Source organism: Cupressus sempervirens, chromosome 1, assembly GCF_028749045.1.
Source record: "Cupressus sempervirens isolate cs-2001-9-10 chromosome 1, ASM2874904v1, whole genome shotgun sequence".
In the NCBI taxonomy this organism is placed as follows: Eukaryota; Viridiplantae; Streptophyta; class Pinopsida; order Cupressales; family Cupressaceae; genus Cupressus; species Cupressus sempervirens.
Genome location: NC_143118.1, coordinates 139,041,928 through 139,114,016, shown reverse-complemented (window position 1 = coordinate 139,114,016; position 72,089 = coordinate 139,041,928). Strand labels below are relative to the sequence as shown.

The following is a 72,089-nucleotide window of genomic DNA, read 5'->3' as shown; positions in this document are numbered from 1 at the left end:
TGGTACTACTAATCCCCAAGATCACTTGCGAGAATTTGGTGCTTTGTCTATGGAGTTTATACACAATCAAACGTACCTCATGCGTTTATTCCCTAGAAGCCTAGGTGGTCAAGCTTTGGAGTGGTTCTCAAATTTACCTCTTGGTATCAAGACATTTGATGAAATTGCTAATTCATTTGTTCAACAATATTCTCATAACATTCAACATCCTGTAAATATCCGAGATCTATGCAACCTTAAACAGAAAGTTGGTGAGCCTTTTCTCACTTTCCTCCAACGGTGGAGACAACTTTATACTAAGTACTCCCGTAAAATCCCAGAAACAGAGAAGCTCGACATTTTCACTGATAACCTCTTACCTAATTTTGGGTATAGAGTCCAACTACAAGGTCCACGTACCTTCGAAGACATGATTACATAGGCTATCCATATCGAAGAATTTATGGTTAAGAAAGGTGAGCTCATTCTTCAGAGAGACTCAAAACAAGGTTCCACTTCCAACAGGGATAAAACTAAACATGTCAACAAGAACTGAGAAATTGTACATGATGGGGTTGTTGATAATGTCACACCAAAACTTGCTAAAGCAGCATTTAATCTCACAGACTACTTCAAAGTGGCCAAAAGTGCTGAGAAGCCTCCTCCTGACAATAAGGCATCTGGGAACAAACTGAGAAACTCGTGGGCAACACGACCCAAGCGAGAGTATACGCCTTTAGGAGAACCTTTGGATGTCATTTACAAAACATTGCTACAACACAAGCTTATCTTACCAATGGATAACCCTCGTCCCTATGATCCACAACCACATCCACCATGGTGGAATGAGACCTCATTTTGTGAGTATCACCGAAACAGGGGACACAAAACTAGCAACTGTATAAACTTGCGTCATAAAGTCCAAGACATGATTGATGCTGGTGAACTTGTGGTAGATGGACATAACAAAAACTCAGACCACAAGGCGTTCAAAGAGCCTTTCCCAGCTTATGAAAAAGGAGAGACTTCAAAACAAGAACCCTACAATAAGGTCAACTATACGTATTCCAATGATGACAATGTCATTCACATGGTTGAACCTGTAGATTCTGAATACTGCGATGTTATTAGTATAAAGGGGAAGCAAGATAACGATAAACCCAAGACACCATTTGTCTTGAGAGGCCCTACTTCCAATAACATGGATAATGCATCTTCACAGCATTGTGCTAATTCTATTACTCGCTCTCATGCAAAATTGGTGCTCAAAGGCCCTACACCTCCTACTTCAAATCTTGAACAACACAAGGACAAAGCCCTTGCTGGTCCATCCGATAAAGGTGCAAAACACACGACGAACTTGACTGCAACCAGTTATAGTGTTCTAGATCAGTTGAAACGAACCAATGCTCACATTTCCATATTTGAGCCGCTTAAAATCTTGCCTGCTCACAGGCAAATTCTGGACAAAGCCCTCACTAAGGCAAACATTCCTCAAGATCTTGATCTTGAGCGATTTCAATCCATGGTAGGTCACCTAACCTCACCTCATCTTATGACCTTCTCTGAGGAGGATGACAACTCATTGAATCACCCACACAACCAGCCTCTACACATTGAGGTTATGATCCACCAAACACGTGTTCGTCGAGTACTCATTGACAATGGCGCTGGCCTAAATATTGTTTCTACTACTCTACTTAGACAATTGGATTATTTTGAGGACTCTGTTGATCCTCGATGAAAGATCACTATTAAAGCGTACAATGAAGTAGAACAAAAGTCACTAGGTCTTGTGACTTTATGAATTCGTGTCGGTCCTGTCGAAAGAGATGTCACCTGTCAGGTACTTGACATTCCCTTAGCCTACAACATTCTGTTGGGACGACCATGGATACATGAGATGCGCGATGTGCCATCCACATACCACCAATGCATTAAATTCCCATTTCATGGCTCCGAAGTTACTATTCCTGCTACTACTAGCTACACTTGCAATATGCTCAAAGCTACTGATTCTTTTGTCCTTGCTAACCGTGAGTCTATTGATTGTCACAACAATAAGCTAAAACAAATTGAGCAATCATTTAAATTGAAAGAAACTGGTATGGGAGAGTACCACATGGAACTAGTGATGTCATTAACATCAATTCCAGAGTCCCCTCGACATTTTGGGAGACCCTCAGTAGCAAAGAAGCCATTTGTGTTGACACCTCAGACCAAGTTTAATGGCTCTTTTGTCAAAGCTATAGTTCCCTTAGAAGATGAAAGCGAAAACAGAGCCATTGCTGCATGGCTTTACAAAGAAGAGTCTCCAGTAGACCTAACAGAACAAGCTCGAGAAATCACTCCTAAAAAGTATGGACCTGGTCTTAAGCTTATGAAGCGTTTTGGCTACAAGGGAACTGGCCCTATTAGGTGCAATAACAATGGTTTAATAGATCCTATCAAAGCAACAGCTTGAAGCAACAGTGACACAATTGGCCTAGGGTTCAAGAAGGTCCCTTTCCATTTGGGATCCAATAAATTCATACCCATGCCTAAGAGTTCGTCTGAAAATGAGTCACAATCTGAGTCAGGTACTCGAGAGAAAGAATCTAATGATGAGGATTCTTACCCTCATCCTATTCCTTATGATCTTGCTAAATTCTTTGTTGAGCCAGATGACTTTATGCCACATGTTAGCACTGTGGATGATACTAGTGATTCTTCTAAGGACAATGCTGAGCAACTCAAATATCATTCAGAAAAGGGAGAATCTAGTTAGTCATGCCATATTGAGTATTTGTGTAAGAATCCAGAGGTTGAAGGAGAGTATGTCCCTATCACTATTGGGGAGTTCTATAGTCTCTCACCATGTAGCACCGATTCTCATGAATATGAATTTGACAATCTTTCAGAAGCGACTACTGATAAAGACATTGACCAAGTGCATGTCTATGAAAATCAAATCGAAGTGAGTGAAACGTCTAGGGATAGGTCATAGGGGTCTGATCCAATTAGTGTCCTAGAGTTGTCAATTACTAACGTTCGTACTCTTAGCATTTGAATACACCTGTGGGTGAGGTTGTCGTAGGTCTCGAATTGCTGGTCCACGCATTTAATGACTATACTGTGAACACAATTGAACCAGCCACTACTCTCTCACTCACACATCTCGAGCTTATAGACCAGAACCCCAAAGCATCTAACAAAGTCCCCACATTCCAGAATGACTATGCTCTTGCCTGTTACCTAAATGCTATCGAACTTGTAACGTCTTCCACCAATGAGCAGAGCATCAACATGACTAAGGCCGACATCAAATATCTCAGTCACAAGATTAAAAAGAAAAAATGCAAGAGGTCCAATGGTGAAAACCACATTATGGCAGTGTCGGATTCAAAAAAAGTAAAAACAAAAGATGTATCCAAGGGTGAAAACCTCTCTGAGGCGCCCGTAGATGAGATATTTGATGTCCTTCCCAGTCACTTTCAGGAGAGATCATCAATGTTAATAGAACCGACACAGCCAATTAACCTGGGCACAGAAGAACATCCTCATGTGATACATCTGGCGCAGTCATTGTCACTTGAAGAGAAGGAATAATTCATTGCCTTTTCCAAGGGAAATAAAATAAATTTTGCCTGGACATATTCTGACATGCCAGGATTGGATCCTGATCTTATTATGCATCACTTGTCCATAACACCAGGCATAAAACCAGTTAAACAGAAGCTTCAAAAAATGCATCCTCATGTTGCATTACTAGTCAAAGCCGAATTGGAGAAACTTCTGAAGGCTGGTTTCATTCATGCAATTGATTATGCTGAATGGATATCCAATATTGTCCCTATGTCCAAGCATGATAAGTCTATCAGAGTTTGTACAAATTTTCGTGATCTTAACTTGGCATGTCCTAAAGATGACTTTCCACTCCCTAATATTGATATGATTGTGGACATGACGGCTGGCTATGAGATGTACTCACTTATGGATGGTTTTTCTGGATACAATCAGATAAAAATTGTGCCAGAAGATCAAGAGAAAATAGCTTTCACATGTGCATGGGGAACCTTTTGTTGGAATGTGATCCCATTTGGTTTAAAGAATGCTGGAGCTATATATCAGCGGGCTGTTACTACAATTTTCCATGACATGATGCATAGAACTATGGAGGACTATGTTGATGATACTTTGGTCAAAAGTGCTAAACGCTATACTCATTTGCACGATTTGGGACCAATCCTAGATCGTATGGAAAAGTTTAGTCTTCAGCTTAATCCTAAGAAGTGCACATTTGGTGTCACATTAGGAAAACTGTTAGGATATATTGTTTCTGCAAAGGGAATTGAAGTAGATCTAGAAAAAGTACAAGCAATAATGGGCATGCCTCCACCTCGAAACATCAGTCAGATGAGAGGACTACAGGGAAGGCTTCAATCTATTCGCAGGTTTATTTCACAATTGGCGGATAAATCACAACCCTTCACAAAGACCTTACATAAGGGTGTGAAATTCAATTGGAGCCAGGATTGTGAGTAAAGCTTAACACAAATTAAACAATATCTTGTCAATCCACCAATCCGGATGCCTCCTATGCATGGGAAGCCTTTGCTTTTATACATTTCAGCCACTGAAACATCTTTGGGAATCCTGTTGGCTCAGGAAGACAATGACAACAAAGAAAGAGCTATTTATTAATTGAGCCGAACATTGGTCTCTTATGAGAAAAACTACAGCATTATTGAGAAAGCTTGCTTGGCAGTTGTCTTTGCTTCCCAAAAGTTGAGACACTACACGGCTTGTGGCTAAAATAGATCCATTAAAGTACTTGCTCAGTAAGGCAGCTCTCACAGGAAGGTTGGCTAAATGGGTCATGATACTAAGTGAGTTTGACATTCAATATGTTGAATGCAAAGCTATAAAGGGACAAGCAATTGCAGACCAGCTGGCCGAGGCACCCATACAGAGTCTTCTACCAATAAACATTGATTTTCCAGATGAGTCAATTCTAACACTCACTCATCATACATGGGTTATGTTCTTTGATGGATCCTTCACACAATAAGGATCAGGTGCTAGATTACTTTTCATCACACCACAAAAATACTCATTGCCCAAAGCGTACAAGATTTTGTTTCCTTGTACAAATAACGTTGCTGAATATGAAGCTTTGATCAATGGTATGAAAATTGCAGCTGAATGGAGAATAGATTAGTTGGATATCTTTGGTGATTCTCAGCTTTTCATCAACCAAGTAAATGATGTGTATCAAATGAAGGATGAAAAACTGATTCCTTACAAATGCATGGTTAATGACTTGATGAAATATTTTGCACACATCACCTTCCAACAGGTTCCACGTGTAGATAATAAAGCAGCTGACGCCATGGCCACTTTGGCCTCCATTCTACAAATGCTAGAAAATGATCTTTGACACGAGTTCTTGGTGGAAGCGTTACACTACCCAGCCTATGACACACCTGATTCCAAGATGATCTGTTCTATTATAGGACAAGAATCATCCCGCTACCATCACATCTATTCCTACCTTTGTAATCAAACCATTCCAGAAGGTTTGACCCAGAATGAGAAACGTTACCTAATCCGTAATGCTTCACATTATGTCATTATTGCTGGTGATCTGTATAGGAGAGGTCTCAATGGAACACTCCTTAGGTGTTTAGAACTCGACGAGTCCAAACGTGCACTAATTGACGTTCACGAAGGCATTTGTGGATCTCATTCCAATGGCCTAACACTAGCTCGCAAACTCCTTCGTGCTGGTTACTACTGGCCTAAAATGGAGCAAGAAGCTATTAAATATGCTAGATCCTACAAATAGTGTCAACTACACAGGAATCTCATTCATGCTCCAGCTAGAGAGTTGATTCCCTCTACTACAACATGTCCATTTCAACAATGATCCTTTGACTTGGTGGGATAGATTCACCCAACCTCTTCTAATGGACATAAGTTCATTATCACCGCTATAGATTATTTCACGAAATGGGTAGAGGCAGCCCCTCTCACAATTGCTGATGGCAAAACTGTAGTGCTTTTTATCACAAACTACATCATCTGTAGATATGGTATACCGTCCTCAATCATTACTGACAATGGAGGACAGTTCAAAAATAAAGACCTTAAGGAACTGTGCAAGAAATTCAAGATTACACAACATTGGTCTTCTATTTATTACCCCCAGGGTAATGGCCAAGTTGAGGCATCCAATAAGGCGATCCTCAAAATTCTTCATCACACAGTTAGTAAGTCAGGGAGAGATTGGCATCTCCAAATCAATCCAGCCCTGTGGGCATATAGAACAAGCATTAGAACTCCAACGAGCATGACTCCTTTTGCGTTGGTATATGGGGCAGATGCTGTGCTTCCAATAGAGGTCAAGATTCCTACCTTGAGAATCTCTATGAAAGGTCTTATCACAGATGATGACTATAGGATAGCCCGGCTTCAAGAGCTTGTGTTGCTGGATGAACGATGACAAGTGGCCTGTGATCATCTACGAGCATATTAACAAAGAATGGCACGAAGCTACAATAGGAGAATTAGGCCACGTGACTTCCAGCTAGGTGATCTCGTCCTAAGAGAGAATCCTAAGAATCAACAACAACGAATGCAAAAGGGAAAGTTTGAACCAAACTGGCTAGGTCCTTACATCATTACTGTAGTATATGGATCTGGCACCTATCAACTTTCCACAACCGAAGGAGAAGTGCTTAAAGAGCCTATGAACACTCTCCACCTGAAGTAGTTTTACAATTGGTTCAATCTCAACAAGCTCTTTGTACATATCTAAATATCCTGAAAAAAATCCTAAATTAGAAAAAGTCCTGAAAAAATTGTTACCCTGGTGAAAACCTAGCAATAGGTGCCTTCGTAACACCAAAAAAAAAAAAAAAACTTGCCAAGAAGTGAAAACCTGGTAAATAGGCGCCTCTTGTTCCCAATGCTCCATCTTGCAGCGCATCTTCTAGCTACTTTGTATAGTCTCTTTCATGCTTTCACTTTCCTGCTGTTCCTGCTCATGTATCCATGGATTGAGTCTTGTCATAGCTCGGGGGCATTCCCCCCTTAGTGTCACTTTTTTTTTTTTCAAGATTTTTCTCATAGAATCTCCTTCATGACAGTTACCAGTCATTCTGACTGTGTCTGCCTACTATCGCCAATGTCACTCTTTTCGAGATTCTCCTCATAGAATTTTCTTTGTGACAGTCACCAGTTATTCTAACTACATCTGCCTACTGTCACTAGTGTCACTCTTTTTGAGATTCTCCTCATAGAATCTCTTTTGCAATGGTCACCAGTTGTTACAGCTGTGTCTGCCTACCGTTGCTCGGGTCATGTCTCAAGATTCCTTTATAGAAGATCTGTTTTGCGTCAGTCACCAGTCATCCTGGTTGTGTCTGTCTACTGTTGCTTAGTCCTTCTTAGGTTCTTCATTGTGAAGATTCCTCTTTGACCTCAGTCACCAATCATTCTGACTGTGTCTGCCTACTGTTGTCACCCTACTAAACAGATTTCTTTCTTACATGTTCTGGACATTGACACTTGACATCAATCCCAAAAATATCGAACTCAAAAAAAAAAAAAAAATGATATACTTGTTTGGATCTGCTGAGCATTTTCTTTGGTTTCTTTGTTTTGCTTTATCATATCTCCTCGAGCAACTCGATGATGTCATCTTCAACTAGAGAAGTAATGACTGGGGGCATGATCTTTTTCTTTGCTTTTTGTTTGCGGTTGAGTTCTAATAAGTTGATCTATTCCTATAAGAGGGGTTTCCACTATAAGAGCCTCCATCTCGTATTGGATGGCCGTGTGTACCTTGACTCCTTTTATACAGATACGTCAATGACATTGGTTCTTCTCCTTGTTTGTTGGAGTGAACTCTTCATGCTATAGTGCATACTAATACTCGTCCTATTAAGTGATCGTACGAGTCACTACGAGTATATCTATCACACTTCTGTCTCAGGTTACGAACGCAAGGGTCATTGTGGACAAAATGAATACTGAATACTTAGCATAAGAGGAATCTCCTGTGTGCTTGGTGTGCCTATCATGCAAGCAACATTTAGGTCATCCTAGCATTCATGCTTTGAAGCTTATGATAACTTGCTACATTAAAAGGGACAAATGTTCTAGTCATTTTGGCTTCTTGTGCCTCGAATGCTTACATTTAATCCTGACATCCCAATAACGTATGTTATATTCATATTTTCATGATTGCAATGTCAGTGAAAATTGTATAACATACGAGTTTTATTTCATATCCAATGATGATAAATCATTGAGGCTTGGTAACTAGACCTAGGGTTGCATTTAACATAGTCTTGCATTACATACTCCATTTGCATTAGCACGCAATTCAATGGTGATTTTGTTCATACTCCACATGCATCAAATTCTTCCACGGCTGCACAAGCATTTGGTTCCTCGATTCTCGCTCCTCAATGGAATACCTGTACCTATCAAACAAAAACACACAACACTACGTAAGATGTCAGTTCATACATATGCGTTCTATCTAAACATACATCTCATGTACATCAGAGCAAAACAAAACAGACAATGACATGTACACATGAATACTCGGCTCAAAATCTCGTATATATATATATATATCAAAGAATGGGTCAGTACAAAAATGGGCACTACTCAAGCACAATTGATCAAAAATGATACATGTGGTGTTGGCACACCAATCGATACATAGCCAGAGATCAAAATCAAAAATCAGGCACAGAGCGTCTAACTCTGTCTCGAACTCTCGCCTCTAGGAGGAGCAGGAGGAGCAGGGGCAACAGGTGGCGGAGGCAGTGGTGGCATATCTGGCCTGACAGGAGGTCGTGCACCTCTAGACTCTCACGCATACTAAGAGAATCACTGCACCTGCAATGTCTCATCAGGTACAGGGCTGGTGTATGCAACATAATAATATGTAGCCTGAGCAGACTAGAAGCGGATCTCATCCTGTGCCAGCTCCAGCTTGCGCTCTGTAGTCTCCGCGCGCTCTCTCTGACGGTCTGTCTCTCACTGTCGCTCTACTAGTTGCGCATCCCTGACTGCCAATGCAATCTACAACTCTCCCAACTGTCGGGAGGTTGCACGAACTCGCTCTTGGTACCGCCGTACCACATCCTGTACCCCACTTGCTGGCTGATCCAGCATATCCTCATCAACCATCTCTGGTGGAGGTACCTGTGGCTGTGGAGGCACCTACTACTGTGGGACCTCCTGCTGAGGGGCCTGCTCCTCTGTCCTCTGCCTCCTCCACTGACTGTGTCTTGCCCCATTGCCCCCAGCACTTGGATCTGATCCCATCTGACGTGGGGGAATATGTATCTATTATACCCGATGTTGGACCTGTGGTGGCATCTGTGGCTGTGCCTGCTGCTACTGGGCCACCTGTCCCTATCCCTATACCTGCCCTACCATCCCTAGTGGATCAGTGAAGCATGGGAATGAATGGCTCATCAAAAATGCCTGATATATAGGTGTCATCTTGGCATCTACTACCTCTGGCAGGTAGTCCCACTGAACTGCAACTAGGTTGTGGATGTCTATCATGGATCATCCTGGATCCATCCGTGGAGGCCATCCCCGCTCTATATCCTTCTGCACCCTGTCATAGGCACAGTACTCAGTTGAAATGTCTTGTGGTCGGCCATACTGCCGCCACACTCATGAGATGATGAATCTCTCTATGACTGATGTCATCCTGCTTGCCAACAGTCGAGAACTAAACATCCAGGGCAGCTCTCTGGGGGCATCATCCCAGTTCTCTGTCTCTCTCCAGGGTCGCCATATAACAGACACTAGGTCATCGAGATGTGTCTGCCAATGCTCAGTCTTACCCAGGTGGGCCTGGGTAATATGCCCTCAATATCTGCAGATGTATGGCTCCATGGGCTCTCGAGAATCCTCAAAAATCGGCCTACATACAAGGAGATGCTCCCAGGCCCAAATCTGTAGCACATAAACACCTGCTGCCATGGTCTTCTTCTCATGAAAGACGACCTCATGCATCTCATGAAAAAGATGGGCCAACATGCACTGACCCCACCCAAAGATCTTAGGTGCCTCAACCATCCTATGAAGCATGACGCCCCATCCACACTCCAACCCATGTTGTCCACTGTCAGGACATAGGAAGCAGCTCAAGAAAATACCCAACATGGATGCCAACCTGTGTGTGGGTCCATAGGTATGCATCAGCTCATCCCAGCTGATGGCCCTGCCTCTCGGTAGCTCTCTCTCAAAAACAATGGATAGTGCCTCTATCCCTAATCGAGGCACTGTATCATACACGACCCGAGCGCCGTGAAATGGGATCCTCAATATCCACCATATATCCTCCGGGGTGATTGTCATCTCACCCATCGGCAAATGAAAGGTGTTCATCTCTGAATGGAAACGCTCTACCAATGCAGTCAGTAAAGCGTGATTCACCATCACAGCTAGAATCTGGCATAGTGAAGACAAACCCAATCAGGCAATGTGTGCCCGATCTGCGTCATCCAAACTCTGCAATAACTCTCCATACGGTGGATAATGAGATCTAAATGACACGTCTCCAAAGACCTCCTACACACACAACAAAAAACAACAAACAAACGATCAATATCAAGTCGAAACGATGCATCAAAATGAAATGAAATGCAATTTCTAAATGCGAAATCACAAAACTATCACAGGAGTTCGTGCGAGATTCGTGAAATCTCATGCGAAGATATACAGTTTCACGCAAAATAATTAATTCTTCGTGCGAAGAAACTCTCATTCGCGCGAAGAATCTCGCCTTCGCGTGAAAAAAGATCTCCACGCACGAAGATAGATCTATCCTTGTGAAAAAGAACATTCTCGCGCGAAACATGAATTGCCTCGCGCGACGAATCCCCATCCTCGCGCGAAACCAAATTCGCCTCACGCAAAGATTCTTCGATCGTGTGCGAAGAAACGACGCATCCTATTTCTTCGCGCGAAGAAAGAAGATCTTCGCGTGAGAAGAGACCGGTCTCGCGCGAAGAAACATTTCACAAACCTAAAACATGCTAAAAACGTGCATAAATGAACTCGAAATGCATGAAAATGAAAGTACAAAGATGGAAAATCGATGACTCACCGGTGGTCCATAGTCTACTGGCCGATTGTGTCATATGGAGCACTCAAAATGATGATATCTCATGTTCACTGCCATGTCTCTATCAGAGCTCAAAATCACTACAAGACAAAAGCACAAATGAATTGAAAATGACCCTTCGAGCCCTTATATAGGTGTTGACCAAATTTTTTCAAAGTGCTCGAATTTGCACAAAAATCGCACCCCTAGCTAATTGGACGGTTTTGGATCCATTTTCAGGATCAAATTCAAAATCTGACATACCTAAGAGCCTTAAAAATGCATTTTAAAATTTTGGAACCAACGCAATCAAATGCTTGTGCAGCCAAAATCTTTCTGATACTTTGTGATTCTTGGAATCCTTTCACCTTTACATTCTCCATATTTTCAAAATTCATTTTGAAAATAGTCAACGTAAGTCAACTATGGCTAAAATTTGGTCAACCTTTGGTCAAATTTAGTCTTTGCGACTTCGCAATCATTTCAAATCAATCCTCAATCTTCTTCAGATCATTCTGATCTCTTCTAGATTCCGCTGAATCTCAAATTTCTTCATCTCATGATATACATTTCTCAAATCATATTTCTGGTGTGTCATCTTTTGATTTCGCTCCTGAGGGGGCAGGATGATTACATCATTAAATACTTATTGCTCGGGGCATCTGGTTCCCATCTTATGTCCTTATCACTTGGGGCATCTCATCACTTGGGACATCTCATCACTTGGGGCATCTTGTTCCCTTCTATCTGTCATCTTTGCCATCTATCTTATATTTTCATCAATTGATCAACCTTATAACAACTCTTCTCAGAGTTCGATGGACAGGTATTAGGACAGTCTAAACCCTGACTCCTGAGGATCAAGCCTCATTCTGGGGATGATTCTACGACTCATGATTGGACCTTGTTATCTTTTATCAATCTTCGGTATCTAGGTGTTCTATCTGGATCCTTGAAGGTTAAGCTTCATTCTAGAGATAATCTTCTAAATGCTTTCAATCTTAGGTATCTAGGTGTTCTATCTGGATCCTTGAAGGTTAAGCTTCATTCTGGAGATAATCTTCTAAATGCTTTCAATATTAGGTATCTAGGTGTTCTATCTGGATCCTTGAAGGTTAAGCTCCGTTCTGGAGATAGTCTTCTAAATGCTATTATTCTCAGGTATCTAGGTGTTCTATCTGGATCCTTGAAGGTTAAGCTCTGTTTTGGAGATAATCTTCTAAATGCTATCAATTTTAGGTATCTAGGTGTTCTGTCTGGATCTTTAAAGATTACGATTCATTTTGGAGATAGTCTTTTAAATGCTACCAATATCAGGTATCTAGGTGTTCTATATGGATCCTTGAAGATTATGCTTTGTTCTAGAGATAATCTTCTAAATGCTATCAATTTCAGGTATCTAGACATTCTGTCTAGATCCTTAAAGATTACACTCCATTCTGGAGACAATCTTTTAAATGCTATCAATCTTAGGTATCTAAGTGCTCTTCTTGGATTCCTTAGGATTAAGCTCTATTCTAGAGATGATCCTTAAAAGCTTATCAATTGGTCTCTGTGTCATCAACTTCGGAACCAATCTCATCTTTGCATCATGCTTTCTGATTTTCTTTGAATTGAACGTGCTGCTCGCACATTCATTCAAAGAGGGACAAAATGTAATACCCCAAAATTGGCTTATTGCCATGATAACAATTCTAGTCTATTTTTTATCAATCCTAAGACCTATTCTAATAGGCAATTCTTATTCTGCTACTCGCTATTTGACTTAATTGTCAGATGCAGAAAACCCAAATCTGCATTCATCATACTCTTTATTTAATTCCTATAGTACGTACTCATATTAGTCGCATTAAACCTATTTGATTTAATTATAATTTAATTATTAAGTATTTATACTTTAATTAAATTAAATTATATCCTAAGGCTAATGTACTATGGAATTAAATTTATTTAATTTAATAAATTTTCCTATTTTAATTAATTAAACAAAATTATTTAATTAAATGGAGAAAGCTATTTCTAATTAATTAAATGAAGTTATTTAATTAAATGGGAAGTCATTCCTAATTAATTAAATGAAGTTATTTAATTAAATGAGAAAAGCATCTTTAATTAATTAAATAATATTATTTAATTAAATGAAAAAGGTAATTATGAGAGCATATCTCATTTTATTAAATTAAATATCTCAACAAAATCTCTCTTCGGTTCAAAAAGGGAAATTTCCAGTTCACTGTGAATAAAAAAAGGAATTAAATCAGTTAACTCCTTACTTTTCTCAAATTAAATTAGCTAACTCCCTTTAATTTGGGAATCTTCCTTTATGACTGAACCTCATCTTCAATCCTGACCATTGATCCAAATCGATCTCAACCATTGATGGATTCCAAGAAAGTCTATTTAAGAGACCCTCATCTCTTCATTTTGGAGGAGGATGAATTTGGAGAATTTGCATCGAATCGCTGCTGAAATTCATGTTCATATTTACTTACATTTCTTGCATACATTCTCATTCTTAGTTTAATCTCATTTTAGTTTAATCATGCATATGTTTAATCTAGTTTGCTTTATTTGTTCTTAGATTACATTGCATCTTTCATTTTAGATTAATCTGCATACTCGTTTTTAGCTTAATTTCATTGTCAAATCCTTCGTTCTTAGAGGGTCTGTTTGCCTGCACCTTGATTCTGAGGATATTAACAAGCAGAATCCCTTTAGATAGAAGGCAACAGGTCGCTTTACAGGGCAAATTTTGGATGAATAATCCAATGTTCATTCTGAGATGAATCCACATGCAAGGACTGTGTTGAAGTGTGTGTGTTAGCAGAGGCCGCATTTTCACATATACAGTTAGCACATGCATTTTCTATGAAGGATTTGGAGGCAGAAAAAAAAATTATTGGTATGAAGATTTGTAGAGATAGGAAGAATAGGAAATTGATGCTATCTCAGGCTAATTATGTTGAGGTGTTGCAACATTTCTCTATGGAGAATGCTGAAGTTGTCAGCACACCTTTACCTGGTCATTTGAAGTTGACTAAGGAGATGTGTCTAAAGAAACAAGAAGAGGAGGATACGAAGTCAAAGGTACCCTATGCTTCAGCTATAGGAAGCTTGATGTATGTTATGGTATGTACAAGGCTAGATATTGCACATGCAGTGGGAGTCGTTGGCAGGTATATGAGTCATCCAGGAATTGAGCATTGGAATGTAGTCAAATGGATTCTTAGATATTTGAGAGGAACATCCAATAAGTCTTTACACTTTGGGGGCCCTACTACTGATTTATAGGGCTATGTTGACTTAGATTTAGTAGGGGATATTGATACCAGGTTGAGTACTATAGCTTATGTATTTACTGTTGATGGGGCAACTGTGAGCTGGGTTTCTAGGTTACAAAAGTTTAATGCTTTATTCACTATAGAGGTAGAGTATGTTGCTGCTACAGAGGCAACCAAGGAGATGATATGGCTTTAGTTCTTCTTGCAAGAATTGGGACACCCTTAGAGGGATAATTATTTGTTTATAGATAGCCAAAGTGCCATTCATCTTGCCAAGAATTCAGCTCTGCATTCAAAGATAAAACACATTTAGTTGCAGTACCATTTCATTCAATCAATTTTGGATGATGGCCAGTTAAACCTGGATAAGATACATACAGAAGAAAATCCAATGGATATGTTTACAAAGGTAGTGACAACAGAGAAGTTGAATTCCTCTTAAGCTTCGGTTGGTCTTCTAAATTGAACAAGAATAAACAAACAACAGCGTCCAGGGTGGTTTAATCTAGTAGGAGCCCCATGTGGTAGTAGTATTGCTATAGGATCAATCTCCAAGAGGGAGATTGTTGTCTAGTGTGGAGTTTGATCTATCCCCAAGTGGGAGATTGCTTGTTTGTGGTGACTAATCAAGGAAGTACTGTATATACTTTATAAATTCTTTGGGGTTTGAAAAAATAAATTGGGCCCTATTTTATCAAGATTTTGGGCCGACATGTAATTATTAATTATAACCCTAAAATTATAAAAATACTTGTATAAAAGGGCTTAGGGCTAGGGATTGTTTCATTGTTTTGATGCAAAAAATGGTTCTTTAAGAGATTATAGATTGTAATTAGGTTGTAATCACTAGATTGTAATAATATCGAACTTTTTGTTTAGTGGACGTAGCCCAGGGATTGGATGAACCACATTAAATCTTAGAGTCTTCTGTTCTTTTCTATGTGATCTTTTTTTTTTTTTTTTTTTTCTGTTATTGGTTATATTTTCATGTAATTGTTATTTTTGTCAATGGTTAAATCATAACAACTTTATCTAGCCTCTATACCTCCATTGTCTTTGATCTTTTCTCAAGTTGTTAGACTTCTATTGTGAGAACCTAAAAAGCTCTAATACTAATTGTTTGAAATATGAGGTAGGTAAGGTTACTAAGAGGGGAGGAGTGAATCAGGAGCCAATAAAGTGTTATCTCACTTCACCAATTAATCCTTCATATAATATTCTGATCTAATTGCATATATGAAATAATGAAAGAAAATAAACATTCATAACAATTTGACACAAAATATGGTGACCCAAAAACCTTCCAATTAAAAAGTAAAATTGGGGTGGGGATGATACCCACAAGTTTTAGTACTACAGTATAAAGTTAACATGTTAAGGCTTACAATTGGCCACTTTTGATGATCTTCCCTATTAGGAACAGTAAGGACTATAAGGTTCACCTTGTCAAAGGATTTACAAACATACAATGAAGTATGCACTCGATTAAGAGATTTAGCAAAAGACTGTTAAGTCTTCCCTATTAAAGGATTTGACTAATGCACTTGATAGGATGAACTAGTGGTTGATCTTTGATGTGCAACTCTAATTTGCTGGTTGAGATTAGAGATTACTTTAGTGGTGAATCTTCACCATTTGGTGATCTCATCTCATGGGTCGATCATTATTTGGCAAATCACGCATGTAACGTAGGTCAACCATGTGGCCAGGTATTTATACGATTTGGGTCCAATGCTCGTGGTAGTCGCCCCTTAGTTATCACATAATTGGTCAAAAATCTCCATCCAATCACCAATGTAATATCAGTTTGGATGCATTTATTTTAAAAATTTTGCCCTCTTTTGCATGGTGTTTCTTATTGGACAACATTCTCTTGCCATTACTACAACCAATTAATTTTCCCTTGGGTTGGTATTGTCTACCATTTTCCCAACATGTGTCAACCACCAGCCCCATTTAGCCAATTGTTTTCTATTGTGGGCTTGCATAAGAAGGTGTGTTTCACCTATATTTGACATTCTCGCTTGTTAATCCTACATAATTTTCCAATCTAGATTGGACTATAAGATATTATTATTCTACATAATTCACTCTTCTCTGGTTTGGAGACTGGCATTTCTTATTGCTACCAAAGTATCAGAGTGTTGAGTGCATTGCCCATTAACTCATGGACTGTGGTTTTCTTAAAAGGTAAGTGATTTTTAATTTATTTTTTATTTGGTACTAGTACTAGTTTTTTTTATTATCTAGTGTCCACTGGTGACTAGACATCTCACATGGTAAGATAGGCTTGCAAATTTTATTGGTTAGTACCATAGACTGTAGTACCATAGTGGTAGTACCCTTTTTATGAGAATGAATCATATTATTGTTATTATATGTAGTCTAAGTAGTCTATTGTCATAGTCTTTGAGTCTTTGACTCATCACTTTTTGAGTCTTTTGGTCAACAACTAAGTTGATTTTTTTTTGCATCCTTTATCGGTTTGCAATGTCAAACAAGAGGGGTAACAAGGGTTCTAATAGGATCCCTAAAAGCCAAGAGAGGCCACCATTACCAAAATCCAAAACCATATCCACATATTTTGGTGGTGGAAATATTAGCAACCTACAAGATTCACAAATTAGATCTCCACTACTTATTGAAAAAGGAGATTCATCATAAGTTGGAGACCATATTGAAGAAGTTCAAGTTGGTGAACTCGATATCTCAATCAAGGACAAACTTAAACATGATTTATAGGCACTTCCCTTGAGTAGGGAGTCATAAATTAATATTATAGACTTGGAGTCAGTTTTAGACTAGTCAGGTGAGAAAACCAAAAGTGATTACATAAATCATATTCATGCACAGAAGGGGAAAAGAAAATTGGAATAAAAAAAAGATCGATCTCACTTGCATCTATCCAAAAGGAATTTTCAATTAGAATGGGTGGAAAAATACTAGTTGATTGAACCAGTGGCCAATCCAATTGATGGTGAGCCTCTTCTAGAATGCAAATGTAAGATTTTCATAGTGATAACAAAGAAGGAGAAGATGTTGCAGCTTAAACTTGATACTATATAAAAGCATGTCAGTAAAGTTTACAAAAAAGAAACTATAGATGGAGTTAAATCTATGATATCTTGGAAAATAAAGGACAATTATATGCATATCAAGAATGTCAAAATATACGAGTTACACAAGCAATTATGGGAGAAGTGTTCTACAGTAAAAGGTTCCATTGAATATTTCATTGGGAAAGCAATGGAAGAGAAAAATATGGGAAAATTTGTTCAAGTAAGTGTGGTCTTTTATATTTTGAGTAGAGGGCATCCTATGATGGACTACCCTTCAATTACTAGTTTATTGTGCTTTTTGAAGTTCGAAACTATCTGAACAGTCACTGGTCAATAAACAACAGGTGGGAATGGGCTAGTTGTCTTGCACAAGTTGAAAAAGTAGATACGAAGGAAAAAATAAAACACTCAAATTTCATTGCATTGTCTCTAGATGAAGTTACAGTAATTGATAATACTTCCTGGGTGTGCATGTATGTTTATACTATAAATAATCTTTGTCATCTACCATTTCTACTATCTATTGCTAAATTTAATTGTAGTACAACATCCAAAAATTTATATGATTTATGAAAGAGTACTCTAATTGATTGTGGAGGTATGGATAACATGGAGATTGCCAAAAATTTGGTGTGTCTTGGAGTGGATGAAACTTCGGTTATGCAAAGTCATAAAAACAGTCTCTACAAAAAGATCAAGAATGATTTGGCACCTTACGCTATTCCCATTCACTGCATGGCCCATCGAATGAATCTAGCTTTTGAAATTGTCAATGATTTTGGTTGTGTAAGTAAAGTGGAATCTTTAATCAAAGAGATTTACCAATACTTTTGTCGAAGTCCAAAATGATTTTGAGAATTCCAACACTTTTCTCAAGGACTTACTGATGGAAGGAAGCTTCTTAAAGACAATGATACCAAATGGATTTCTTTGGATGGATCGACGCATTGAGTATTCTCTGAATATCTATCATTGCTTGGACTAATCCACTCTATGCAAGATGGATTCCCTCGACTATATTCAAGTCTAACTAATGTTAAGATACTCTTAACTTTAGCATCTATTCTCCTCGTGCTACAGGACATGAAAAATATTATGAAAAATGTTCAATAGAGAGATATGTACATTACAAAATATAATATGTTGCATAAAATGGCATGTAGTAGCCTAGATGCTCTGTATCGATTACAACCATTAGATGAATCAAAGTTTACAAAGTGGATAGAAATCACAGATTTGAACAATCCTAGGAACTTTTTACATATTGGTGCAAATGATGAGGTATGTGCCAGGGTAAGTGGAGTTGACATACCAATGCAATACTATGCCCATGTCGACCCCGAGTCCAACCCCAACAAAGTAGAAAGAAAGGTAAAATCAAAACTAGAGAAGGAACTTTCACATGTTACAAGTGAAGACTTCAAGAAGATCAAATACTCTATGCTTGACTTTGTCAAGAGAGTTTTTTACAATCTTTCATCACAAGTTAGATTCAAATTCCCTCCAAAGGAACTACTCAAAGCAATGTCTATTGTTTTTCCTCAATATTGGTCTCTAAACAGTTTAAGTGATTTTTGAAGAAGGATGGCGACTTTGATTCAACATTTTTGCAAACCTAAAGTAATCAATGGAGTAACTATAAATATAATTTTAGATGAATCTTGACTAAGAGATCAATCATATTCTTTTGCAAACATAATGAGGGAACAATATGATCTTATGGAGAATCCAAATGAAGAGGGAGTGGTAACAAAGTTTTGGAAAAATCTTGATTAGAGCAATCAATTGAGAGAGTCAATATCAAAATATTTCAAGCTTACCAATTTGTGTTTGACAATGATATTGGGTTCAGTGGAGGGTGAGAAAGTTTTTAGTACTCTAGGCTCCCTAAAGTCAAAGGTTAGAAACAAATTAGACAAAAAATTGGATATATGTTTGAGACTCTATAATTCTAGGTATAAGGTAGATTGTTTCCCTTATGATAGGGCTCTCAGCATTTGGAGAAACAAATATCAAATAAGAGGGATGACCAACATTTCAAACCAAGTGGCAGTGGCAGTGGCGGTAGCGGTGGCAGTGGTAGTCGTGGTGGCAATGGTCCATATCCTGATATTGGAAGAAATGAAGATGAAGTTGACTTTGGCATGCATAGTGACAGTGAATCTGAAGAAAACACAATGAACAATGAAATATTATATGCAATAAATGAGGAAGATTTTGATGATAGTAATGTTGAACCGATCCAAGCAGAGTGACAATTATAGCAGCTTCTCAACTTCAAGTTCTAACTTTTATGTGAGTCAAGTGGTAGGCTAGTAGCTCTAGTGTTACCAATTTTAATTCAAATTAATTTATGTGCTATGGTCTTACCAATGTCTAAGACTCTATCTGCTAATTAATTATGTTTGTAAAAGGTAATTTATAGCCTTCATTCACTATCCTTTTATAGATGCTTGAAAAAATTTATCATGTTGATGTTACAAACTTATATGTTGAGATTTTCATTGAAACTAGTTTTTACTTTTAGAGTCTAGACATATTGCGATTTTCATTGATTCTAGTTTTTATACATGTTGAGATTTTCATTGATTGTATTTTTTAAACATGTTGAGATTTTCATTGATTCTAGTTTTTAAAAAAATTTAGATTTTCATTTATTCTAGTTTCTTTAAGAAATTGTAACATAAAGCATTTAACAAAATAAGCTTTCTATAAAAAAAATTGTATTATAATTTATAATTATAAATCAACCTGTAATATAATACATTTAACAATTACAAATAATTACAACCCTTTTCAAATGACTCGATGTCAAATGATCTAGAATTCCCTTTACAAATGACTCAATGTCAAATGACCCATAATTCCCTTTTATAGATAGAAGGGAGCAACAATAATTGTGGGTCCATTTGTAATTGTATAAATAATCATATTATTATTAGATAATACATTATGTGTGTACAATCACATTGCCACATTGCCAATTGTACATTTTTTTCAAGCAGGAGTAGGGAAAAATTTTCCATCTACTCTATGTAGTAATAGTATGTTAGTGTCTGGCTCTCCAGCTATCCTGATATGTTGGCTCTTAATTCCTATAACAATTAACATTAAAAAAAGTTGAAATTAATCAAAAAATTTGAAATTAAGGAGCAACAAGTAACAAAATGATTGTAGTACTATCACTTACTAAGTTGTCACTTCTTAGTGCTATTAGCTATGACTGTCACTAACACTAACAATAATAGTTCGAGAAGATAAACCCAACTCCAATGATGTTCTTTAGAGTTCTCCATTCTCCATCATTTGGAAGCTCTATTTTTTTGAGGTTTTAGCTAAATAGTTGTAACCTTTTCAACAATGAAGACTTTGAAGAGATATTTTTATATGAATTGAGGAATTTATCTATAAATGCATTCATTGTTGATAGTGATTTGATGCAACTTGCAATTCTTTCTGTATATGAGCAATGTTAGTATGCTAATAGAAACCAAATTTAAATAAAGCTTCTACAAACTAAACAAAATTCATAAAATTCAAGATAGACTAAGATGAGCTCTCAATTGAGAATATGAGCCATTAATGGGCTCTCTCAATGAGAAGCTCTATTGTTGAGTAGCTTTGTCTAAATAGATAGGATGTATGCTCAAGCTTATGCTTCAAAAAGGGCTTCAAATGGAGTTGGAATTTGGGTGTGAGTGTATGGTTTTGATGTAAAATGGCTTCTCAAAATGGCATTATGACTTTACTTCATGGATTGTGTTATTTTGCAAAGGGGAAGGATCCAATTTATAGGCAAGAGACTTGAGGGTTTAAGGGCTAAGATGCAAGGATGGGAAAAAGCTTATGGAGGGCTCAGATTGCATGAGAGGAGAGCACATGGATTGTGCTTCCTTATAGCCAATCAAGGAGTGACACATGTCACATGGTGAGAGGATGGAGGAAAGGGGAAGGATGAATCAACAAAGGAGGCTCAAGGGATAAAATCTTCATAAAGACCCTCATAATGACTTGTAAGAGCAATAAAAGGGCTTGTAAGAGTCATATATGACCTAGTGGACTTCATAAAGTTTTATGGTTGAGATATTTTGAGGGTGATGAGAGCAATTTTGACTTGGACTTGATTAGGAAGGTTTTAAGCTTGTTTAGGCTTGTGCAAATGATTAGAGGATGGATTAGGATGGTTTAGGATTAGCTTAGGGATAGGCAAGTGGATGGCATTTAATGAGGGTAGGTGAAGGAGGAGATATTTGTTAACTTTGGCTTGGGTTAGTAATTCTTAACCCATGTTTAGGGAATGTGACAAGGTTAGGAGGGGATTAGGATTAGGTTTAAAGACATCTTCTAGAAGAGTCTAGACTTTGGATGAGGATAAAGACTTTCTAGAATAGTCTAGAATTTCCTAGGATAAGGATGAAGACTTTCTAGAAGAGTCTAGAACTTCTTAGGATGAGGATAAATTAGATTTTTAGGAAATAAATAAAGTTTTATTTATTTCAAGGGTTTGGGTTGAGGAGATATTTATTAAAACTTTTTAAATAAACATGAGGATTAATATTTAATCTTAATTAAATATTTTGAGTTGGGATTAGGGGTAGGAAATGATGGGATTAGCCTTTAATCAAAATTAAAGAAGGATTAGAAGATTTTGGAAGAGGTTAGTGGTCTTAAGGAAATTGGCCAAGTTTTGGGCAAAAAAATTTTTTTAAATTTATTTTAGGGTTTTTGGTCAATTTATTAATTAAATAATTAATAAATAAGGAAATAATGTTTAAATAAGATTTAAACATTTTTGGGAGGGATTCCTTAATTAAATATTTTTAATTAAGATAAAGGGATTTAATGACATAAAAATTAATTAATTAATTAATTAAATAATTAATTAATAAATGATGATGTCATCAGAGATTTTTTCAAAAAATAAAAATACTTTATTTTCTAAAAGTTTTTAGGTGTCTACATTTTGCCCCTCTTTGATGTGATGCCGCAAGTGGCATGGCATCAAAGATAAGAAAATAAGATGCCCAAGGCTAGAACAAAAGAGGAGAGAATGGACTGTGAGATGCCCCCTCAAGAAGGTAGCAGGGAGAGAAAGCGAGGCTCGATGGCTTCTTGAAAAATACAAGAACCTGAGATGAGAAAGGAGACTCAGATTGGCAAAGAGAAGGGGTTGAATTAGCTCAAACTCTCACTATGGGAGAATGATAAAGGGAGAATCAGAGGCACAAGAGGAAGCAAGCTTAAGACTTCACGGATTGCAGAGGATGAAGGAGCGGAGCGCTATAAAAGGAATCCAGGATGGGGAGATGGATGAGGGGATTAAAAAAGCTGATGCAACAGGATTTCAAAGAGTTAGATTGGTGGAAGATGGGTTTCGGAGATCCCTAGGACTAGGATTGTGGATCTCGAAAGATGAGGCTTGGTGGAGTGATTCAAAGAGATACTGATGCATAAGCTGGGGTAGGAGAGTCGGATGCTGGATATGGATGGGGGATAATGGAGATGAAGGAAAACCATTGAAGCTTTTTGAGTGGAGGGGATACTTCAAAGAGAAGTACCACCATGTAGTTGAGCACTAGATTTGCTATAGGACTGTTGGTTAATTGCCAAGGTTACCAAGAGCATCAAAGCCTTTTCACCAACCGTCCAAAGGACTGACGAACTGACTCAAAACAAACACGCAAGGATTGCCCCAGCATCACACATGATTTCCAAAAGAATCAGAGTGGAACCGACACTAGGTAACCCACAAGCAGAAAAGAAAAACAAACAAAATACTTGATCAAGACCTTACGCCCAGATTGCCCCATTCGCAGTATACCATGATATGGAAGATCATGGCAACTTTGAGGAGGGAACAAAAAGATTGTTTGGAAAAGATACTTCAAGACCCAAAAGGGAAGATTCCAAATCAAAAGAAAGTGAAAATCCAAAAAAGAACCGTTTGCCAATGAGATGGGTAGGACGAGGTACTAACGGACCAAGATCAGACATGAGGAAAGCTATATCCTGCAAGGACCTATCGGAGAGCACCTAAGCTGGTGGATTTGGATGAGTGATGCGTCTGGCAAGCTGAACTAAGAAAGATAACACTTTGGTGACAGGAAATCTAGCTAAAGGATGCGTTGGAATAGCTAACCAAGATGTGCGATGGGTGCAAGATGCTGATCAAGGACGAACTGACACAAACTCTGGATAGATGCAATGGTACTAAGCTAAAGAGGATGTACAAGCTGACAGACCAATATATTTACAAGTGAGCTAATCAAGATATGGTACAAGCTAACGGACCAAGATAGTTACAAGCAGGCAAAAGCTCAGGATGATAGGATAGCGGGATGGTTCGATGTTGTGCAAGATGCGAAAGCTAAGGGTGGGGTGATAGCGAAAGATATGGATTTGGTAGGATGCATCCAATGATGATGAGATATTTTGTGACCAAGGATAGATAGAGGAGCAGGATGAGATGGCTGGATAGGATGGTAGATAGCTAGGATTATGATGGATATAAAGAGATGACATTGGGTTTGCATGAGGATAGCCTAGAGCTAGATACCAATGACAAGGGAGGATGGACAAGACAAGATCTCCAAGGAATATAGTGCCCCCAATCAGAAGATAACATGCGGAAGGAGGTCTTATGATGGATGTGATAGGATTGAAGCTAGGATGGAAAAAGCTGAAGGGGCTAAGGAGATGGATGATAGCTAGGGTGGTTGGCTGAAGCTGCAAGAGATTAGTGGATGGTGTGAGATGGAAGCTGGAGGATGGACGATAGGTGGATAGATTGGAAGATGGAGTTGGATGTCAAGAGATGACCAAAAGCATGAGGGTGATAGGCTAATCTGGGGATGGCGGGATTACGCATGACGCTTGTTTGCCAAGTTTTCATCATGGTACTTGTCCAAGGCACTTGAATTGCCAAGTTTTCACCACTGGACACTTTATTTTTCTTTTTTTTTTGACTTTTTGACTTTGGACTTAGCTGGAATGATTTTGGCTTTCTTCAGCTATTTTGGCTTTTTTGGGATTTTTCACTGGCTGTTGGAATGTTCAATTTTGTTGCTAGCTGTTGGTACACCAAATGTGTGATTTATGCAATAGATCAGATTAGATGGGATTGATGGTAGGAGATGGAGGGATGAAAATGCTGGAAAGGAGCATGAGATGGGGATGCTTGCAAGAGCAACATTGGCACATGTTGGGACAGGTGTGAAAAGAGCATATGGGGGATAGATGGTAGATGCGGGCGTGATGGAGGATTTGTGGAAGCGTGCTTGGGGATATAGGCACCCAAGATGGAGTTAGGAGATGGGGGACATGAGTCACTAGATGGGGGATTAGCAATGGTGGATGCCATTATGCATTGGGTTTCAACTTTTTTCTTGGGGATCCACATGGTTTTGGATTTTCTTTTCATAGGCTTTTGCATTGTTTTGCATTCTTTGATTGGATTTTGCCTTTTTGGAGTGTGTCTTTTAGAATAGACATATGATTGCCTAGGATGTGGATTTTTAGCTTTATGCATTTTGAAGTTGGCATTCACATTGCTGTGGTAAGCTTTGGGAAGATGGTTAGGAGAAGCTTTGTGAGATGAAGAGGATATGAAAGAGCATGTAGGGGGATGATGATGGATGATGTGCCCTGATATGTGCCTTTGTTGATCTTGCATAGGAATGGATGGAATAGGATTTTTATGATGGCTAATAGGAGGATGGAGGATGGTAGATTTTGGGACATAGGGACCCAAAATGGATTTAGCGGATGAAGGGGGGATATGGTAGGTTATTTTGTGTTGCAAAGATGGTGGAGGTGGGATGACATAAGATTTCTTGAAGGAGTGATGGGAGGCTGGCATGGTGGGCTTGGAGATAGGCTTGGTTTGGGGGTGTGGTGTACCAACACCTTTAGATGGTGAGCCTTTGGATACATATCCAAGACCATGAAATCCTAGATTTTTTTGTGCAATAATAGGCTCTCTGATTCCTTGCTCTTGTGGTCCTAAACCTTGACCTTGATAATGCCATCGATTGAGCATTTGAACAAGCTGAGGAAACTTTTTGCTTGCAGAAAATGGTAGAAGTGATTTATTAGGTGTATTGCAATGGGGAGATACTGTTCTTAATTCTTCTGCTGAGAGAGGGCCACCATGGATGAATGTAAGTGAACCAAGAGGGTAGATTATAGATGGTGGAATAGCTTGGATAGGTGGTAAGATGGAAGCATGGAGCGGGGGAGATGGAAGGATAGGATCTTGATGTAGCTGGTGGGATGACAAGATATCTTGTAGTGGAGGAGATATGGCTCGAGGTTTTGGAGATGGAGGAGATGGTGACTGCACTATGGATGGAAGACATGGTACGATGATATCTTCATTTATGCTTTGGGGGATGTCAACATGCTTTTGGGCAAGATCTTGATAGGATTGGTTTGGAGTGGATGGTGCGATAGGAGGTGAAGGGATGGATTCTTCAAAGGCAGCAGATGGATAGATGGGAGATTCAGTAGTGGAGATGTGTGAGTAGAAGATGGATGCATAAGGGTCATTACGAGAGATTTGGGAAATGCTTGGAGGCGATTTGGATAGGATTTGGAGGGATTTGACAGGTGGTGGGATTTTGATGCTTTCGAGAAGTGGAAGGATTTTAAGCAATTTGATGGATGGTATGGGGATGATAGCTATGGGAGATGGAGGTGATATTATAGATGGGTAAGCTTCATCACTGACTACTTCACATGGTTGGATTAGATGACATGGCTTATCGACTATTGGAGGAAACTTTTCTTGTATTTCCTCTAGGATATTCCTTGGAGATTCGTGTGTCGAAGGTGGAGGTGGATTGACAGGAATAGCTAGTGTGATGGGGGTGGAAGATTGGAAGCTTGGTTGATGGGGTGATGGAGGGGAAGCTGGAATATCAGATGGCATGACTAGATAGTTTGGAATAACTCTTGGATTTTGGGGGATGCTTGGGGGAATGTTTCTAAGGCTTTCAATATACCCATCATAGTCAACAAGATTTTCATCATCATTGGAATAGGAGGTGGCGGGAGCAAGGACAATGCGACCAAACACATCATGATAGGATTGGTACTTCATGCTTTGATGATGAGTTTGATGGGGATGGGGTCTTGCGTATGGATGAACACGGAAGCTCATGGTTGGATTTGGGTTAAGCACAGATTTTGGATTGGCTGATGAAAGATTTCTTAGGGAGAGTCAAAGTTGTATGACAGACCTAAGGAGGATTGGCTAGAGATTTTTGGCTTTCTTGTGGGTGGAGGACTTCAAGGGTATGCTATCAAAAAGTGAGAGTTTTGCTTTCCTATGTGCAGAATTCGTGGTGATTGTGTCAACTTAAGGATAGACTAGTGATCCTATGGCATGACACGAGATTGACCACTTGTGGATCCCAACCTTTAGCTCAAGGTGATGAGGGATGCAAGTGACAAAGCTAGATTACCCTAGACAATGCTCTGTCAGAGGGATAACCTTGGTGAGATTGGTTGATTGGTAGGATTGATTGGATAGCAAAATCTAGCAAAGTGACAACAACTCTTTAAAGGCTTGGGTGATTTTGGATTGGGTTGCTAGCTGGCTGGGGGGATGATTTGGATGGACTTTGGATTTGGGATTGTTCTAAGGCAAAGAACTAGATAGATTCGGTTGCAGCAGGGGAGCTTGGATGATTTTCTGATAAGGCAGTGACTACGCTAAGTATGCCTTGAGCTGGGAGATTTCTACTTTTCTAGGATTTCGACCAAAATTGGCAAACATTCATTCAAAAGCTATGAACAAACAAGCAGACAAAAGTTTTCAGCAAGCACGTCAAACACACCAACATCCTAGGAAGCTTTCTACAAGGATGAAATTTGCTTTAGCTAGAGAGTCCTCAATATACGCAAGGTACGTGAGGCCCAAATCAGTAGATGAAACCAAAAAGATGTCATACAGCCGAGAGGAGCGGTAACCCACTTCTCCTCTTTCACTTCTCAAGGGTATAAAGTTCCTTGAGGCTTAGCCCGAGTGACAAAATTTTGATCCCAAGAGAGGTGTCTTTGGATTCACCTCCCAATCTTTATACTCCGTCGGAACGCTGGAGTTGAGGTCGTCCCAAGGGGTGATGAAATCCCCAAGCAGGCCTCCTAAAAAGCTAAGACAAGATTTTGGATCCTAATCTTATGCACCCAAGATGGCCTTGAAAGACGACAAGGGGAGAGAAGACTTGGACGATCTTGGGGTAAAAAACACGCTTGTTCTTTTATCAACTGACGCTTAAGTTTTCTGATTTAGACTCTGCAAGCACTCATGTTTATTTCAACTTTGAAGCGTCGACAAAAATAAAATTGATCAAAGAATGCGAACAAGAAGAAGAGTTAGGGTCAACAAGAAGGTAAACCCGTGCGCCCGGAGGCCCTCCACGTCAAGTATCGATTGATTTTTCTTTAAGGCATTCAAGATTGAGTGTGAGTTTATTTTAAGCCCAAAAAAAAGGTGTGTGAGATTCGATTTCAAGCGCGCGCCCGGAGGTCCTCCACGTCAAGATTTGTCCAATTTTTATGCCCAAATGAAGTGTGAGCGAGATTAATGCGCATTCAAGGAATTTTCTAACTTAGAAAAACCACTAAAAACCAAAGTGAGTGGAGTTTGATTTGCGTGGAGCACTTAACACCCTCTTAGGTGGACCCATCCCCATGGATGGCACTGAGATTGCAACCAATGGTTAAATTGATGGGTGATTAAAGAGGGTGAGTCCAATGACAAACTCACTCAAAGCATTTTTATTTGTTTTTATAACTTAAAAGATTACAAAAATGTAGATTCTTTTTATGCTCCAAAAGATGATTATTTGATCTATGGCATTCAAGATTGGATTTTTTGTTTTAATCATGCATTCATAAAAAAACAAACTTTGATTTTAATCCATGGCACTCAAGAGTGATTTTAGCAACATGCATTCAAAGACAAGTGATTAAACATTCAAGTTTTTTCCTTTGAGCATTCAAGATTGAGATTTTGTGTGTTGTTTTAAGAACTTTGAAGTGCTTTGTTTTAACCTTAGATCATTCAAGATTGTTTTTGGACTCAAAAGTGAAAATGACTCTTTGGACTTTGCTTTTCATTCAAGATTTTGTGTTCTAGTTTGCATGTTTTAAGCCCAAAAATGATATTCCTAGATTGTTTTGATGCATCAAAAATCTAAGAAACATTCAAGATTTTGCAACAAGACATTTGTTTGGAACAAATAACAAAGCTTTTTAGGACAATTTTGGCAACCATTTAGGACTCTTAGTTTTCATGAGATTTTTTAAAAGAACTTTAGTGTGCACTTAGTGTTGATTTTGAACCTTTTGAAATGGAAACTTGAAGTTCTTTTTAAATTCTCAAAAATGAAGTGTTCCTAATTTTGCATGAATGCATCTAAAACCTTGATGTTGCAAGGATGCAAATGATTAGATTGGTTTAGTTTCACTTGTTAAAATATTTTTTCTTTCTTGCAAATTTTTAATTTTTCAATGGATTTAAGTATGATTTGGGGGTTCATTTTAAGCACTAAAAAGAAGTGTGTATGATTTTGCTTCCTTAAAAAAAAAATGGCCAAGATCTCCCACAAGAAGAAGAAGAAGAAGTAGATGGAATAAGAAGAATATAGACAAGAAGAGGAAGAAGAATATCAAGGTCTTTGTCCACCTATAAGATTGAAAAATCTGCAAACACTATGAGATATATTATGAGTTCCTTTGTCTTCTTCATGCTCATGTGGACCTACAAAACTAATTTATACAATCCTACCAATCACAAAAACAAGTAAAATTAGCCAAAATCAGCAAATGACATACAAAACTTGACTAAAAAAGCTAATGAAGATGACCCATGCGGGGTCCCACCGGGCGTGCCAAAATGTATATGAGCAATGTTAGTATGCTAATAGAAACCAAATTTAAATAAAGCTTCTACAAATTAAACAAAATTCATAAAATTCAAGATAGACTAAGATGAGCTCTCAATTGAGAATATGAGCCATTAATGGGCTCTCTCAATGAGAAGCTCTCTTGTTGAGTAGCTTTGTCTAAATAGATAGGATGTATGCTCAAGCTTATGCTTCAAAAAGGGCTTCAAATGGAGTTGGAATTTGGATGTGAGTGTATGGTTTTGATGTAAAATGGCTTCTCAAAATGGCATTATGACTTTACTTCATGGATTGTGTTATTTTGCAAAGGGAAAGGATCCAATTTATAGGCAAGAGGCTTGAGGGTTTAAGGGCTAAGATGCAAGGATGGGAAAAAGCTTATGGAGGGCTCAGATTGCATGAGAGGAGAGCACATGGATTGTGCTTTTTTATAGCCAATCAAGGAGTGACACATGTCACATGGTGAGAGGATGGAGGAAAGGGGAAGGATGAATCAACAAAGGAGGCTCAAGGGATAAAATCTTCATAAAGACCCTCATAATGACTTGTAAGAGCAATAAAAGGGCTTGTAAGAGTCATTTATGACCTAGTGGACTTCATAAAGTTTTATGGTTGAGATATTTTGAGGGTGATGAGAGCAATTTCGACTTGGACTTGATTAGGAAGGTTTTAAGCTTGTTTAGGCTTGTGCAAATGATTAGAGGATGGATTAGGATGGTTTAGGATTAGCTTAGGGATAGGCAAGTGGATGGCATTTAATGAGGGTAGGTGAAGGAGGAGATATTTGTTAACTTTGGCTTGGGTTAGTAATTCTTAACCCATGTTTAGGGAATGTGACAAGGTTAGGAGGGGATTAGGATTAGGTTTAAAGACATCTTCTAGAAGAGTCTAGACTTTGGATGAGGATAAAGACTTTCTAGAATAGTCTAGAATTTCCTAGGATAAGGATGAAGACTTTCTAGAAGAGTCTAGAACTTCTTAGGATGAGGATAAATTAGATTTTTAGGAAATAAATAAAGTTTTATTTATTTCAAGGGTTTGGGTTGAGGAGATATTTATTAAAACTTTTTTAATAAACATGAGGATTAATATTTAATCTTAATTAAATATTTTGAGTTGGGATTAGGGGTAGGAAATGATGGGATTAGCCTTTAATCAAAATTAAAGAAGGATTAAAAGATTTTTGAAAAGGTTAGTGGTCTTAAGGAAATTGGCCAAATTTTGGGCAAAATTTTTTTTTTTAATTTATTTTAGAATTTTTGGTCAATTTATTAATTAAATAATTAATAAATAAGGAAATAATGTTTAAATAAGATTTAAACATTTTTGGGAGGGATTCCTTAATTAAATATTTTTAATTAAGATAAAGAGATTTAATGACATAAAAATTAATTAATTAATTAAAATTAATTAATTAATTAATTAATGATGATGTCATCAGAGATTTTTTCAAAAAATAAAAATACTTTATTTTCTAAAGGTTTTTAGGTGTCTACACTTTCAAGAGTGGTTTCCTCAGGCAAGTTGCCTAAATCAAAATCAATGGTGTTGTGCAATGTTTTCATGTAATCTTATTTTGCAATGAATTTTTCATCTGAGTAAGCTGGATTTGGTAATCTAATATTTAGCAAGTTCAATATGTTGTGATTCACCTTCATCAAGTCTCTGGAAGAAGATTTCAAAGCTTCATCTATTTTTATTAATTGTTCACAATTGTGATAGATAGAAAAGGTCATTATAAAGGCATCCAAGTGGTTGTTTATTCCTTGGTTTTCCAAATCCCTGACACTGGATCTCTGTACTTTATTCAAAATTTGTATAGCAAGATTTTTTAAGGAACTGGTAAAGATACTTCTTTTACCCTCATCATCTTTTTTCACATTTTCAAATGCAACTCTAAGATTGCTATTTAGATCAAGCCATTCAAACAAACTATCACTGCTCTTCATTAGTTTCTCCCAATTTTCTTGTTTGATAAGCTTAACTGTGTTTATTATAGTATCCTTGACATGATGGTCTTTGAAAGATGTTATATTTTGTGCAATTATATTCTCCTTTTTTTCAATTTCAGACATCTCTATTTCACTCTTTTCTGTATTTCCTCTATTTTCCCTTGCCAATTAGTTGCTCTTTTCCTCTCAAATTCTCATTTCTTCTTTAAATCTTGGATTATCTTTATAGTGGTCATCTCTTTTTTCTTCTCATCCTCAAGTTCCCTTTTCAAATCATGGATTGTCTTTGTAGTGGACTCCTCCTTTTTCTTCCCATTGTCCAATTCCTTCTTCAAATCATGGAGTGTTTAAGTATATTCCTCTTTCTTTGCATTCCTCAATTCCTTTTTCAAATCAAGGATTTTCTTTGCAGTTGACTCCTCTTTTTTCTTCATATTCTCCAATTCCTTCTTCATATGGTGGATTGTGTTACTGTTTGCAGTTGCACTAAACTCTATTTTCTTTGCATTCTCCAATTCCTTCTTCAAATCAAGGATTGTCTTTGTAGTTGACCCCTCTTTTTTCTTCATATTTTGCAATTGCTTCTTCAAATTGTAGATTGTGTTTGCATTACACTCCTCTTTTTTCTTCTCATTCCCTAATTCTTTCTACAAATTATCAATTATCCTTGCCTTAGACTCTTCTTTTTTCTTTTCATTCTCCGACACCATCTTCAAATTATGGATTCTATTTTCAGTATAGGAGTGATTTTTCTTTTCATTCTCCAATTCAATCTTCAAATTATTATTTTTCTTGATAAGTCAAGGTTGAACTATGCACTACTATCTATAGACTTGAACAACTGTGTAGTCAAGACTTTTTTATGTTGAATTCTTTAGTGAAATTTTTTATTGTTCATTCATCTTTTCTTGCTGAAAAATTGCCTCTGTAGAAGAAGAAATCTTTATCCTATTTTGCAATTCTTTGAACCTATTGTCTATTGATTTCTCCTTGGCCTTCATATTATCAAGGTCTACCTGTAACTTTTCTATTTGTTTTATAAGCCTTTGGTTTTCCCTCTTTGCTTTCAGAAGTGTAGAGTAGACCATTTTGTTGCTCTCTTTTGATATATTGGTTTTGTCAATACTTTTCACTTTTGAAAAATCCATTTGAAGACTGGTAACTTGTACATCATTACAATTTATTAAATTTTTTGGTGGATTATTAACTTTAGCCAGGGGCATAACAGCCATGAAGTTCATCATTTTGGTGTTTGGATCATATGTTGGAAATATATTGTTAGTAGATCCCCGGCATTCAACAACTACATCACTTTTTAGAGTCTTCATAATTTCCATATTTATTTTGCTTGTGTGATCAAACTTTGATGCAAAATCCTTTAAATTAAAATTTGACTTTGTTGACATAATTGAATGTTTGAAAAATGAATTATCAGTTGTATTTTTGTATGCTCCTCCAAGTCCAGTTAAACGTACTCCACCTAAAATTGTATTTTGAGGATTGCCAACATACTGAAGATGGTCCATTTCAAATCCTAGCATTTTAGGACTATTTTTAGGGTTTTGTACAAAAGCTACTGGTGCATACATTGGTGAAGTAACTGCCAACATTTCTTGTATTGTAATTTTCATAACTTTTTTCTTTTTTGCACAAGGTTCATCCATGCTAGTGCCAGTGGGATCAACTATAACTAGATTTGAAGACTTAACAAATTTTGAGTTGGGATGACCTTTAGAAGCAAAAGTATAATAAATTTTTCCCTTTCTAGATGAATCATCTTCAGTCTTATCAGAGAGTCCAATGATTGGTTTACTTCCACTTTTGGGTGGATTTGGTACTGGAACTGGATTCCAAATCCCTTCACCACTTGCACCAATGGGCCCTATACCTGCATGACCCATTTTTTGTATCATAGTTTCCCCTTTATTATACATTTGTTTAATAGAATCACTCATTTGAAGATTAACAATATGCCTACCTTTGGTTGACTCGAAATCTTGAATACCTTGAATATCTCCATCAGACTCGAGGTCCTTCTGTCTTTGACTATAACTGTCACTACAACTGTCAAATTCATATAGTATAGTTGGATGCTCTTTATTCCAATAATTGCTAAAAAGTTCATCCTTATCAATGTTCTCAAAACCTATTGAGGTCTTTGGTTGACCCAAATTTTGCCTCATTTTTCAAAAATTAGTCATCTTGGTTTGACACCATAATTCAGATTTGCATGCCTCTTTAATTGCTTTCAGCATAGCACTCTCAGAAGGTTGAGATGCTTTCTTGTAGAAATTTAAGTATTTCAAAGGCTTTAATTTGTGTGACTCTAATATGTGCAATGTCATGATTTGGGATGACAATTATCGCATTGAAATATTATTCTCTGTTGCATGTTCCTCCATGTATTTCTTAACATCATCTCATGAATCCATGATTTTTAACTTTTCTATCAATGACATCTCTTGATGTTGATATTTGCTTGCATAGTTCCCATTGGCAATAAGTCTTATTTTTATTATGTTTAGTAGATCATAATTCCAATGACTGATGAAATTAAAGCCAAAAAATTTTACCAACTAATTTGCCACTTTGAAAATATTTCTCTCAAATGTGAGGCCTCCAACTATGAAAGGCAAGGAAAGAAATATCATTTTCTTTTATTGTCAAGTGAAAATTTCATCTGCACTCTCCATCTAGTCTTGTACATATTCTAGTGCAAAAACCATTTCTGTAACATGCATTGGAAGTTTGCAAGGTTCAACCACTTAACCATAAAACCTTAACATAGTGTAGTCTTCCATGAAGAACCAATCAGCCAATTGAATTTGACTTCCCAATTGAATGCAATCTTTACAAGACATGGGCAATCTAGGCATCGAAGTGCCTATGATTTTTTGGTAAATAGGTGCCAAAAAGAAGTCTACAAAATAGTTGTGGTTATTATTGTTAGCAGTCATCCTCATCTTATGTGTTCACTCATATACTGCACTTAGAGTCTCTGATTTCTTCTAGGTTTTCTCATCAAACTTATAGACCTCAATATTAAGCTTTTTGTTCTTTGTCTCAAATATTGGGCAATGTTTTGCTAAAAGAAGGTAGCACAAGTAACTTTTGAACCTAAATGTCTTCATCTTGTCTGTAGTTGTCCTTTTCTTAATCATTAGTAATTGTTCTTGCATAGATTCAACAATGTGTTGAAAAAAATTATATCTTACTTCTACTGTTGAGATAATGGGTGTTGCACACATTGCATAATATTGTTATATTGTATTATTTTATTTTATTATGCAATGTTGCATCTACATGGACATGCAACATGGAAAGATTCTCATGGGATATACTTGATGAGTTGTATTGTAACATTGTGAAAATATTTCATGTAATTATTTAATATTGGGGAAAAGAATTAAATTTTCAATATTAAATGTGGTGTTAGTGGGTTAGGTAGCACATGGTTTATGTAATACCACTTGATGGTTTTGTGGAACTTGCTACTAAATAAGTAGCCACAATGGTAGTTGTTGGTGTAAGAAGTGAGAAGATAGAAGGGAAAAAGGGAAAGAGTCAAGTAGGACAAGGCTTGAAAGGTTAGCCAAGGGATCATTTCTGAAGGTTGGAAGCATGACATGGGATGTGTGGATTCATGCTTGTTCACATAGATTGCTCAGTGGTGGCTATGGCTTTAAAGGTTTCCATGGTTGTATTGCAATGGTGTTTTTGTTAAATAATACATGGTGATGGATGCTTTTGGAGGCTAGGTTTTTCCCTCAGTGAGGATTTCCAAGGGTATATCTTGTGTCACAATTTTTGTGGGTATGTTGTCTATTCTCTTGCATGTGGATTTTAATTCCATGTTTATTTCAAATCTATTATGGGTTATGTGGAAATGGTTATATTCTTTGTTGCAAGTTTCCTTACATCTACCTTCTCAACCGATTGACCTCGAAAATGGATATTATAAATCATTTCAAGAACACTGGCCCCCACTTCCTTGTTACTATCCAATCCTAGACAAAATAATAACAAAGAAATAGTGTTATGAACCCATGACACAAAAATATCATACTGATAAGGAGGCTTATAGTCTATGTCCAGTGTAATAGTAACACTAGTATGATCAGTAGACAAGTCTAAGTTTATTAAACCCTTAATATATGAATCTTGAAAAACTCCATCTCGTTTGTTATAATCCTGTGCTAGTTTATCCAAGTCGATGTGCTCGTTAAAGCTTTTTGGTCTAAACCCTAGCCCTAGGTCTAACGAAGTGAAAAATTCACTCTTAGTTATGGATAAAATTTCCTCCTGAGTGTTTAAGTTTACAATCACCTTTCTATTTTCATCATAATTCTGAGTGCATGGCATTACAATTTCAAGGCAAGGGAACATTTCGGGTACAACTAGGTTTGCTAATTCAGTAACCAAAGTAGCTAATTTATTTGTATATGTATGAATACTTTTGATATATTTGTAATAATTTATCTCCTTTTGTGGATCTTTTCACTTATTAAAAAATGAATGTCTAATTCCCATGATTCCCAAATCTCCATGGATAACAGGATCAAAATATCATGACATTCATTGGTGAAACCTAGGGTTTGTAGCACTTACTTGAGTTATATAATGTCTTTCCTTTCCTTTATGCTTGCACTTGTACTAGAGGTTTGACTTTTTTTTGCCTATGCTTGCTACTAGTTATTACACAAAATTCTTCTTCAAGCCTTATTTAAAAAAATTGTAAAGTGTAAACCTAAGACAGTTAGAATCAAGATTTATATCATTGCAAATTGCACTGCAATTTTTTTTTTTAAATTAAATACTTGGAATCGAGAATCGAGATTCAATAATAATGGTGCTAGTAGATACTCAGATAATTGGTGTTGTCCCGTGATACTCAAGTTTCACACTTTCAATCTTCACAACACAAAATGGAATTCAACCAGTCTTTGAAAAGTTGAAATTTGAAAATCCTATAGTATTGGACTCTCAACTTCGAGAACTCTAAACTTCATACTCTAAAAATATAAAAGGTTAATAGTTGAAAGTTAAAATGTAAGTATTATGTAATTAATGATTTTAAGTACTTTACTAATACTATGTACAATGTACATGTAAACGACATCAAGACTCAATAATGTACATTATTATAATAATAATAAATAAAAATTAATTACATTAATATACACTTGAATTTTGAAATTTGTTCATTTTTAAAAAATTAATTAATAAAAATTGAACTTAATAATCGATATGATTTTCGGGTCAATTTGTGGAATGCTCTCATTGTTGTCATGAGTCATTTGGAATCATGACACTTGTCAAGAACATGTGTCCTTGGCATGTGTCACAATTTTAGATGTTTCTTGACAACAACGATAACATTCCCAAAATTTACCTGAAATTCATCTCGGATCTTTGATTTGTCTTTTACTTAACAGTCACCAAGTCAGGATTAACTAATGATTTTTTAAAGACTAAACATAATTATTATTAATATTAACTGAGTCCAAATGCTTAATTGAGCTTTGCAATGACTGGACATGTGTCACGATTCTAGATGAATCTAGGCACATGGGCAAATATTCCCCAAATCGGTCTGAAATTTATCTTGGGCCATCGATCTCTCTTTTAATCAACGGTCAAGTCTCGGACATAAGTTATAAAATCTCATCTTGGTGATTGTTAAGTAAAAGACAGATCCACGAGTTGAGATAAATTTCAGGTAAATTTTGCGAAACATTATTGTTGTTGTCAAGTCATCTAGAATCTTGACACTTGTCAAGGACACATGTCCTTGGCATGTGTCATGATTCTGAATGTTTCTTGACAACAACGATAGCATTCCCAAAATTTACCTGAAATTCATCTCGGGCCATTGATCTATCTTTTACTTAATAGTTGCCAAGTCAGGATTAACTAATAATTTTTTTAAAAGACTAAACATAATTATTATTAATATTAACTAAGTCCTGACACTTAATCAAGCTTTGCAATGACCAAACATGTGTCACAATGATCTATAAACTAGGATTTGCAAGTTTTATAACTTTAATCCAAATACAAATTTAATCCCTGATCTAGATAGTAATTGTGTGGTATGTATTTTAAACTGTTGAAATTACAAGAAAATGTATGCTTTAAACACAATTAATCAACTATGTGTTTAATACATATAAAAGAGAACAATAATGGATGAGAGAATAAGAAAGAGAATAAAGAGACACAACCAATTTGATATGGAGTTTGTCCAGGCAAGACTATGTCTCTAGGTCTGCTTTTCAATCAGGGGACCGCCTTATTAATTCTGTTAAGCAAAACACTTTGTTACAGAATCCAAGCTTCTAGCCTTCATAGTCTCTCCTATGCACTTGAAGAAAAAACACAATGCCTTAGTCCTTACAAATCTCTCACAAGGAAAAGTTATTCCTTTACAAAAATGCTCTCTCCAGAATTTCTCCAAGACTATTATTTTTCTTGCCACAAACTAATTCCCCTTCTAAGGGAAAATAATCCCCCTTTTATACAAGTTTATTTTCCTATTATGGTGAAAACCATAATAGGTACAAATCTCCCATTTTTATATAATAATCTCCTCGTTAAAATAATATCTTACAAAAATACACTTTCCAAGGAATGAATGATTTATAAGTTGATCCTAAAATCCTTCTCGAAATTTATGTTAAAAAAATTATAAATCATTTTCATATTTGTTTGGCTCTCCTTAGAAATAGCTTTAATATATTAAGGATTTGTATCCTTAATTATAACAAAGAATAGGGCTTGCTATTTTATAGGGGTTCATAATCCAACCCTATAAACAAATGACATTTTAAAAAAAAAAAGTTTGTGGCTAATTTGTTAGGAAATATAGACCCACAAAAATAGGGGTGCTTGAAAATAGGGAGCTCCTTTTTCTGAGGTAAAAGTAATTCTGCAATATCTTCCACATTTTATCTTAGATTTTGATGAAATAAACACTGCTGGAAAGCTCTAAAAAAACTTTGCAATGATACCAATATTGACCATTTTTGATGACTTTATTTTTTAACCTTTTTCTAAGCCCTCTGATTTACCAATTTCACCAAACCTTGACTAAGCATAACTTTTGCATATGAGATCCTTTTGACCCTGTCCAAGTTATGTCGAGTCTAATTTTTTGAGACCTTTGGAATGATGTTGAATTTGAGAGATTTTGAGACTGTGAAAATTAGTCATTCTAGATCCTCCTGGATCATTCCTTCCCACTGAGAAGCTTTTGGACCTCCAAAAATCTATTTTTACATTAAAAAAAAGTGAGAGCATGTTTGCCTCACTTGTCTAGTATCACTTAGACAGCCTGTTGGAATTCTGAGTATTTGGCTCATCATAAACACACATAAAAATGAGATAGTATTGTTGATGCTATTAAGAATAAATTCACCAATATTTGTTGATGCATCCACCATCCACATAGTACCAACTAGTAGAAAAAGAAGCAACAACACCGAATAAATTGACGAAATGGAAAAAAATATCAACTTTTTGGATCCCCTACACCATAACACCATTAGAAAATGAATCGTTCAAATCCTTTTTTGCCATCACTAGTTGAAGACTTGATTTTGCTTGCACCTGATCCTCATTAGCTGTGGAAGACATGAGTGTCAGTCTACTACTTACATTTACAATCATTTTCAAATGCCCTGTATTTACAATTGATCCTTCATTCTTCATATGATGAGCTCTTATAATATATTCAATTCCATCCTTAAATAAATGATACTTATTATGTTCCCTATAGAAGATAGCATTCCTATCATATAAGTATAGACTACCCAACACAATCCCATAGATGTCAAGTGGAACCACATCAAATTCAAGCTCATCTATGTATTTGGATGTTATTACAAATCTTAACTTGCATTGCTTAGTGACTCACAATCTGTTATCATTGCACACCCAACCTAATGGATAAGGTCTCTTATGCGTCTTTGTTTCCAATCCCAATTGTTTAACAACTTCCTCTAAAATTAAATTAACTTGGGATCCACTACCTATCAATGTGTCAATTTTAGTGTTCTTTGAAATCACCGTTATATGAAATAATTCACTTCTTTTACTATCTTTAGGAACATCATGACTTTTGGTAGTAGAACATGAAACCTTAGTTGAAGAATCAAAAAAAGTTTTACCTTTTAAATCTACAACTAATATCTTTGTTTCATCATCAGAATCTGATCTAAGATCTTGAACAATAGCCATAGTCTTTTGCTTTCCTTTGTTATTATTCTTAAACCACTTCGGTTTCAATTTAGGATGCAATTTCCAACACTTCGCATCTATATGTCCTTTCTTTTGACAATGTGAACACATAGGCTTTTCACCTTCCTCTTTCTTCACTATGGCTACTTTCTTGCCCTTCTTGTTGCTTTCAAGAGGAACAAATTATTTCTTTGAACTGGGACTTGTGTTTCCTCCACCTGCTTCAATATGGGTTGCTTGAGCACATACTTCATCAAAGTTAGAAGGACTAAACATCAATATTGCATGTTTCAAATATGAATGCATTCCACCTATATACTTTAACAAAGTATCTTTTGTTAAAGAGGAATTCCAAGATTTAATGCCTTCTTCCTAAACACCTATGTATACTCTTGCACAAACTACCCTTTACCTTGTTTGAGATTTTGCTAGTCCATAATGGCTTGTTGCAAATAACCCAAAGGATAAAACTATTTCTTCAAAGCAAAAATAAATTCATACCAAGATGAAATGATTTTACCATGTGTAGCAAGATCATCCTGGATCTTACTCTCCCACCAAACTAATGTAGTACCTCCCATCATGAGAGTAGCTAGCTAGATTTTGGAAGAATCATCCAAAATATTTTGAATCTTGCAATACACTTTGATTTGATTAAGCCAATTATCCAATTTTTTAGCATCCAATTCATCATTATACACAAGAAAATCAAACTTCACATCAAGCTTTAACAAGGGTGTCTTCACAGAATGTTTTCTTTTAGAAGAAGTAGATAGAGAAGAAGAAGAAAATGAAGAAGATGAAGAAGATGGGGATGGAGGTTCAAGAGGGCCACTACCTCCTCCTACTCCTTTTCCTTTGTCATCTTTTGATGAAGATTTAGCTTCTTCTTTCTTCCTAGTCTTATCTCCCTTTCTCAATTTTCGTTCATGCCTCTCTTGGAGAATAATGTCCACCAAATCTTTCAACTCCAAAAAAGCCCTCTAGAAGGCTTCCACATCAAAATCAAAAATATTTTGTTCAGATGCCATCTCTGATCGACAAAAAGTCCTTTTCCCAATATCTGGATCGAACTCTACAAGTTCACCTTCTCCTTGTTTCAACTTCAACCTGGTTAACATTCACCACCTGCAATTTATCTACAAAAACAGGCTCTAATACCAAACTTGATCTGTAAACTAGGATTTGCAAGTTTTATAACTTTAATCCAAATACAAATTTAATCCCTAATCTAGGTAGTAATTACGTGGTATGTATTTTAAACTGTTGAAATTACAAGAAAATTTATGCTTTAAACAAAATTAATCAACTATGAGTTTAATACATATAAAAGAGAACAATAATGGATGAGAGAATAAGAAAGAGAATAAAGAAACACAAACAATTTGATATGGAGTTCGTCCGGGTAGGACTACGTCTTCGGGTCCACTTCTCAATCAAGGGACCACTTTATTAATTCTGCTAAGCAAAACACTTTGTTACAAAATCCAAGCTTCTAGCCTTCACAGTCTCTCCTATGCACTTGAAGACAAAACACAATGCCTTCATGCTTACAAATCCTCTCACAAGGAAAAGTTATTCCTTTACAAAAATGCTCTCTCCAGAATTTCTCCAAGACTATTATTTTTCTTGCCACAAACTAATTCCCCTTCCAAGGGAAAATAATGCCCCTTTTATACAAGTTTATTTTCCTATTATGGTGAAAACCATAATAGGTATAAATCTCCCATTTTTATATAATAATCTCCCCGTTCAAATAATATCTTACAAAAATACACTTTCCAAGGAATGAATGATTTATACGTTGATCCTAAAATCCTTCTGGGAATTTATCTTAAAAAAATTATAAATCATTTTCATATTTGTTTGGCTCTCCTTAGAAATAGCTTTAATAGTTTAAGGATTTGTATCCTTAATTATAGTGAAGAATAGAGCTTGCTATTTTATAGGGGTTCGTAATCCAACCCTATTGGTAAATGACATTTTTTAAAAAAAAAGTTTGTGGCTAATTTGTTAGGAAATATAGACCCACAAAAATAGGAGTGCTTGAAAATAGGGAGCTCCTTTTTTGGAGGTAAAAGTAATTATGTAATATCTTCCACATTTTATCTCAGATTTTGATGAAATAAACACTGTTGGAAAGCTCTTAAAAAAAATCTTCGCTATGATACCAATATTGACCATTTTTTATGACTTTATTTTTTTAACCTTTTTCTAAGCCCTCTGATTTGCCGATTTCACCAAACCTTGACTAAGCATAACTTTTGCATATGAGATCCTTTTGACCCTGTCCAAGTTATGTCAGGTCTAATTTTTTGAGACCTTTGGAATGATGTTGAATTTGAGAGATTCTGAGACTATGAAAATTTTAGTCTTTCTAGATCCACCTAGATCACACAATTCTGGATGAATCTAGGCACATGGGAAAATATTCCCCAAATTGGTTTGAAATTCATCTCAAGTCGTCGATCTTTATTTTAATCAATGGTTAGGACTCGGACATAAGTTATAACTATAAGAGAGTATCTTGGACTACACATTTCCCAATTTTAGGTAGTGGAATGTTCTCACGGACATGTGTCACGATTTCAGATGTTTCTTAATAATAGCAATAACATTCCCAAAATTTATCTAAAATTCATCTTGGGTCATCAATCTTTCTTTTAATCAACGGTTGGGAGTAGGGAGTCGAGTATAACTATAACTTATAAGAAAGAATCTTTGTCTACATGTGTCCCAATTTCAGGTAGAAATGAAATTTAACTGAAATGTTTTAAAATTTGACCCAAAATAGAGTCATGGTCGTTGATCTATCGTTCATTAAATGGTCCAGATCAAATCGTAGATCATTAAACCTTTCACATAACTAATATTAATTATTTTAATTATAATTTATCTTATTGTTGCACAATGCAAATTAAAACTTAAATCACAAAGTACAGTAATCAATTGCAAACATACAATTTATTTGAAGTTTTTGACAATTTCCAAAATCCATGATTTGGATGAATAAAATTAAACATGTAAAATTAATGAAACATCGAATTTTTAAAAATATAAAATTATAATTTTTAAATTGTAATGAATTATCATTAATTGATCATTAATTGCTTGATAATGCTAACTTGATTTAATAATCGTAGCATTTTTACTTAATTAAAATTAATTTAGATTGTAATCAATATTTGCTAAATTGCTTCAGCTTGATAATGATAAGTGATAACTTAATTTAAATTTAAATAACCATGGCATTTTTCATTTAATTCAAAATATGATAAAAACTTAAAAATATTATAATGATCATGATATTTAAATAAATTTACATTTCAATATATGAAGAAATGAATAAATAAATTAATATTCAATATTTTATATGAACATTTATATATATGTTATAATTTGAACTTTTTATTTTCAAATCAAATTTCAATATTATCTATACAATTTAAATTTTGCATGATCATTGATTAGGATTCGAGATTCATGATTCATGAATCATAATGTTACATGTATCATAAGTTTAACTTTAACAAACTATTTATTTATTTATTTAATATTTTAAAATAAATTAATAATAGTTAAAACTATTATAACTAATAACTATCAACTTGCATGGTCCTGACCCCTGCATTCATAATATCAAATTCTACAGGTTTTGAAGTTTAAAGGACATACATATACATATTACAAATTTTCATTGGATAATTTTCAATTGAATAGTTTTTAACTATAAATCATTAATCAAATATGAAACCATAAAGGGATTGTTGAAAGCCTTTTTTGTTTCTAATTTTATAACTATTAACAGTTTTTTTTATAACAGAGTCATAGACTAACATTTGAACAGTGCATTGAGAAGCCAAAAATAGAGTCATAAACTAATAGGAACAATGATTTGAGAAGCCAAAAACTATTGTTTTCATTGATAATATTTGAGAGTGTACAATGTACATACTACTGATTCATAGCATAGATATTCAAAATAGTTGATTAAATCAACCTAATTTTACTATTTTGTAATTTACAAAGGGCAAGACCCAATCCAAAGACAAACAAATATCTTAAAAATATATTTTTTCCCAAAGGGAAAGGATCAAGGAAATAAGATTCAGGAAATAAGGAATAGGGAGCATTAGCAAGCTAAGGGGCCAAGGGCTTGAAGTCTTCAACCAGAAAGGTCTTCAAGCCCCTCCGCGAGGAATCCCTTGGAGAAGATAATATCGTTGAACTTGTGCAACCATGTGAAATTGGTCTCGCTAACATCATCCAACAATAACCACTTCTATAGAAAATCCCTCCCAAGTCACATCCACTTCCAATGGTGAGTCAATTGTTGTTCATTCAAGATGAGAAGGAAGAGATGCTTTTGTACAATGCTCCCTATGTCTTGCTCCCAGCACTTGTCTTCTACGTCTACAAAAGGGATGCCAATGCCCAGGCCTGATACTTGCTCGACCAATACAAGAATTTTGATGTTGTCTTCTAAAAATGTTTCCTTAAAAATGTTACCCATAAGCATCAAAATGTCTACTTGATTGCCTCCAAGGTTGAGAAGAAATGCATGGAAGTAGGAGGTAATATATGTGGACACGTGGTACCTCTTATCATTTCTTAAGAATTCACGATCGAGGACCATGAACAAAGCATGGCAGATAAAAGGACCTTGGGCATCTTCTTTGCAAACCATGGCTAGGACATCGTTTGGTATCATGCCCAAAAAGGGCTTTTGCAGACCCATTATGGTGCATTTTAGGTGAATTGGTGTATCCATGACAATTACAACCCTGGCCCCTTAGATTCTAAGAAACTCTGCAAATTGAATTGAGATTTGAGAATTTAAGAAATGATAATGAAAGAGGAATTGAAGGGGTTATTTAATGGCAGTTCATTAAATTGTTCGGCATTCATGATCTTTCATATCTTTTTTTGTATTCCTATTAATTTCCAAGTGTGCAAAGTGTACTCGCATTAATGTCGAACAATCGAAGTGCCTGCCAAGGTGGTTGTAAATGGAATGTAATATTGTAACTATTAGTACCACATTAATGATTTTAATCTTAATGTGATGTTCACTACATTCTAGTTAATGGTTTATGTGCATAACTTTTCATGTGTCTCCGTTCCAGAGAATTTCATGTGACTTTAGGTCTTTTCAAGCAACTAGTCTCGAAATGCATCTTCCATCGTTGATCTCTAATTAATCAACGGTCAATAAAACTATTGTATTAATGATATGAAAGTGACAGTAGCCAACTTGGTAATGGTGACACTGACATAATGACATTATTGATAATAGAACTAAGATAGTACACAAGTTGAAGTGATTGCTCAATAGTCAATATAGTCGCTAGCCAATACACGTGCAAATTCACTTTCAGATTAAACAATTTTTCAGTTTACCACTAAAGATTAGCTAAGACCATTATTATTTAGTTTCTTACAAATAATTAATTCACCTTTGACATTACAATCTCATTTTTGGCAAGGAAAAAAATAGCCATCATTTGTTTATCTGTTAGTAAGAGAAAAAATTAATTTGCCACATTTAAAATGATTTTTGTTACGGAAAAGAAAAAATTTGCCAACATATATAATATTTTATTTCCCTACATGGAACAAAAAAATTTCCCTTGACATTAAAATTTTCCCACCCATTAAATGTTGGATTCGCCAGTATTTTAGGCATTTTTTCCAAGAGGGGTTTCTTAACATTATCCCTAGTTGAGATTCCTTGTATTACAATGATCACCTAACTGTGGTAGATAAATCTTTGATGTCCCTTATACTGCTTGTATCCTTCTTCAATTTGTACTTCTACTCATCATACACTCTTCACTTATCTTCTTTGGATATGATACAATATATTACATATATACGAATCCAAATCATAACTTACTAGAGTCAACTGCAATACCAATTTCACCATAATTCATAAAGTAGACCCAACTATTGTAACTCAAGTTATAAAGACAAACTTTATAAAGTTCTGATACACAACAAACATTGTCAACACTTGGCAATCTTTGGCACTCGGTTGAACATGAAGCTCAGTCCATACTAATCACTTCCAGGTATCTTGAACTAGGTTAGCACTATGTGACTCAGTGAACTCTGAGAAACTTAGTAGCAATTGGATCACTCAGTTGACACTACATGACTCAGTCAACACTACATGACTTGGTCAACACTAGATCCACTTGGTTAAATTTGAGGACTCGATAGATACTACTGGACTCAGTTAACACTACATAGCTCAGTTAACACTACGATCTTCTTCACTTCCATTGACTAGCTTGGTAGCCTCTGTTATGCTCAGTTTGCACTGAACTTTGCCTCTAAAGCTCGATAAATACTGTGTAGCTCGGCAAACACTGCAAACTAACTTAGGTGCTCAGTAGACACTATATTCTGACTACTTAGCTTGAGAATAACTAAATCACTTGGTTAACATTGCAAACTAAATGATAAGCTCAGTAGCAATGTAGCCAATTGATTAAGTGTTGAGTCACTGATAGACAAATTGACCTTAATGTCAATAGACTAAATCAAGTGGTATAAGAGCATAATTGTAATTATTGTTTTGTAGATGTGCATTCTTTAACTTGTAAAGTTGTTTACCTATTGCTTGTGGGGTGCTAGAGCTAAGCATGTGACCTGCATTAACTGGTGACTTATGCAAGGTGAGTAAGAATATGATTTGTTGTTGACTAGTATGATAGAAAGAGTAAAAATAATAATAACATATCAGGCCAATTTCTAGAGATTATGAACCCTATAAATATTGGTTATGGGGTGACAGATGATAGATCTAACCTACAATTACAGAGAATTGTGTAAGGATAAGAGTTAGTGAATTAGTTGAGTGGAAAGTTGATGATTCTAGGACTATCAGATCAATTGGTTGAGGTTGATTGTTGGTGTTGGTAGATTTCTTATTGGTATAAGACAATCAACACTTTTGATCATATTGTTGAACCTGAGAAGATTAAGAACCTAAGATTCCTTAATTTTGCAAGGATGTCACCTAGAAGTATGAATCCTTGAAGGATAGAGAAAATTATAGAGGAATTAAAAAATCATATAAGGATTGAGATACAAAATGCATTAAAAGGGGTTAGAAGAAACCACAACATTGTAGATGAATTTTCTAAAACTACTAAATATCTTGAAACAATAGTGTACTGTTGGATATGTGATTAAAGGATAGGAGCCTAAGTTGATCACATAACCAACATATATAACATAATATGGGGGGAAATCAAGGAGATAACTCCTTTCGAGCCCAATTCTAAATAACTAGTGACCAAATGAGCAAGGAGCACTAATACAAACTAGGTCTAGGAAGAATATGGGAAGATATCTAAGTCCTTGAAAACCATAGATGATGCAACAAGCTAGAGATAGATATAAGTAAATATGATAAAAGAAAAAACAAGGTAGAGAACACACCTTTAGAATCATTTTTTATGCTTGTTGTGTTGATTGGAATGAAAGGAAATCATTGAATTTAGGCCTGAAATTGTGCAATGAACAAAACCCAAAAACTGTTCGATGACCTATCAAGGGAAAATTGGATGATCAGGGGAAAAATAGATGATCAAGGGTGTATTTTAGCCCTAATAGAATGTGTGCAATATTGATTTTGATTCCGTAGATATGAAGAAAATCAAAAAAAGGTACTCAAATATGTAATGTATTCATTGATTTGATATATGTAGACCTAAAAATAAAAAGGGGTTTTATTGTTGATGGGGAGTTTGCATGGGTCAAACCCCAATTTAGGAATTAACCTTGAATTAAAATGGCATGAATGTAAAGTAAATGTATAAATTCACCTTACAATAGCTTGAATCAAATGCAATGTTCTTACTTCACCAATTAATTTGGATCTAGAAGATGAAGATGAATGGATGTAGAAGACACAACAGATGATCTTGAATCAATTAAAGAAAATTTTGAAGATAAACTCCTTCAATTTCTTGAATGCTTGAATCATTGATCTTTAATGGAGGAATTCTTGAAGGCTTGAAAACTCATGAACTTGAAAGCTTGAATTTGTAGATTGCTTGATCATAAAATGATTGCATATAAGTTGATTGATTATGATTGCATGCTATGAAAATGAGGAAATGGAAGGGTTTGTATATAGCTTGGAATTGACTAACTCCTACAGGCTGACCTACCAAGGAATTAACATTGAAGGTATTTAGACATGAGACCCAAAGAAGGGACCAAAAATAGGTCCCAATCAAGGGTGCACTGTGGCCCTAATTGGCTCATTGGGGGTGCACTAGGCCCCTAAAAATCAGGTACTATAACCTTTGGGATCCCAAAATAGGTCCTAAATCTCCAAAATCAGGTATGGAGTCCAATATATAGTCATTTGGGTGCAAAGAGTAGATTCCAAGTGGATAGACAAAAAGAAGAGAGGACCTATGGGGTTAGATCCTACCTAGAGCTTAACATCACGACAATATGAGCTTTAAAGATGATCTATTAGGTTTTACCCTAATTCCACCTAGGAGAAAGGATAGAAAAGTGAAGAAAAAAGGAAAGGTACATGGAAATTGATGATCTCACATTAAATAGGTGCTAAAACTTCATTAAATTGGAGTGTGTCCAATTTAAGACAATACAAATTGAAGTTGATATCCGTATAAAAGAAGGAAGATGTTGAGAGATATGACACAAATAGGTAAGAATCATAAAATGGATGTTGCATGTTTTTCTGATTTACTACATCAAGAGGAATTTGATAAATTGGGATAATGAACTAGAGGGTTACTTTGAAATTGAAGATGTTAGAGATCCATCGAGGATTAGGTTAACACAAACTAAGTTCAAGGGTTATGCTTCCTTGAGGCAAAAAGAATTTTGATTTCTAGACTTAAGGCCAAGTTAATATCAAAAGATTATGGATTATAATTATTTAATAAATTACAGAATCTGAAGTAGAAATATTTGACAATTAAAAAGTATATAGAGAAATTTTATGAGACAACAATCAGATTTGTTAATTGATTATCTAAGGAAAATGTCGCTCAATATGTTAATGGTTTGAGACTTAACATTAAATATGTGTTAATCATGTTGAGGATTAATATAATTGAGAATGCTTATCATTATGCTCCTAAGGCAGAAGATAAGTTGAAAAGAAGACAAGATGCCCCTAGGGTTAGGGATAAATTAGTTCTTGATAAGGGCAAAGGTAAACTAATTTTGGAAGAGGAAATTGATCAAAATATTCATGGAAGGGGTAAAGGTGAAAAAGAGTTCAAAGGTAATTATTTTAAATGTGGGAATATTAGACATAGGGCTTTCCAACGTTTGGTTGGTTCTAGAAAAGGAAAATAAAAGCTAATGGCACACAAGGAACAAGATGAAAAATATGAACTTGTTGAGAGAGAATTTGCACCTAAGATGGGGGAATCTGTGATGTTGAGGAGAGTTATATTGAGTAAGAAGGAATTATATCATATGTAGAGAAGGTAGTTGTTTAGAATTATTTGTAAGTTAGGAGGCACATGTTTCAATGTAATCATGGATAATGGAAGTGTTGATACTTTGCATTAGATGAAATGACACATAAGTTGGAGTTAAGGAGACTCAAACACCCTTTTCCTTATGGGATAAATTTATTTTAGGATGATTATATAGTAGAAGTGAAAGATAAGTGTTAGGTTAATTTCAACATTGGGCCATATTGAGATGAGGTATTATGTGATGTAGTTAACATGAGTGCTTTCCATGTTTTTTTGGGTAGACCTTGGCAATATGATGTTGGTGCTATTTATGATTTTAGAAGGAATGGTGCTTCTATTATAAAGGATAAGCAAAGTTTTACTTTAATTATTTTGAAGGGGGAAAGAAGATAAGCTAAGAATCTGGGTGTAATGAGGACTTACACCTTAAGAGATTAGATTGATTTAGATCATAAGGTGGTGGATTTGTAGAAGGTTACTAAAGTTGTAATATTGTTGAGGAATATGATGAATGAATATGAAACAATGAAATTAAGGGCTAGTGGCAATCAAATAGTGTTACAATAGCTTACCAAAGGAGTGGTGTAAGATTAACAAAAAAAACTTGTGAGTAGATTAGAGGCTGATAAATTATTGAATGATGTTAGAGGTGGATTCAAATACCATAGGATTAAGAAAATATTGGTTTCTAGCTGGAGAGGTGACAAAGATAGAAAAAATTGATGTAGACTAGAAGAACAAAGCAAAGGTTGTAGAAACAATAATAAAGAAGTATCTAAGGGTGGAAGGTGTTCTTATGGACTTGTAGACTTGCATAGTCGACATAACCATTTTCCTTACGATGAAGAGGACATGTGGGTCAAGTATAAACATGGGTTTTATGTCTTGAATCCTTTTAGGTGTATATAAGTTCCTCTCATGGAACATATATTCACATGGGGTGTTTTATGCAAGATCATCCTTGGGTCATTGTCAATCATGCATCACCTAAAATATTTCCTTTCTGCTTTTTTATTTAGTATTCATTTGGATAGTCTCCTATAATTTTAGTAGTAATCGATCCAATTACCTCATTATATTATGTGATCCTTATGAAATGTCCTAGGAATTGTGGAGATCCTATGTCTAGCTTCACCTCTTATTCTAATGTTTCCAAATTAATTCATCTTAATATTGGTCCAATCCTATTTTTGGTTTCCTGCTTTAATGACAGGATGGTGAGATTCAACTTGCGATAAGATGTCATGACATAACATGAGATGCTAATTGGTGTTCTATGTTTTTGCACATGTGGCCGACCCTCTTGAGTATTCACACATCATGATGTATCTATTTGGGGTTGTTCTTATGGACAACCTATATGTTGTAATGCATGTCCTTTTTCTTGGAGATAATTGATTGGGTAAGTTGACTTGTGCATAGTGATGTTGTATATAAGTAAAGTAGTTGTTCTTGTTTGAGGAGTAGTAGACAAAGGAAAAATAGATTGAAGGCTAATATCTAATTTGTTAAATATTAAGGCTTGTATGCCTGAAATGTAAGGAGTCTTATATTCTAAATCTACAATCTACATTTGTAGGCCAAGTTGATGATAATTGAAGTTTGCATTTCCTTATTTGTTGGTGTAATTATTGCTTTGTGTTGTTATTTTTGTTGCAGTATTCTTTGCTACAAGATTAGACATCTCCTTCTACGGATTTCTCTAGCCCTGACTGCATCACCTTTGTCCCTTATCATTAAGTCATCATAGGATCTATTAGTGATTCAACCTCTAGCAATTCACGAGAAGCTTGTGTCCGGAGCCTCTGGAACTCTAGAACAAACCAAACAAAAGGTGTAAAATCTCATCTTCTCATGTATTTATATCATTGTTTTTTTGGCTTGTGTGCCTTTCTATAATTGGGAGATAATGCTTTTTGAATATGGGTGGTGATTATTGTAGTATAGCCTCAATTTTGAAGGCAAATATGGACTTGACAAATTATTATTCAATAATAGTTGGGGGAAGTTTGGGTTTGACCTAAAGAACAAAATAATTAATGCTTTTTGTTAATATGGACCCTCAAAATTTAAAAACTTTGGTTCGCTATTGGTAACTCATTTGTGTCCATATGTGGTTTTTAGTATTCATCCTTGAAAATTTGGGGTGAAGTTAAGTTTAAGAAATATTGAGACTGTACAGGAGATGGTAACAAAAGACATGATTATGAATGATTGTTTCAACCAAAAGGTAGCGAGTTAATTGTGCATGAGACCAATACTGCATGTAAATTGGTGACACAACCACTTGTTATTCCAATACTATTCGCTAATTTGTCTACACATTGAATCCCATATTTCATCAATCAACATTTATAACTTCTCTTCTTGATGATGGATAACAGAGTGTGATTCAAAACATTGATGCAAAAACACCAAACACAATCAATCCCAACAACTACATCTATCTAAATTATGGATTGTAGAAGTATCTTCATATTAATCAATTATAACTTCTGGACCCCAAACAAGTTCTCCACATAAAACACCACATACCATTACACAACTTTCAAACACCACAAGATAACATTCCGATCGAACACTCGCAATTCAACAAGTTTATGTTAGCACGAGACAACATTCAAGTGACAAACAACATTTTGGAAATAGAAACACACAATCATCCCAATTTCTCAGGACTCCATGAGACAATTTCCCAAAGTTAAAAGAAAAAATTAGTTAACAAAAGTTCAAACTAATAACCTATCCACTAAAAAATAATTTTATTAATTACATCAATATAAAATAATGTCTATATTGATATATTGATAATAAGCATGTAATAAAATTTTAAAAAGTCACTTTATTACATCAAATATAGTATTAGGAAACATATTTTACTATATGAAAGTGTTTCTAGATTGAATATATTATTTTTCTAAAATGAAAGAATCAAAATCCAGCACCCATTTTTTTATTACTATTAATTTGATGGTCACCTATTTAAAGCACTAATACAAATTTAATCCTAAATCAAATTTAAAGAATAAATATAAACATATCAATATATTTTTAACATGAATATATTCCGATGAACAGAACAAAATTGGAAGCGTAACGGTTATGTCTATTTTCCCACTTTTAACATGGGAAGATTTGCCTTCACCAAACTGTGAAAAAGTGTCAGTCGGAGGAAAATTCTAGAGGGTGAATTAGGTACAAAAATGATCTCCCGCGGAAGTTCCAGATTAACTACAGGTCATTTAGTGCTCGTCGCGTCTATTTCTCATTTCATTTTATTCTGGTTTCGCCTGAGATTAGCGAGCTTCTTGCCACTGGAAGCCCTAAGCTGGGCTATGACTAGATTCATTATACTTTCGTCCTTCAAAATTTTTGACACGAGGTTTAAAATTTTGAAATTGCTCCACGCTCATTCGATTATTTAGATTTTGAAGAGATTTTTAAAGAATTTACTATTATTAAGCTAATACGGAACAGCTACTTGGAAGAAGTCAACAGTTTTACGCGCCCATGGCGACAGCAACAGGTAATTTTTTTTTAAACAGTTTTTTAATATTATTTTTTTCTGTTTTTATCCCTTCATAAGAAGAAAAGAATTTTGCATTTGATTTTCCGTTTCAAGAGTTTTTTTTGGAATCTTTGTGAAAAAAGTTTTACATTCTGTAATTTTTATGATTCTAGATTACAAAATTTCGAATCAATGCCCATCAATTTTTTAAGATATTTGAATGAGAGCTTTATCTGTAAATTATTATACATAAATTAGAATAGGGTGTATCTGTAAACGAATGTACACAAATTGAAATGGTGCCTTCTTTTTGAAAGAATTTACAGCAAATTAAGTGGGTTCTATTTTTAAGAGAAAGTTGATTTCTATGTTATTGAAACTACAGAAATTAAAATAGAGGCTTATCTGTAATTGAAAACACAAAAATGAAAACGGTTCTGGTGGCATTGCTGATGCCAATTATTGTAAATGTGTGGACATTTAAATAAATGAGAAGCCTATTTTAAGAAAAACATAAAATTCAAGATTGTGTCAAATTATGACATTTATCTCAGGATTCAACTGACCCAAGTTGGGATATATACAAATTCATCAATCCTGAGAATGGATGGTCCACATAGCAATCATTCCATTTTGTTTAGGTGATGCTCCCAGGGGAGAAACATCGATACTTCTTTGGAGGTCACCATCCTAGAACTACTGCTGTGCGACCATGTTTAACCACGGAGTTTCCCCAAGATCAAGCCCATTTGACTTGTTATTATGATTTGGTCCATGGCAATAAATACTTCCTAATTGTCAATGGTTGAGCTAATGAGGCTCTATAGTAACGCTGAAGGTAGCAAGGAGTGTAACAATCTATGAGGGCTTGATCTTGGAGGAAACTCCATGGTTAGCATGCTTGAGTTGGAGTAGCATTAGGATGGGTAACCTCTTGGGAAGTCCTAATACTTCATCCTTGTGACCATCAACTAGATGCAATGAGTGTTAAGTGGATAATTCATTATCATGAAAGATGGGTTTGTGTCAACTGCTGCCCATGAAATATGAGTCAGAAAGTTTGACTCAAAATCTACATGGCTGAATCTTGATATAAATATAAAAAATTTGAGAGTTTTGATTCTATCATTTCCTTTTGTCTTTTCTATGAAAATGGGTTCTATTGCTACTCAGTCAGTAAGAGAAACATTGACATTAAAGTGAAAAGTAACTAGAAAAGGGAAAAAATATACTTCCGAAAGCAAGATTCAGTAATTAGAAATAGCAAAATGTTATGCAGTTTACTGAAACCAGCTGCTACTACCAAAAAAAAACATGAAACATAAACATACTATAATTAAGAACACAAACTCAAGAGCCTGAGTCCAAAATCAATTTAGTGGTAAGTTTTGCTTTAGTCTTCATGAAGACGTGACTATTATCTCTGATGTGGAGAAGCAAGGGTGAAGATAACCAGGATTTTGATCCCCCTGTTCCTTAAGATTGCCCTTTATTATCAACATCTGTTGTAAAGTCATGGCAGTACAATAGCAGGTCAGAATGTTAACAAGGGTGAAGTTAACCAGGATGCCTGAGTCTGAAATCAATTTAGTGGCAAGTTTCACTTTAGGTGTCATGAAGACGTGACTATTATCTCTGATGTGGAGAAGCAAGGGTGAAGATAACCAGGATTTTGATCCCCCTGTTCCTTAAGATTACCCTTTATTATGAACATCCGTTGTAAAGTCATGGCAGTACAATAGCAGGTCAGAATGTTGCTTCATCAGAGCCTTAGAAGCCCAGCTTAGTTTCATGATTCTTGGCCTGCTGCAGGATAATTAACTCAGATGCTTCATTTAGTGAACCCAAAGTGCAGTAGCACATCTTGTTTGGAACCATCTTTCCTAGTATACAGTAGCAGTTATACGCAATGCAATGATTCAGGTTGTTTTTGAAATCTTCAGCAATGGGAGCCTGAGAATGCAGAGTGCCAGTATTAACAATGCCTTCCTGTCCTAATATTACCTTCACAAATTTAGGCTACACTCATCCGGAATATAAAGGTGTTTCATAGTCAATGATTTAATTAAACACTATTGTAAGATGAGTCCCTGTTAGACACACATTGGTGGACGGTGAACCTTTTGGAATACATCACTCTCTTAACACCTGCAATTCACAACAAAGGGAAGATGGAAACAACAATACCAACACTTAAAATCTGGTAAGTGTCCACGAAGTGATACTGAAAGTTTTCAAAGCTATTAGATGAGTGGAAAAACTTTGGCCACACTTAGATATGTGTTGTGTGCAATGTACTGTACAAGGAGGCTGCCAATTTCCAATGTTTAGCATACATCACTACACCTCTAAATCAAATTGAATTAAGAAAAAATGAATGATTTGTTATACATTTGACAGTAGAGATACTTAAGTGCAATTCCTTGTCAAATTGGGGATCATGACATTGTGGCTTGATGACTTTGCGGCAGTGGCCACTCTAGCTGTGCCCATTCAAAAAGAAACATGTTAACATTAAGGTCTTCTGATGCCAAACAAGCCAAAGATTATACAAATGAAGCAGATCTGAATGTAGGAGCAACCTTCATTTTGGAGGGTATATAATCAATTCCTCGGGAGAGTTAGCAAACTTAACAAAAAGTGGAAGCTGATCATGTTGAGAACGTGTGTCTCAACCTTGAAATCCTTTTTTGGAAAATTTCAGAATTTGTTTGTGGAAGTTTTCTACTTGTTTATATATTGGAAAAGAGTGTATAAAATACCAAAAGGTGCCCTGTCCATAGTAGAATATAGGAGGGTCATTTTTAGAGCATAGTTACCTTGTTTTATGACTTTTATGGGGGTCTAAACTAAGAAACAAATTTATGGATGGGATTACTATTTAACTTGGTTGTTTTTCCATAAGGGAAATGTAAATGTCAAAAATGGGTAACATGTGGCATAGTAGTTTTGCCCATGGTTTTGTAAAACCACAAGTGGTTTCCAGGTTGTAAAATCACTTAAAAAGGAGGGCTTGGGGAGATGTTTGCATAATTGAGTTCAGTTTGCAAGATTGGGTGCTAAAAGAAGTCTTTTTGAGTTCCAGTTGTGGTGATGCGCTTTTGTAATAATTTGCATTGCAAGCGTATTGTAATCATCTTGGTTTGATAATAAATTGTGCGGGTTTTGGAGGGTGGGGTTTTCCTCCGGGAAGGGTTTCCCTATAGTAATCACATTGTTATTTTGATTATATCATTATGCATTTCTTGAGATCTCTGCAATAGTTAGTTGAATTTGCATAATCGTCCTCTCAAAGATTAGTGTAGGAAGCGTTTCCGCACATCTTTGCTTCCTTACAAGTGGTATTAGAGCCTAGCCAATTTTGGTTCTATTTGTGGGTATAGTGTTTTTTGAGCTAATCAAGGTTTGAGTGGGAGCTTGTGCAAAGTATTTCATTTCTGTGTTGCAAGATTGCAAAGATGGCAAGCATGTCAGGGAGAATTGATGTTGAAAAGTTTTCTGGCACAAACTTTGAGATGTGGAAGCTAAAGATGGAAGATCTATTGAATGATCGAGATCTATGGGATGTGATTGATGAGAAGACGCTGACGTCTACAGATCCTGTGATAGATAGAAAAGCTAAAGGTCCCATTAGATTGTGTCTTGTAGACTCAATCTTGATTAATGTGCATGAAGAAACTATCGCCAAGAAGCTTTGGAAGAAGCTAAGTGAGATCTATCAAGCGAAATCACTTGTGAACAAGATTTTCTTGAGGAAGTTGTATTCCTTGAGAATGGAAGAAGGTGGACGAATATTTGAGATCTTGAAAGTTTTAATATGCTGGTGACTTAGTTGACCTCAGTTGCGGTGTCGATGGATGAAAAAGAAAGGTGGCAAATCTTGCTATGTTCGTTGCCAGACTCATGGGACAGCCTTGTTATGGCCATAGGGAGCGCTTCAGTTGTCTTGAAGATGGTGGACATTGTTGGTTCTCTACTTTCTGAGGAGATGAGAAGGAAGGTCTCTCTGAATGCCAAAGAGGCTTTGAGTGTTCAAGGAAAACCAAAAGAAAGAGGCAAGAACAAAAAGCAGCATGGTCGTTCTAAGTCCAAGAATAAGGGTAGATCAAAATCTCCTGGTAAGTCCAAGGCAATCTGCTGGAATTGTGGCAAACTTGGACACTTTTGAAAGGACTACAAAGAGGAGAAGAAAAAGAAGAAGAAGAAGCAAGATTCTGATTCTGAGTCCAAAAAGGAAGATGGAGATGCTTTAATCGCAGCCTTGGCCACTCGTGCAGGTGAAAATGCATGGTTAATAGACTCAAGTGCATCTTCCCAAATGACTCCTAGTAGAAACTGGTTTAGTAAGTATGAAAATTTTAATGGTGGTAAGGTGTATTTGGGTGATAACTTAGTTCTTGATATTGTTGGTTGTGGAAGTATTCATGTGAAATTTTCTGATGGTAGAATTAGAAGATTTGATGGTGTCTTGCATATCTGAGGACTAGCAAGGAATTTGTTATCTGTAACTAAGTTGATAGATGCGGGTGAGCATGTACAATTTTTTGAAGCAGGTGTAAAAATGGTGAGAGGTGCTATGGTCATAGCAAGAGGAAGCAGATTGGGTACATTGTACTAGCTTGATGCATGCATGGTTGAGTGCAATAGTACTTCTGATAAGATTGTAAAAAAGACTACTCAGTTGGAAAAGGAGAGGGTTTCTCTGTCAACAAATGGTCGTGGTTTTTGGGTACCCAAGGGTCTATTGAATCAAAGTTGCCTGTAGAGAAGACCATGTTATGGCACCAGAGACTCGGCCACATAGGTGAGAAGGGTTTACGGATCTTGAAAAATAAGAACCTTGTTGATGGGTTGAATGACTGCAATCTTGAATTTGATTTTTGTGAGCATTGTATCTATGGTAAACAAAATCGCATTCAGTTTTAATCAAGTTCTCATAAGTCCATGTATTTTGGATCTAATCCATTTAGATGTATTTGGTCTAGTTGATGTTTCGTCTATTGGTAGATCAGTTTATTATGTTTCTTTCATTGATGATTTTAGTAGAAGAACATTGGTTTATTTCTTTAGGAGTAAAGCTGAAGTTTTCAATCATTTCAAAGGATTTAAAGCAATGGTTGAGTTGCAGAGTGGAATGAAAATAAAATGTATGAGAACTGATAACGGTGGTGAATTTTGCTCCAATGATTTTGACACATTTTGTAAAGATTGTGGTATTAAAAGAGAGAAGACAACTCCGTATTCTCCACAGCAGAATGGAGTTGCAGAAAGAATGAACAGGACCTTGATGGAGAAGGCTAGGAGTATGTTGAGTAGTGCTGGACTAGAACAAAAGTTCTAGGCCAAAGTTGTAGCCACTGCTTGCTACCTGATAAATAGGTCTTCTACATCAACTCTTGTTGATAAGATGCCAATGGAATTGTGGTCGGGCCACAAGCCTTCACTTAGACATCTAAGAGTGTTTGGTTGCGAAGCATATGCTCGTGTGCCAAAGGAGAAGCAGACAAAACTAGATAACAAAGCTGTCAAATGTATCTTCATCAGATATAGTTATGGTGTGAAAGGATACAAGCTTTGGGATCCTATTGAACAAAAGGTATTTTATTCCAGAAGTGTTATATTTAGAGAAACTAAGTCTTCTTCTATTACAGTGCAACCAGAATAGATAGAAGAAAAGAAAGATGTGATTCAACTTCCTGCTACACTTGAGAAAGTTGAATCGAGGCCCTTAGAAAGACAAGATGTTGAAGAGAGATCTACGAATTTTGAATCATTAGAGGGAGAGGGAGAACCTAATCATGAACCTGAACCTGAACTAGATCTTGTTTGAAGATCTACTAGACAAAGGAAACCACCTAAAAGGTATGGATATTCTCCTAATGATTGGAGATGCATATTTGCATTGAATGCTAATATTGATGAATCGAGATTTGTACAAGAGGTTCTTGGTATGAATGATTCAGAGTCCTGGAAAATAGCCATGGATGAAGAAATGACAGCTCTTAAGAGGAATCAAACATGGGGCCTTGTACCATTGCTTGAAGGACAAAAGCCTATTGGTTGCAAATGGGTGTTCAAAAGGAAAATGGGTTTAGATGGAAGCATTGAGAAGTATAAAGCACGGTTGGTTGCAAAAGGTTAATCTCAGGTTGAGGGAGTAGATTATGGTGAGATTTTTTCTCTAGTAGTTAAAATGACATCTATTAGATTTTTGCTTTCTATTGCAGCAGCTTATGATCTAGAGATCGAGCAAATGGATGTGAAAATTGCTTTCCTTCATGAAGATTTGGAGGAAGAAATTTACATGTCACAGCCAGAGCACTATGTGGTAAAAGGTAAAAGTCATTTGGTCTATAAATTGAAGAAATCCTTGTATGGTTTAAAATAGAGTCCTAAAATGTGGTACCAGAAGTTTGATACATATGTGTTGAGTTTGGGATTTGTGAGATCTAAATTTGATCACTGTATATATTTCAAATCTGATGGTGATGGTTTCCTGGTTATTGAATTGTATGTCAATGACGTGTTGTTTATTGGCAAAGGAAAAGGTTTGATTGCAGAGTTAAAATCTCAGCTCTCGATAAAGTTTGAAATGAAAGATCTTGGTGTAGCTAGGCACATTCTGGGAATGAAGATTATAAGAGATAGAATAGAAAGCTTTGGCTAGGCTAGAGTAAGTATGTTGGTACTATTCTGAAAAGATTCAATATGTAGGATTCAAGACCATTGAGTGTTCCTATTACAATGGGAACAAAACTTTCTAGTTCACAATGTCCTACATCCCCTTTGGAGATGAAGAGATGAGTCGAGTACCATATCACAGTGCTATTGGAAGTTTGATGTATGCTATGATCTATACAAGACTAGACATTGCCCAAGCAGTGGGAGTACTTTCCTGTTATATGTCTAATCTAGGAAGAACACATTGGGATGCAGTAAAAAGAGTTTTCAGAGACTTGCAGGGTACCTCAAAGTACTCGATATGTTTTCATAGAACAAGAAACAAGCATTCCTTAGATATTCGAGGATGTGTCGATTCATACTGGGCTGGTGATGTTGATTGTGGAAGATCCACCGATGCATGTGTTTACATTATTTGGTGGGGCAATCAATTGGATGAGCAAGCGACAAGCTGTGGTCGCTTTGTCCACTACTGAGGCAGAGTATATGGCAACTACTCATGCTTGCAAGGAAGCCATCTGGCTAAAGAGATTGTGTTCAGATATGAATTCAAATAGGGTGCAGTGACAATTTATAGTGACAGTGAGAGTGCAATCTGCCTAGCGAAGAACTCGACTTTTCATGCCAGGACCAAGCACATTGACGCACAATATCATTTTGTGAGAGATATGGTCGAGGACAGCAAGGTGAAGCTAGAAAAAGTAGAGACTTTGGTGAATATTGCTAATGCATTAACTAAGCCCGTGAGCATAGAGAAATTCAGATGGTGTTTAGAGTTTATGGGCCTCTCGGCCCCTAGCAATTAAGTCCATGATATTTTGGATCCCCTGACTCTTACAAGGTGTTCGACAAGTGGGAGAATGTTGAGAACATGTGTCTCAACCTTGCAATCCTTCTCTGGAAAATTCCCAAAATTGTTTGTGGAAGTTTTCCACATGTTTATGTCTTGGAAAGAGTGTATAAAACACCAAAAGGTGCCCTGTCCATACTAGAATATAGGAGGGCCATTTTTAGAGCATAGTTAGCTTGTTTTATGACTTTTATGGGGGTCTAAATTAAGAGACGAAATTATGGACGGGATTACTATTTTAACTTGGTTGTTTTTCCATCTTGGAAATGTAAATGTCAAAAATGGGTAACATGTTTTGCCCATGGTTTTGTAAAACCACAAGTGGTTTCCAAGTTGTAAAATCACTATAAACGGAGGGCTTGGGGAGGTGTTTGCATAATTGAGTTCAGTTTGCAAGTCTTGGTGCTAGAAGAAGTCTTTTCGAGTTCGAGTTGTGGTGATGCGCTTCTGTAAGAACTTGCATTGCAAGTGTATTGTAATCATCTTGGTTTGATAACACATTGTGCGGGTTTTGGAGGTTGGGGTTTTTCTCCCGAAAGGGTTTCCCCATGGTAATCATTGTGTTATGCATTCATTGTTATTTTGATTATATCATTATTTTTTTCTTGAGATCTCTGCAATAGTTAGTTGAATTTGCATAATCATCCTTTCAAAAATTAGTGTAGGAAGAGTTTCTGCACACCTGTGCTTCCTTACAAATCAAAGCTCTTGTTTAGTTGAAACAGAGCTTGAACAAGATACTGTTAAAGTGCTAAGCAAACAAGTGGGTCTTCTCAATGAAAATACACAGTTTCTAATCCTTGACTGAGCTGCTGGTCATTCTCTGAGAGATTAATAATGAGTTACCTTCTACGACCAAATTTTACAAAGTAAGGATGTAGTCATTTTGATACCTTTCAGAAATGCTAAGGCTTCTGCTTCATTGTTCATTGAGTTGCTTTGTCATAAATTTGTTTTAGCAAATGCCATTTGACCTATCAGTTAATGCGGGGCAGAGAGGGGCAGAAAATATGTAGATGGGAATCGCTTGAAGGTTTTGATGCCATTATCAATGAACATGTGATTTTTCTTTAATTGTTTTTAGAGCATATTGATCACAGTTCACCTGTAAAGATATCTGGAATTATAATTACCATCTAAAATTTCATTTGGAGGGGAATATTAGAATAAGTGGTATGGTGTTTACTGTTTTGAACAACAGGGACTTTCAGATCCAGAGAAGATCATAGAAAGCAGTTGGAGCTAGAAGAGGCCCGGAAAGCTGGGCTTGCACCAGCAGAAGTAGATGAAGATGGCAAGGAGATTAATCCTCACATCCCTCAATATATGTCATCAGCACCATGGTATCTCAATGCAGAGAAACCGGTAACTTTTTTTTTTCAAGTTTGTTTTGTCACTTAAATTGACGGTTCTCTACTTTGCTAATCAATTTAAATGTGTAAGCAGATGTCTCATATGTTGTATTGGTTGTATTGCTAATCAGAGTTTGAAACATCAAAGGAAATGGAAGTCAGATCCACACTATTCAAAAGACTGGTATGATAGAGGTGCAAAGGTTTACCAGGCTGAAAAATACAGAAAGGGAGCATGCATAAAGTATGTCTGAAGTGCACTCCACTTATATGCTTTTTTTGTAACATCTAGTCTTTTTTCTGTAATGAATACTGTAACTAAGCATTGATCTTTGCATATAGGATTAAATGAGTAGTTATGTTGGAATTTTTTAATAAATCATTAAGTGCTGTCTTTTAACTTGCTTTGGGTCTTCTTTCTTTCCATGTTCTATGTCAGCTGTGGGGCAATGACGCATGATTCTAAATCTTGCATAGAAAGACCTCGTAAAATTGGAGCAAAATGGACAAATAAGCGAATAGCACCCGATGAGAAAGTGGAGAACTTTGAGCTTGATTACGATGGCAAACGGGATAGATGGAATGGCTATGATCCGGCTACATATGCTCAGGTTATAGATAGATATGAAGCCAGGGAAGAGGCAAGGAGAAAATATCTGAAAGAGCAGCAGTTGAAAAAGTTGGAGCAGAAGAATAATAATCCTGAAAAAAGTGGACAGGGCAGTGATGAGGATAACGAAGAAGATGCTTTAAAGATAGATGAAGCTAAAGTTGACGAGAGCAAGCAGATGGATTTTGCCAAGGTCGAAAAGCGTGTGCGCACTACTGGAGGTGGTAGTACAGGAACTGTCAGGTTAGTTCTATTTGTCAGTGATGGTTTTAAGTAGATGTTTTAGAATATAATTGCTTGTTATGGTCTTTCTTTTTAGGAGTCTGAGCCTGTTTAATTTTTATGCACAATGGGTGTCAGAAATCTGCGTATTCGAGAAGACACTGCCAAGTATCTTCTGAATCTAGATGTGAATTCTGCCCATTATGATCCTAAAACCCGGTCCATGAGAGAGGACCCTCTACCTGACAGTGATCCTAATGAGAAGTTCTATGGAGTAAGTTTTGCTTTATGTAAGTATGCCTAATTATTATTCTATAATTTCAATGGTTTCAAGTCACTTTGAACTTTTGCCTGTCCCAAACTTTTTTGGATTGATTTTCCCTCCATAAAATTCTGCAGGGAGATAACCAATACAGGATTACGGGCCAAGCCCTGGATTTCAGGCGACTAAACATACATGCATGGGAAGCATTTGAGAAAGGCCAAGATATTCACTTACAAGCAGCACCGTCTCAAGCAGAACTATTATACAGGGAATTCAAAATCAAGAAAGAAAGATTGAAGTCTCAAACAAAGGAAGATATCCTGCGTAAGTATGGGAATGCAGCATCTGAAGAAAAGCTTCCAACAGAAATTCTCTTGGGTCAATCCGAGAGGCAAGTTGAATATGATAGAGCAGGTCGTGTGATTAAGGGCCAAGTAAGTTTTGAATAATATATTTTGCTATCAATATGTAGCATAATTTTGTTTGCATCTGCATGGGCTTGAAAATCCTCAAGGCCAATATTTTATTTTCTTGTCATTGGTATTCAATAGCCTAAAATATCCTAACTGTATAGGCTGTAACTCCTTTCAACATTTTAGACTTGAGATATACTGTCAATTCTGTTAACATCCAATGGTTGTTATCAGGAGAAGGCTGCACCAAAGAGCAAATACGAGGAAGATTTGTTTATTAACAATCATACATATGTTTGGGGTTCCTGGTGGAAAGATCACCAGTGGGGTTACAAGTGTTGTAAGCAGACAACAAAAAACAGTTATTGTACAGGGTTGGCAGGAATTGAAGCTACCGAATCAGCATCTGATCTGATGAAAGCAAACTTTGCATTGAAAGAGGCTATTGAAGGTTTTTGGTCCTTCACTTTTCTCATGCATGGCTTTCTGAAATTATTAGTTTTATTTCCTTTCGTTCTTTTGGAAGATGTCATAATTACAGATAAAATTTTTGTTTTTCCTATTACAGAAAAGCCTCTACAACATGAGATAAAAAACCCTGCAACCTGGGGTACTGATGTAACAAATGATCTTCATCTTGATAAGAAACGTTTGACAGAGGCCCTCAAACAGGTATCACCTGTATAATCACATTTTTATGTTTGCAATACACCTTGTGTGATTGCTATGTATATTTGAATGCATACTATTTCCTCATATGATTGAGCAAGCTCTAGTGACAACTGTGGACAACTGATTTTTCTATGATAGCTATCCATATCTGACATCACTTTATTTTGTTTGATGATACCAGGAGGATGAGAGAAAGAAAGAGAAGAAGGATGAAAGAAAAAGAAGATATAATGTTAGCTGGAATGATGAGGTAGAAGCTGTTTTCCCATCATTGTTAGCTTTTCTTGGTTATACTGTTAAATCATTATTCTGATTTAAGTTCGCTCTCTTGCATTTGAAGGTTACTGCTGAAGATATGGAGGCATATAGAATTAAGAAAGTTCACCATGATGATCCAATGAAAGACTTCTTGCATTGATTGGGACATCCATCTTTATTCTCCACTCTGCATTGAAGAAAATTTAGAAGGCACCTGCTAGTACTTACATATATTTTGGATGCTTTTCCCACGTTAATTGTTACACAACTTGCTGGAAATACAAGAATTTATACTGGATTATATGGAAGCATGTGGAACAAGGCTAGTTCAGAGCTTAATTTTCATTTTTCCTAACCTATTATAACAATATTTTATAGGAATAACTTAATGAAGAATCTCTGCACTTATTTTTTGCTAATTAGACGAAGTTGAGGATGACAATCAGCTTAATGTTATTTAGAATGCACTTTTATTTACTGGAACAGTGATAAATGCTTTACAATGGCGGGGAATTTTAAACTGTAGGAATTTTTTCAGTTTGTGGATAGAAAAAATAAAAGAGATTTGTAAATATAAACAGCTTACAATGGATAAACGGGCCCCATATGTCAGGCTTTTGGAATTACAGAATCAAGATTACAGATTCTTTTCAACTTTCTTAAGTACGCAAAAGCATTCAAACCGCTTCAAAATGCAAGTATTTGGTTGCCATAACAGATAGTACTGTTTATAGTTGTTTCGTGAATAAAAATTGAACCTGTCTTCAACGGTAAGCAGTAGGTTTTTTTTGGGCCTCAACAGTCTTTTTTGTCAACAGCCTCTTGTGTATCATGATAAAACAGAACAGACGTCTGAGAGTATGTAATTGTAAAAATGAAAATGCGCTTCAAGTTCTTGTTCCCTACATCGTCAATGTGTAGCAAGTATTTAAATAGTGTTTTCACATTTATGTCGGTAGAGAATCAACACATGGTGTTTATATCTATGTCGAGTTAAACCAGGGCAAGATTCTTGTTTTCTGGCCTTTCCTGAGAAGACTATAGTTACTATAATTTTACTCCATGTTCCAAAAACAGTTGTTAAACAGAAACTTAAAACTATTCGTATTAACTTTATTTCATGGCGCTAAATTCCACTGTTCAACAATTAATCCTTGACGATAATGTACACAATTGAGAACACATATGACCTCTAACAAGCTCTAATTTTGCTACGCAGGTGAAAGCCACAAAAATGATACCCTTAATGCCTACCAAAATATGCACTTAATTCTGTAAAAAAAGACCAATCATTGACACTCTTTAAATGTTTCGATAGGGGATAAGGTTTGGCTATGGAGGTAGTTATTTGATCTAGAGGCAATGATGGGAAGCACAATAATAAGATAGAAACAAGTGCCACATAGTGTAGCTTTAATCAAGATTTAATTTATTAAATTAATATAAGTATTATATAGTTATAGTTTTAATAATGACAATTGTAGTAATTAAGAATTAATTATTAATTGTTAGTTATAAAGTATAATTAATTAATTGAAAATGAAAATTTATTGATAAATATAATTATTGATATATATGTTCTATTGTATATATCATATGAATTATTTATAAGTTCTATTATATTGTAAATATATTATATTATAAAAGTAATAATTATAATATTAATGGGCGGGGGCCTTAGTTCGGTTGGCTAAATATTCTTTGTTGCAAGGGGTTGGTCACGGGTTCTAGTCTCCCCCGTCCTCGTGGTACCAGTGGGCGTGTCGCGCCAACGCTACCGGCACTGCAGTTTATAGGGAGGCCGTGTTGCACCGATTCTTGCAGTCTAAAAAAAAAAAATTATAATATTAATATGTAATAATTATTTTTTAACAATTAAATGAATGACAAAAATTATATTAGAAAAAATACAATATTAAAAATATAAAAATCTAAACCAATGTACTTATATTCAAAAAATATTAAACACTAATTAATCACATTAAGATTAATAAAACACTAATTAATCACATTAAGATTAATAAAGTATTAATTCTATAGTCCGTAAAATTTAGTCAATACAAGACTTAAATGGATTCTCATAGTAAAATATTTTAAATCTTGTATGCACGATGTATTAATTTGATAAGAAAATCTTAAAATATTAATTCTAACTCTAGAAATGAAAAGTTTTAATCACTTGTTAAAAAGAGAAATCCAAAAATCATTACAATAGTACTTAGTCTACCGAAAAATGTGACAAGTCATCATGAAGGAAACATGATGGAGTGCATTAAATCACGGCAAGTGCCTTAACTTCATGATTAGTGTTTTAACTTTATGACATGATACTTAAACGAACAAGAGCTCTAAAGGAGCTAGAGTCCTTGCCTTTTGTTTGAGATAGAAGATTGATTTGTCTAGAATATAATGTATGAACATTTGTGCCATGTTTAGCACAGTAGGGAAATGAATGACTATGTAAGAAGTTTTAAACATCACCAACGTAATTGTAAAAAGGTAAGGTAAGGTAGTTTTATAGTCCACGACACTATGCCATAGTTTTTGGGTTTACATATGGTGACAGTTAAATGACCCTTCAAATATATATGATGATTCTTCAAATATATATGATGATTCAAGTCCCAGTGCTCAAGATTACAAGTATAATGTCATATTATACTAGTGACATCAAATCTATATATAAATACAAAGATTATTTATTATATTTCCACAGGGTATGCTTTTTTTTTCAATATTGGTTTGGATGCAACTTTTTGAACATATAATTGGTAGGCACAAGGAGAAAATGCTAATTTTTAAGTAATTTTTTTTGTGACATCATATTTACTTTTTTATCAAAAATTTCCATTTCATTTCTTTTATTGTGTATCTTTTTGTTCAATTTAAAAAATTTATAAATTAATAATTTAAGATCATTAAATTTAAAATGCTGAAATTGGTAATTCACAACACAAATTATCAAACTTCTTAAATTTACATTTTTCCTATCATTATATTTTCTATTTTTCTACTAATTTTAAAAAAATTTAAAGTACTCAGAAAATTTAATAATATTTTGTATTTATTTTTTTCAATAATATTATTTAGATTCATATATAATTTTATTTTAAAACTTCAAATTTTAACTTAAAATATTCTCTGCTAAAATATGTTTTTCATGTGAGAGTGAATTTCCTTCTCTACAATAACTAACTTGCTATTGCAGATGTATTAAAAAACTCTGGTGAACATATACTAAGTCGGTGCTTTGCTTAATTTGCTGTGTCATCTATTGCACTTTTTAAATTTTCTTTTTTCAACATTATGACACATAGTTCTAGATTCAAACATAAGATTAATTCATTCTTATCTCGTTCTTTTCTTTTGCTAAATCAAAGCCATTATTTCCTTCACATCCGTCAGTCGCCATGGACGCACTAATACAAAAGTGAAGTAATGGAGGCATCAAGGAAGAACAGCAAAGGAGGCATTGTTGAAAGGCAGGCATGAGGAGGCTGTCACATTGAGCAAACCGATAGTAGAAATAACTACGACGCCCTTGTTTTTATTCATAGATTGAATCTAAAAATACAACTGCAGAAGCTTGTTGCTTTGTGCATTTCATAGTTAACGTATGTAGTTTTGTTCTTCCAATGCTACAATTTCAGTGATCGATGAAGTCAGTGGAATGAGGGTTGGTGATATTAGGCGGGTCGTGCATCACATCTATACATAAATTAGTTCGTTCACTATGCCGTGAAGATGCATAATTATGATGCCATGAAATCTCGGCAATATTTATCTGTAATTGTAGCACCATTAGTGAAAACTCCACCAAAAAAATTTTTGGTGTTCGCTAGGTGAACTTGACCGTTGATTCATAACACAATGAAAGTTTCAGAAGTTTCAATATTATATGGTCAAGCACTGCAAGAATGAAGGAGATATTTTCATTAAAAGGGTTAAACTGAATTTATTTGATACCCAGTACCGACATAAATAATAAATAATAAATAATAGTGTGACAAGTAAAATATGGGATCCCAAAAACAATATCAATAATAATAACAACCTTTTGCAAACGGGCCAGTCTTAAACATCACACACTAAGGAAGAAATTAAGCTTGGAAAAGTAAGTCAAACTTAGGAGATGTGCACAACAGAGAAGAGAATGAACTGGAGAAAACTAATGGTTTTGCCAATTGCAATGATAATCTGGCCGGTTTCAGTAGTAAATGTGTCAATAGAGAGTAGAATCCATATTTGGTGCTTAAATTTACAAAGAACAGAATCTAGTTTTGGCATCTCAAGCTGCTAAATTGTAAGATATGTAGGGTGTTGCTACCCGTTGCTCATACAGGATTTGGTAGAATGGCCTGGCACGGCCAAGTTTGATCAAGATCACCGCCATGGGCTGCCGACTAAAAGAATGAAAATTCTGGAGTTTCTTTTGAAGAAGGTTCTAGAACTTATTTTTTTTTCTAATTTTTGGTGATAAAATATTATTTTTACCCCTGGTAAAACAAGCACCAGCTAATCAGAAAATAACAATTATTGTTTCAAAATTAATTAAAAAATAAATCATTTTTAAACTTTAGTATTGTGGAGATTTTGTTTATAAAAACTAATTGTGCACCATCACGAGGAACATTAGTTCCCTGCCTTATATAAGGCAGGGACTAAAAATTGATCACTTAAGGTGGAAAAATGAAAGTTTCAAATGTCTAGTAAAGGTGGATCATCTTCTAATATATAGAGATATTTGTGCCATGTGTCTAAAAACTATTTGTGCTACAAGTTTACTAAAGGTGAATCTTCTTTCAAGGTAGAAGAGTGTTTCTACAACATATTCACAAAAAATGGAGAAGTGGTAAAGTGAAGTTCACCGAAATTGACAGTCTTGTTTAAGCTAGGAAAGCAATAACTTTCACCACTATTGAAAGTGAAATTACTCTTATATGATATTGAAGTAAAGTCATGTAATAGGTATTTAAAACTTAGAACATTGACTAAGTAGGTGCAACAATGTAAGAACCCCAAATAGGCTCTACGCTGATCACTGTTTGTTTCCCTGGGTGTAATAATTGTTTTTGGTTTGATTTTGAATGTTTTAAGTTGTTTTTGGGTTTTTGAGTTGATGAAAAGAAAATACAAATATTGAAAACTAATCTACCTCAAATAATAACTCCAATATGATCAAATTCATTTATTCAGATGGCTCCTAATGTTTGTACAATACTTATTGCTGGAGGCATACATTAAAAACATCATCATTAATAGTTGAAAAAAACCTGATTTTTGTCTCTGATACGCAACCACGCTGCTGGTTGCTTCCTCCTTGGGCAGCGCCTATCAAAAAAACCGCAATATTAAATCTTTGATTCACTGTAGCGTTGTACTATTCACAACACTGTAGCTGCTGTTATAACCCCTTCCAACCTGTAACAGATTCATCCAAATTCTTTCCTACTAAACACAATATTGACTCCAGAATGAAGTCAACTCACAGGCAAAATTCAAGTGATATTTCACACCCTCAAATTGCATCAACTCTGAAGATACTACGTTCTCCACAGTCTAAATTCTTCTTAAACTTGTAGAAACCCTTGTTGCCACAACTTCAAGAAATTTCACAAGGCAAAGTTTTTAAGCAATTCTCATAACTTGCTCTTGAAGGAAGACAAGGTTTGTTTATAAGGACTCCTCAACTCCAGAATGAGTCTCCACGCTCAATGTGGGATAAAAGATATAATAATAACATAAAAAATGTTATTACATTAAAACTTAGAAAACCCCTTTTAATTTTTCCATAAGCTTGGACCCACAATTAATTGAAACGATGGCCCCTTTTATGATATCATGACCCTCACTTAAGTTATATATTATAACTTAACAATATAGGCTCAAAACCAATAATGTTTATTTTAACTAAATAAACATTAATATCTCCATTATTACTCAACATTTTTGAATGTCGTTTGGACTGGGAGCTAACATGATAGAACTGCATATGACCATACCCCTTTTCTAAAAATAGCAGGGGTCTATCTTTATAACTCCAAAACTGCTAAAAATAGCCTGACCAAGCCAAACTCAAAGGAAAACTCATCATAAACAAACTCTGGCAACCCAGAAGAGTACTCTGCTCTGGTCCTTGGAGGATCTCCACACCAAGGTGACCCTCTATCCAATCTTATTAGCCTACGAGGGTCTCTGATAGGCTAATCACCAGCTAAAGTGATGTCTCTAGCTAGAAGAACCACATAGTCCTAGAAAGCCCCTCAACTGTGTAAGGTTCACTGGTGAAGGCCACTCCACAATGGCACGAATCTTTTCAGGATCCATGCACACGCCCTCTGCACTGATGATGTGACCCAAGTACAACAACTCTGTCATGCCCAAATCACACTTCGACTCCTTTGCATACAAGGATTCTCTGTCCAATATACCCAGCACCATGTCCAGGTGAACCAAGTGCTCCTCCCAAGATCTACTATATACCAAGATATCATCGAAGAAGACAAGTACAAATCTCCTCAACTGAGGATGGAAAACCCTATTCATTGTTGCCTGAAAAGTAGCAGGTGCGTTAGTTAGCCCAAATGGCATAACTACAAACTCAAAATGGCCATAATGACATCTAAAGGCTGTCTTCTCAATATCCTGCTCTCTAACTCTGATCTGGTGATAACCTTATCTCAAATCTATCTTTGAGAAGAAGCAAGCTCCATGAAGCTCATCTATCAACTCATCGATCTTGGGAATGGGGTATCTGTTTTTAATCGTCTTCCTATTAAGCACTCTGTAATCAATGCACATCCTCAATGTCCCATCCTTCTTCTTTACTAACACCACTAAAGAAGCAAAAGGAGACTTACTTGGTCTAGTGTGGCCCATAGCAAGTAACTCCTTTATGGTTTTCTCAATTTCATCCTTCAACCTCTTCGGATGCCTGTAGGGTGTAATCATGATGGGCTTAGCCCCCTCCTCTAACTCAATGATGTGCTCAATACCTCTGTCTGGTGGTCTACCTGGTGGAATGTCACTGAACACCTTAGAGTGTTTAACTCTAAGCTCCTGAATATCAGGAGGATATTCAATCTTATGCTGTCCCTCCTGTGATGGCATCAACATGCACTTTGCTGCCCACTCTACCTGATCATGTCGAATCAATCTAGCCATTCTAGGAAAAGAGACCATCCTGAGATCACTGTCCCTGATTGCTTTAAGAATATGTGTCTTCACATTCACTTTAAACCTCATCTCCATCTCCTTGAGGTTAAGAGTGAACTCACCAATATCGTGCAACCAACTCATCCCAAGAACTATATCTGTATCTCCCATAGGTACAACATAAAAATCTGCCTTAAAGTCATAATTATTAACTTTCAATGGGAGTCCAGTGATCCTACGATCACATTTGAGGACATAGCCATCCGCTACCCTCACTCTAATTCCCCCAAACTCCTCTGTTTGTATGCCACGCTTCTCCACCATCCTAGCATCAATGAAATTATGAGTGGCACCTGTATCAACCAAGGTTATGACTCGCTGTCCAGCAAGTACTCTCATTCGGAATGACCCTTCTTGCTTAATACTAGTGAGACGAGCTTCCCTAAGTTGCCCATCTCCTTCCCCATCCTTGGACTCCATTTTAGACAAGTTTTCAGCCTTGTCTTCCTCTTTTTCACCATCTATTTCCTCTATATCAGACTGCTGATCTGAATTATCTGATTCTGATTCCTCATAGTATGCCCACATAACTCTGTTAGCTTTTCCCTTTGGCCTAAGAGGACAATCATGGTTTGCATCATAGGGTCCCTTACAGTAGAAACATAATTTTTTCTTCCTCAAATCGTTTAATGTTTCCCTGTCAAAAGGTGCTGGAGTTTTATCTTTAGAATCATTTTAAAAATCAGTCCTCTCTGGTTTTTTATAAAATGGTTTGTTATCCTTACTAGAAGATGCTCCTTTGGACTGAAATTTGTTTGTTGGGATTGCATGTTCCATACTTCTTGCCTTTTTCATCACTTCCTGTAAAGAAATAGGATCAAATGCCTTTATCCAACCTCTCAGTGGTTCGGATAGGCCCTCAATGAAAAGAACTATCAATCTATGCTCTGAAATGTTTGGCACCATGACCGCCAACCGCTGAAATTCACCAATGAAATACTCCAAGTTGCTTGTTTGTTTCAGCTGTGCTAAGTCCCGAAAGTAAATCTCTGGATCTTTTTTGTCAAATCTTTCA

At 35.8% G+C, this 72,089-nt stretch overlaps 1 protein-coding gene across 1 annotated transcript; it reads left to right on the top strand.

Annotated features, from left to right (window-relative positions):
- The first annotated feature begins 52,201 nt into the window (after positions 1–52,201).
- On the top strand, positions 52,202–64,278 carry LOC149576572 (pre-mRNA-splicing factor SLU7-like). The gene is made up of 10 exons (XM_089817900.1): positions 52,202–52,554; positions 61,269–61,432; positions 61,551–61,663; positions 61,859–62,272; positions 62,390–62,525; positions 62,651–62,950; positions 63,164–63,380; positions 63,498–63,601; positions 63,783–63,851; positions 63,942–64,278. The coding sequence occupies exons 1-10, from the start codon at positions 52,539–52,541 to the stop codon at positions 64,017–64,019; spliced, it is 1,611 nt and encodes a 536-aa protein (XP_089674026.1). The 5' UTR covers positions 52,202–52,538; the 3' UTR covers positions 64,020–64,278.
- The last annotated feature ends 7,811 nt before the right edge of the window (positions 64,279–72,089 follow it).

Coding starts and splice junctions, on each gene's coding strand:
- LOC149576572 (XM_089817900.1), top strand. Junction 61,664..61,858: donor AGAAAGGGAGCATGCATAAA/GTATGTCTGAAG, acceptor GTTCTATGTCAG/CTGTGGGGCAATGACGCATG. Junction 63,381..63,497: donor ATTGAAAGAGGCTATTGAAG/GTTTTTGGTCCT, acceptor TTCCTATTACAG/AAAAGCCTCTACAACATGAG.